This window comes from Aristolochia californica, unplaced genomic scaffold (genome assembly GCF_029961685.1).
Source record: "Aristolochia californica isolate CCGP_79_NKW_82.1479 unplaced genomic scaffold, dmAriCali1.0.hap1 SCAF_11, whole genome shotgun sequence".
NCBI lineage: Eukaryota > Viridiplantae > Streptophyta > Magnoliopsida > Piperales > Aristolochiaceae > Aristolochia > Aristolochia californica.
In genome coordinates, this window is record NW_027181782.1 from 6468937 (window position 1) to 6529884 (window position 60948).

General features: G+C 35.7%; 4 protein-coding genes and 1 pseudogene across 5 annotated transcripts; 3 read left to right on the forward strand and 2 right to left on the reverse strand.

The window, feature by feature from the left end:
- Positions 1 to 7736: 7736 nt before the first annotated feature.
- On the reverse strand, positions 7737 to 17439 carry LOC137944350 (probable methyltransferase PMT5). 2 transcript variants are annotated; one of them, XM_068790010.1, is made up of 9 exons: positions 16847 to 17439; positions 16541 to 16676; positions 15572 to 15812; positions 14428 to 14647; positions 14080 to 14271; positions 13361 to 13678; positions 10352 to 10487; positions 8890 to 9084; positions 7737 to 8095 (listed from the first exon to the last, which is right to left on the reverse strand). In XM_068790010.1, the coding sequence occupies exons 1-8, from the start codon at positions 17356 to 17358 to the stop codon at positions 8935 to 8937; spliced, it is 1905 nt and encodes a 634-aa protein (XP_068646111.1). In that variant the 5' UTR covers positions 17359 to 17439; the 3' UTR covers positions 7737 to 8095; positions 8890 to 8934. The 2 variants fall into 2 exon arrangements, with proteins under 2 accessions (XP_068646111.1, XP_068646110.1); XM_068790009.1 differs by lacking the exons at positions 7737 to 8095; positions 8890 to 9084; positions 10352 to 10487 and having other exon boundaries at positions 13565 to 13664; positions 14113 to 14271.
- Positions 17440 to 36046: 18607 nt separating this feature from the next.
- On the forward strand, positions 36047 to 44264 carry LOC137944353 (syntaxin-52-like). Its single transcript, XM_068790013.1, has 7 exons — positions 36047 to 36136; positions 42161 to 42380; positions 43052 to 43153; positions 43331 to 43434; positions 43516 to 43616; positions 43714 to 43758; positions 43918 to 44264. Exons 2-7 carry the CDS (start codon positions 42163 to 42165, stop codon positions 44047 to 44049), a joined length of 702 nt encoding a protein of 233 aa, XP_068646114.1. The 5' UTR covers positions 36047 to 36136; positions 42161 to 42162; the 3' UTR covers positions 44050 to 44264.
- Positions 44265 to 44599: 335 nt separating this feature from the next.
- On the reverse strand, positions 44600 to 48439 carry LOC137943538 (DNA replication licensing factor MCM4-like; annotated as a pseudogene).
- A 1434-nt stretch (positions 48440 to 49873) lies between these two features.
- LOC137944282 (universal stress protein PHOS32-like) lies at positions 49874 to 51338 on the forward strand. Its single transcript, XM_068789919.1, has 4 exons — positions 49874 to 50192; positions 50313 to 50422; positions 50539 to 50657; positions 51047 to 51338. The coding sequence occupies exons 1-4, from the start codon at positions 50018 to 50020 to the stop codon at positions 51135 to 51137; spliced, it is 495 nt and encodes a 164-aa protein (XP_068646020.1). The 5' UTR covers positions 49874 to 50017; the 3' UTR covers positions 51138 to 51338.
- A 5423-nt stretch (positions 51339 to 56761) lies between these two features.
- LOC137943539 (receptor-like protein EIX2) lies at positions 56762 to 60062 on the forward strand. Its single transcript, XM_068789029.1, has 6 exons — positions 56762 to 57665; positions 57789 to 57932; positions 58212 to 58372; positions 58541 to 58830; positions 58935 to 59879; positions 60041 to 60062. The coding sequence occupies exons 1-6, from the start codon at positions 56762 to 56764 to the stop codon at positions 60060 to 60062; spliced, it is 2466 nt and encodes an 821-aa protein (XP_068645130.1).
- Positions 60063 to 60948: the final 886 nt, after the last annotated feature.

Consider the following 60948-nt stretch of genomic DNA (forward strand, 5'->3'; position numbering starts at 1 on the left):
ACTTAAAATAATACAAAAGATGCTCCATGACAATAGTCAATACTTCATTGTCTACTAGGTTGCAACCATACACCTCATGATAACAGATAACTAACCATTTGGCATATAGTTCGTAGAATGAGGATCACATGCCACCATTAGAAAAACTATCGGTATACAAGAATGGACTAGCCTCATAAAAAAATTGAACTAGATAAACATAAATCACCTACACCAAGGACAACAATAACAACAACAACAACAACAAAAAACTCAAAGTTGCTACTTTGACATGAAGAAGTTCTTCAACATTGAGGTACTGAGGTTCGAAGTGGTCGGTTACTTGACTACATTGAGTGTTGATGATTTTTATGCTTCACTGACCCAACCTGGGGGATGATAAAGAAAGGAAAGAAAATGATGAGTTTTAGAACTTACTAGGAAAGATGACTCCGTCAACCCAACAAAATGACCTAGTGAATACTAGATTGGATCAGATTGATTGCCCAGTTAATGGTCAGTTTGACACTATTGAGGCATGGAAATCATAGATGGAAAAACAAAGAAAGAAGAGATGTGAGAAAGTGAGAAGACAAAAAAAAAAAAAAATTAGACTGAGAGAGATATGAGAAATATGAAGTAGAATGGCAAATAAATACCCAAGAGGGTCGTGCATGAGCGAGGCAAAAAGACTCTCCTCCTTTATATTCCACTATACGAAATTATAATGTAATCCTTAAAGAATACAATATACGAAACATAAACCATAAGCAAACTTTGCTACACCTCTAACTAAAAATTGTTCTTGTTGTAAAAGCAAAGGGAATCGTGTTTCTAAAACTAGGTGACTAGATAGAACATAAGAAACCTTATCTTTTGAGTAAATAATTTCTCCAATCACTCGTAATTGAACTCATGTTTTTTTATGTGATTATAGAATTCAACCACCATTTTATTGTCTTCTCTTGAGCTCTGTAGTTGCATTTTGAGTTCAAACACCCTTCCATTTGTCTCAACTGCAATACATTTTTTTGGCAATTCCCATTAATCACAGACAATTTGGGTAGTAGTTACTTGAAAGAGAACTGCAGTTGCACTTTGAGTTCACTTACCTTTGCATCTGTCTGAATTGCAAATCATAGACATCTAAGATTGTAGTCTCCAGAAAGAGAAGGTCAAGTGGCTAGATATTGTTAATCAACCCCACAACTAGTGAATCTTTCAACGACTACTTTTTATATTCTTGATTCTTTGTAATCTTCTCCTTTTCTTCATAATTGTCATCAAGAGTATTAATAAACTTTAGAGTGACTAGTCTGTTTGTGGTTCAGCTACTGGTTGAAGCTAGTCTAATTAGATTAGATGGGAGCAGGCCATGCTTCCGGTTTGATAAAAAAAATTGATATATCGAGACATCAATTGAAGTTTTAGTCTTGTGTGACCAGGGGAAGGCAAGGAAGAGTCGAAAAGGTGAAAAGAAACACAGATGGCCTACATAGCCTCTCGACATCGTGGGCACACGCTAATCCAAACCATGTATCCCTATGGTGGCAAATACTGGAAACGAGTGGGCTGCTGTTTACTGCCTCTTGTCTCCTTTTCCTCTCAAGTCACACCAAACTCTAACCAAGTCACTGGCTGTTTTGTCCTGTCAAAAACCTAAACATGAACATGTTGTCACAACTCAACTTTTTGTACACTTCGTACCTTGCCTTAGACGGACAAACCCACATGCCTATGTTACTTACGAGAGGCGAGCCACTTGCATTCTTAAGAAAATATCTTCCTTATATAAGGGAAGTGCTAGTTTTACCTCTCACCACACACAAGCAGACACGTCTCTGCCGTCTTCTTCTTCTTCTTCTTCTTCTTCTGTTTCTGTTATTTGTCTGTAAGCTATGCTGCTTTCGCAAAGCCGTCACCCTCTTCTAGTTCTCACACTAGTGACCTTCATAACCACAGCTGAAGGCAAGCAATATTTATCCAGTTACAAAGTTGAGACCATGCTTCAATGCTCACTGAAGCTACTGTTTCTCTCTTACTTGTTGCAGGTATAAGACTGCGGAAGAATGGTGAATTTGAGGTGGTTCGTTTAGTGCTGAATACGGGACGCAACCACGGCAAGAAGTTCCATGTGGGTAATCAAAAAGAGTGTTGCGGCAGAGACGACTACGTGAGCATCGATTACTCTCCTCCCAGGAAACGGGTGCCTATTCACAACTGACTGAGAAATGAGGAGATTGGAGAAGTGTGTTAGTTACTATAGAGAGTTGCTTTTAATGGGAGTTGTAGGTGGATTGGTGGGTTGAAGATTCTTCTTTAAGTATGAGACATTGAGAAAGTAGTGGGTTCGAATGCTTTTACGTATATCTACAAAGAAGGAAAGTGGTTCTATTGCATGTGTAAAAACACTGTTTTAGCTTAAATAACAGGGCGTGGTTATGTCAGCTAGCTGTGTTTAGAATCATATGGAAATTAAAATCTAAGTTAGAAGAATCAAACTTTCCTCTGCATTAATCGATGTAATTTCTTTTATGCTTGATGGGTTCCTGAGGAAGTGATAAATAAAAAAGACTGAGTGGTCCTTTAGACTTCGAAAAATCACAATTTTGACAACAAATTCTCCACTATTATCAGCTAAATTGAGAGAGAGAGAGAGAGAGAGAGAGAGAGAGAGAGAGTTCATCAGGCTTCACTTGAATTGATGGTGACCCATTCTAGAAAAAAGATCTTGATAATAGCATTGTCACTGACAAAGTTAATGTGTCATTACACATGTTCCCCTCATCGTCTTTACCACTCTCTAATGTTCTTTTTTCCTCAATTTCCTTCTTAAGTTTTTTCTCCATTAGTCAAATTAAAAAATAAATCTTGATTACTTTTAATCTTTTTTTACTCACTGTGTCTTTTAGAATAGGAAGACTAATGATTGGTAGAAGCCATGAGAAATGTGGGCTCAATTATCGAGATAATGAGGTTATTTTCAGAACTTGCATCCTCGTATATACAAACAATTCAATGACACAATCGACTAAGTCATCCATCCTTGTCTAAGTTACAGTCTCTTGTTTCTCCAGTACATTCTCTTAAGTATTTGCCTTGAGATGTATGCAAATTCACAAACATCACAAAAGTGTGTTTCAATCTTGTTCTAATAAGACTAGTGTTAGTCCTTTTGTTTAATTCATTCTGATCTATGGGGACCATGCAAATTTCTAATATCACACAATCTCGTTATTTTATCATATTTTTTTTATGTTTATACTTGATTTACTTAGTTGTATCTAATGAAAGATCATTCAAAATTGGTTGATATTCTTACTTCATTCTACGTGATGGTTGAAACCCAATTTCAAGTAAACATTCAAGTACTCTAGTCTTACGATATAAAAGAATATCTTTCTCTTTCATTTCAATTGTTTTTTTTTTTCAAAAGAATAGCATTATCCACCAAAATTCCTATGCTTATGCTCCTCACCAAAATGGTGTAGTGGAACGTATAAATAGACACTTGTTGGATGTTGCATGGGTATTACTATTTTCTATAAATCTTCCACAATATTATTGGCTTCATGCAATTCTCACAACATGTTTTCTTATTTACCAAAAGCTCTCTTTGGTTTTGAATAATTCATCTCCTTTTTCTATATGTTCTCTTAACCTAAAGTTTTCCCTGTTAATTTTGTTAATGATTTCATCACAAGTCAAAATAAAATTGATATCCTTAAAATGTGTGTTCCTTGTTTACTCCAAATATCAAAAGGGGTATGTGTACTATAGTCCATTTTTACACCCAATCATTTTTTAAGCAAATGTTAACTTTTTTTAATAGTGTTAATTGTTGGTCCAGGTGGCTTCTAAAGACGGGGGAATTGAATTATTTCAAATTAAATTTAGTGTGCCAATGTGAGACTTAAAAAGAAAATATGTAGTATAAAAAGGCACACACACCACAAATTAACATAATAATATTTTATTATTGAGGTTCCCCTAGTGGTATTCATTGCCTAAAAATCATTTCTTGAGAAATTCCACTAATTAGTTCTATTAGTTGGAATTTACACAAAAAAATGTTTGCCTCTTTGAAGCCACTTGTATGCTCAAATACATGATTTGTAATAATCTCCCCTAAGATTTATAAGCTACATTCTAGCTTTAGGAAGCTCTTCTATCTAGAATTAAAGTCTCTAGACCAACATATAGAGTAAAAGATAAAAATACAAAAGAAGAAAAGCATACACCCCTGAATTTGATAGAGAGATAATTTCCCCCTTTGAAATTTCTAAGCCTCCAACTTTGAAGCACGAATCAGAATGAATTTGGAGCTTGATATAGTATGATGTAGGGAGAAATTTTGAAAGATGAGAAATTTTGCTAGGTTTCTAGCTCTTTTTTCTCTCAAAAGTAGTTTTAAAATGAATTTCAAGTAGGAATAGCTTTGAATGTAGTAGGTTCACAAATAAATGCAGAATAATTTTTCCAAGGCACATTTGCTAGTGTATTTATAACTTCCCAAAGCCAAACTAACTGTTATATGGTCGTTTAAAAAAACACTAACAATTCAATGATTGATTAATGTAAAAGTATGATTGATCGATTGTGTGCAACAACTATTTTGTTAGACCTTAAGACTAATTTATCGATAAGTTGATTGATCATTGATGTCTGGCTTATTAGAGAACTTAAGTTGATTGATCATACCACCATATTTGATCTATCATGCATTGATACTCTGGCTATGCAAAACTAAGTATGATAAATTAATGCATTGCATATGATCTATCATGTTTTGTACCCCTCTTTGGTATACTTTTGCTTTATCGATCAAAAGTGTCTGTTTGATCCATCATGCACTACATTTTTTTAATGCCTAGACATGTATGATCGATCATTCCAATGGAAATAATTGATCATGCTTTATAGTTGATTCTAGCAATTTTTTGTCTGATCAATCAATGCTTTTGATTGATTAATCATGCTTAATATTTTTTGCCAGGTTGTATTATGGATAATCGATCATTGGCAGGTAATGATTGATCATGCCAAAGCCAGTTTACTAATCTAGGCTTCAAAACATGATAAAATCTATCCTAAGTGATTCTAACATGTTTAAAACTTTGACATGCATTGGCAAAACATGTTGTGAATGAAATATGCCTTAAAGCTTCAAAAAATTCATTTTTACCTCAAATTTGAAGCTTTAGGGCTGCCCTCTTACATAGTTAAGAGTTCTTGAATTTTTTTGTACAATTTGGACTCCAATTTTCCATTCTTCATTTCTTCACTTGTGGGTTCTTCTTCAAGATGATTTGACACATCGATAGAGTTTGAGGTCTTGAGATGCATATGCCAGTTCTTTTGCAAATACCTTGAGTTTTGTATCTCTTGAAGGAAAAACATCTAAACTGCTAAATTTATAATTCTTTGCTTTATTACGTTTTTTTATCATCAAATATGGATGAGATTCAACACTAGGTTAACATTAATTTACAGGGTTTCATGTCTTAAGGAGAGCTAGTTAAAGTGGAGAAGGAGAGAAGACAAGGAAAAGAAGAGAAAAGTAGAGTTAGGGTTTGAGAGTAGACAAGGAGAAGGAAAGAGTGAGCTCAGAGAGAGAGCGATATCTCACATGTGTTTGAGCCCTCTCTTTAGATTTATTTATAATGAGAAAAATAATTAAAAAGGGACTAAAATGCCCTTACATTTCTTTGTATACCTTAGTGATGAAAGTAAATAAAAACTATAACAATGCCAACCATGAGTACAAAGAGAAGATTCTTTTTATTTAACACTCCCCCTCAAGTTGGTCCATAAACATAAAATATGCCAACTTTGGAACATGTGGTTTGAATTGGACCAACTCAATACTAGGATTTCTTTTCTATCCTAGCAAAGCTATAGAAGACGCTCATTGAAGGATTACCAAGCTGAGTTTGAAAGGATTGTAAATAGTGTACAATGGCCTGAACACATCCAGGTGGGTAGCTTCATTGGAGGAAATAAACCAAAATTGGCAGCCAAGGTAAGGCTTTTCAACCCAAGAACTCTTATGAAGCAATTTACCATGCTCGGGTACAAGAAGAAAAATTGTCTGTACTCCAAGTACAGTCAAGAGGTCCCCCCCCCCTCTCTTCAGCCAGCTTCACCATCAGCCAACAAAAGTTTCTCCATTGAAACTCCTAATCGAAGGCCATTCAAGAGGCTGGTCATTGAAGAGATGGACAAAAGGTGAAGCAAGGGCCAATGCTTTAATTGTGAAGGCACTAGAATTCAATGCTTATCAAAAGTCCAAAACGTTTCTATAATGATCTAAGACTCTCCTGTCCTCCAGGATTTCTTTGTGCTCCCTATCAAGGGGGCTGATATGCAATGGTTGTACATCCTAGGAGAGAATATATTGAACTTTATCAAGATGACTATGGAACTTTATCAATTGTAGAAGTAGTTAGCTAACTTCCGTAATGTTTTTGAATAACCCAAACACTTACCAATCCAACTTGGTGCTTCCCCGACTAGCTCTCTACTTTACAAATACCTGCATGTTTTGAAAACTGAGATTGAGAGGTTGGCCCCTATTCTTCACCCATCCAACTAGTGAAGAAAAAAGATGGATCCTAGAGGTTTTGATTTGATTACCGAGCTCTCAATGACATTGCCATTAAAGATAAGTGTTGATCCAGGTGGCTTCTAAGGGGGGGGGGGGGGGGGGGGGGGGGGGGGCAACCTCAGCTCCTCTCTCGACACCTTTTGCATCCCAACCCTCAGCTCTCTTGTCTCTCTCGTCGTGTTGTCGTGCCCTCGACGCCTTCCTCTCAACAGTCTTGTCAAACCCTCTCACCGTTTCAGCTCCTCTCATTCTTTTCCCTTTTGGCTTTGATTTCCCCCTCTTTCTTCGATTTCCCCCTTCCTCAAAACTTCATTAAGAAACGCCAATTAATCGACTAAGTAGCAAAAAATGCAGAGTTACGCAAAAACTTTCCGTTTTATCCATTCAATTTTTTTATTGACAAGTGACAAGTATCTTACATGTAATAACTTTTTTCCCAAAGAATTCTACACTTGAGCCTTGCACGAAATGACAAAAACTCCTCATTCCATTTATTAGCTTGCTAATGCATCCCGCCAAACAAATTAATTACTTCATTTTATTGATTCTTCCTTCCTCCCTTTCTTTTGTTTAGGCATTTTATTTTTTATTTTTTATAATTAATTAAAATAATAATTTTATTGTACTTCGTAATTATATTATAAATAAAATACAATATTTATTTATTTTTTATGATATTTATTAATGTTAATAATATATTAAATTACTAATTTAGGAGTAATAATTAAGATAATTTGATCAAGTATCTAGACATTATAAAAGTAAACATTTTTGTTTAAGTATTCTATATTTTATAATTAGTTAAATTAATAATTTAATTTTAACTCATAATTATTGTATTAATTTATACTAGACTACAATCTATCTTAATTTTCTAATAAAATACCCTACTTAATTATTTTTAATGTTAATAAAAGTTAATATTATATTAAATTACTAATTATAAAAGTAACCATAATTGTTTAAGTATATTATAAAAAATAATTTATTCTCTTGTTTCCATTATATTTTCCATTTTGAGGACTAACAAAGAAACATACATTCCAGTGCACTTTCCATCAAACACACTAACCATTCGAGTGTAATCAATTATCTTCTACACTCACATCTGTCTATCAATTAAAAGACTAAAAAGGAATAAGACGTAACAAATGACCTTTTTTATAACATATCTTCGTATCAAAGAATAAAATGAACATGAATTTGTATTGATTCAGCATTCTCTTTATCAACATTTTATGAATCAGACATCAAATGCCTGCATTGACCTGTTGCCTTCCACCTCTCTCAAATTAAGCATGAATGCAGACCAATACTGGATGAAAGATGGTAAGTAAATCAAACAAATGAAACAATGCGTCTAGGATAACTAAAATCACCTTGTGAATAAAAATTTCCTCTGACCAACTATATTTTGGCTTCTTTGTCATACTAGTGTTTTCACTTTCCCTGTATAAGCTTGGGCACTTCAAGCGAATGATGAACATGAAAGACCTCTGATCAACTTTTCTGTTGCATACATTAAACAGAGTAAGTCAGTTGCAATACATAGAAAACATGATATAAAGACGCAGACAAATCAAGCAACAGGAATGAAGAAACACCGATTAAATTCTTATTTGCTACACACCTAAACAAATCTGTTAAGGAATAGTCCCACATGGATTAGTGAGTATAAAGATTTTCAGTTTATTAGTTCGAAAAGAGGTTTTCTAAGTTGATTAGTCATTTTGGGATGGGCCTTGGATCCAATTTTACATGGCATCAGAGCAGGTACTCATATGTGGGCGTACACCTAAACTATTCAATTGTAACGCCACAAAAGAGGGCCTACACCTAAAACTATCTACTTGTAGAGCCACAAAAGAGGGCCTACACCAAAATTGTCTACTTGTAGAGCCACTAAAAGAGAGCCTACTCCTAAATTATCCACTTGTAGAGCCACAAAAGAGGGCTTACATGTGAGGGGGAGTGTTAAGGAATAGTCCCACATGGATTAGTGAGTCCAAAGATCTTGAGTTTATTAGTTGGGAAAGAGGTTTCCTAAGTTGGCTAGTCATTTTGGGATGGGCCTTGGACCAACTTTATACAAATAAACAATTGACATCACAAGGAAACTCTGATGTGTTTCCACAATAATTTTTCAAGAGTAATAGATTACAAAAAGTTAGAGGCAAAACTCAGAAGGATTTTTTTCTCTTCAGTTTTTTTAATGTTGTCAGATATTTTTCTTCAAGAAGAAAACGTCTTGTCAATCACTGAGAAACAAAAAATCTTAATGAAAAGGTATGAAGTGAAATTACCAGTGCAGGAAGCAGGCATTGGGAAAACTAAGTGCCCCACGCTAATCACTTCTTCAAGAATGGTTTTTGGCAAACAAGAAGCCGTTGGTCACTGTCATTCTGGAGCTCAATTACCCGTGCATCCCATCGATTGAGAATTGCAAGCACACGTGCTCTCTCTATAACTTGCACTTTATCACATAAAACAACCCAACCCTAGCACACGCAACAGTCAAAATATGTGAAGTTGGGGAACCAAATAACACAGAGATAAGAATATAAGTGCACTCCACAGGATAACTTAGTAATTTCAAATACAGAAGTTTGCCCTTGAAAGCCCATATTCAAAATAGCAGCTCAGTCAATCAAATATTTGACCTCTTTAAATGTTTTAGCTCCAAAAAAAAGCAAGAAATTAACAGAATGTATGATTGGGGAAAAAAACTGAAGTTCCAAAAGAAATAGAAACCACTTAACAAGTTAGAGAATTAGAAGAACATTTAAAATCCCTGATAAACTTCACAAAGCATGATCATTTCAGTGGAAAAATCTGACTCCAGAAAAAAATTTATAGGCTGTGAAACTGGATATCATCTCATAAGAAAAGGCCTTTTTGAGACGAGCCTTAAAAATCTTGAAATATCTACATGCACCAGCCACATTAATCCAAAGCCCAAGTTGAAAGATTGTCACCTTACATAATCGTGACAAACAAACCTAACCATATCTTTCCACAACCTAGAAGCTAATTGTTCCTGCAAAAAAACATGTCCAGCTACATGACAGCAAAAAACAGCCACCTTGGGTTCCCTCAGTAGGAAGAATTCATATTGATCAGAAGACCATTTCCCATGCAGCTTTCCTAAAATCCTCCTGATTGGCACATTTATTGTAGAATATTGGTGTGAAAACATGTTCAACCAACTGCTTAGCCCTCTAAAATTCTGGACAGGGTGACCATGAAGCTGCTTGTAAGTTCTTAAATGAAAATAGCCAGTAAGAAACTGGACATTTATTGAAGCATAAACATGAGATACAGGAAATAAAGAAGCTGCTACTATTTTAACCCATTGCACATAATGAACAGGATACCTACTTGCTCTCATAAGCCACCACTTGACCAGCTATTAGCTGATAGGTAGAAGGACAAAGTTTCTTTCTTTTTAATAATAGAAGGCCAAAATACTTAAAGAGCCTTGATGCTTGTAAGTGTTGAAGATAGACTAGTTCTTGCCCAAAAGACAATCCAAGTTAGGAGGTCACTTCAAAACTATTAAGCACACGATCCTTCCAAGATCAAATGAACATGGAAATATTATTTATGAGGAACTATCCTCCAAAAACATCTCTTACTCTCAGACTAGTTTGAGCAGTTTAACACATAAACAGTTGCAGAAGGATGACATTTTTAATCGACCAACAAGAAATCTGACCCAGAGCATTTCAAACTAGAACTTTTGAAAATCAAAGAGAACTAATCTACCTCAGGGCGTAGAATACGATCCATCTCCAAGAACAAGTCACTTAAATCACAATCTTCTAAATTTAAAAGGTGTGAGAGAAGACCAGATGCATGAAGCATATCATACGTCCGAGCGTAAGTGGGGAAGGGCTCGCACCTGTGTAAAGTTACAGAGGGCACTTGATTCAGATTTGATTGATTACATCATATGATTCACTACAACTTCTAACAGAAAAAAACTTAATCATTGCATGTGCTCAGTGTGTGGTGTGTATGTGTGTGTGAGAGAGAGACAGACAGACAGACTTTTCTTTGCAAATCCTCAGTTTGTAGTTTCTCAACTTGTGAAAAAGAAGGAACACGTAGTTGAACCATGCAAGAAAACCCACAATGCAAATATGTTCAAAGTTCTAAAAAAAGTGTTTATTCAAGAGTTTAGCTCATGCAAACATTAGACCGGTGTGAAGGGAAAAACAGAAAAACCATCAATGCAACCAGCAAAAATCTCATTGATTTACCGTGGTTATTTCTTCAGTAGCCACATCAACCAAATTAGGAAGATATTTAACATGATAAATAAGATTGCAAGTACTTTGCATGTAACAGTAAAAGTTTTACTACCTTCTACATAAATGATCTAGATCAGCAAATACAAATCCCAATCTCTCCTCCAATCACTAGGTAAAATACAGATATGAAATGTCACAGAGAAATGGCGCATTAAAGTATTGGCAATACTACTTTACAGTTTGTGTAAAGTTGTGTACCACCAGAATATAAGGTTATAAGGTCAAGGCAATACTATGTTAGAGTCCAATATAGTATTTGGATACTAGTTAACTACACACATGCCATGCTGACCATTACCAATTTAATTTCAATTCTCACAACTCTCAGCTTCATTTAATTGTAAAAGCTAAGATGTACTGCCAGGTTTCCCATCAGCCTATTATACATTGCAATCAATGTCTAGGAATCCAATTTGCAGCACCTAATAATCCATTGATCAAATTTTCAATACAGACACTGCTAAAAGACTAAATGCTGATATAACATATTTGAATTCTGAGATGAAATTTTGGTTCATATAATTGGTCCCAACCCCCCACTTTTCATTTTCCCTCTCAAATGTTGAGATAAACTTTCCTCTTTTCGTTTAAACCTAGGGTTTAGAAGAAAATTTTCAAATCTTCTCTCTAAAAGCATCATCAATTGGTGATTGAGAAGAAAAAATCCTTTTCTCTTTCTCCCTTATCTCTCCTTTTTTCTCTCCTCTTTCTCCCGCCCGACCATCTGAACAAAAACCCCAACAAAACATCAGATAATCATCTTCATTCTCACTGAACTAGGCAAGATTTATTATTTATTGTTTTTTTCATTAGTGATTCACATTTCTTATTTATTTTTATATTATTTTATTATTTATTGTTTTTGTCATCAGTGATTCACATTTCTTATTTATTTTTATATTTTTCAAGTTTTTTCCGGAATAAATTGTCTCTATCATGCTGATTTTCCATATATCTCTGTGGCCAATTTTTCATCATTTCTGCATGAAGGGTCATGACGATGCTTTAAATGTAGAAAGGGTGCATTAAAAGGGTGGCTTTGGGTGTCGGAAAGCCTACTTGGCTCCTCTCACTCAGCCAATCAGCCAGCTCTAGTCAGTGTTGTGATGAACTTTATGATAATACGCAGATAGAAGAAGAAAAATGGAGATAACAATGGCATCTCCATAAGGAAGCAGATAAAAAAGGCAAAACGCAGATGAGCAGAAAGAATGAAGTTTTGTTGCCATAAAATCCAACCCAAGAAGTAGAGTACATAGAGGAGGTATGCACTTTTCCAATTTTTTTGTTGCTTTAGTTATTATCAGATAGTACTTTATCTGGTCCAGATCTTGTCCATGTACGGCCCTACACAAACATATAAAAGAGAATGAAGAACCGTGAGGGGGCATTTCAACCAAGATGGAACCATTGCCCACAGGGATTCCTAACACTAATAAGAAGTTTTTTTTCAGAAATCTAGAAGTACATCATTAGAACATGTCACATAAGGTTTTCTACTCATAATAAACCTCGGTTATGCAACTCGCAGGTCGACTCGGATAAGGGTGATTGCTAGTTCGGGGAGGGGGATTAGGCCCGCCCTTTCTAATTCTTACGCAAATCACACCAAGTCCAGCTTTTGGACTTGGGCAACCCAACCCGGATTTCATTCGGGCAGAATCAGGACCCAAATATGAGTCATGTAACCCTGCAACAAACTTGAGTATTTTATTTTTGTTCCTAATTGCAGAAATCATTTCCAATTGCTATACAAACCTCACAAGCTTCTCCAAGTACTCCACAATGAGTTTTGTGTGCTGTCTTTATAGTATTTGCTTATCACTCTGGAGGTGCAATTTTCCCATGCTTTAAATATTCCCTCAAGTGGCGTTGTTCTGCTGTATAGTAACCTTTAATGCGGTAAAAGTTCTTATAGTCCACGTTTCTATGCCTAGTGGTTTAGCCAAATTCCACAAGGAGTACAATTTTCACACAAAATAGAAATCTTGGATTAGCCAAAACAGGACTCTAGAAGGTTAAATGGCAAATAGTACTAGGAAAACAAAATCATAGTTCCAGATTGAGTTAATTCTTTATGTCTATGGCCAGGCTGGAGCTAAACTTCCAGATCATGACTGTTGGTTGCATAAATGATGTATTCCAATTAATCTTGAGACATCAGCTTCCTTTGGGAATATGAATTGACTACACATTCAGCATAACTCACCGCTAAAGGTTTTCTTCGAAATAATTTCTTTTCATGTAACATTGAAGGTAATTAATTTTCATCATTCAAAAATAATTATAATTCCTCAATGACCTCAGAAGTGTGTAAGCATTATACTATTTTTTGAATAATTGTGACATGAAAATAAATAGCATTCACAGTTTACTCAAGAATAAACAATCTGAAAGTGTCAATGTTCCCCTGCTGACAAATAGAGCAAGCACCACAAAGGACCTTAAAGCAAGAACATACCAGTCATGTAAAACACCAGCAAAACCTCGATCAAGTATCAGAGGAAGCGTATTAGGTACTCCAAAGGGAACAACATTCATCACCCATACTGATTTTTTAGCCTCGAGAAAAGCAGCATTTAGCCCTCCATAATGAGCACTCATGTCCATCACATTGCGTAACATGTTGTAAGGTGGCAATGGATCATCGTCACCAGGTCTCTTTGGATGGTCAGAGAAAATCAAGGGTGTAAGTAGAGACCAATAGTTATTCAACGCTGATACCCAAAAACTAAAGTCTTCATAGAAATCATCAGGATGTACACCTGCATTAGTATTTCTCAAAGTCAGTATACAAGCATACAGTAACGAATTTTGAAAATTTTAGGTTCTAGAGAATAAGTTATAAATAATGTCACTAGTAATTGGAATAAACATCTCATGGTATATCAATTTAAAAAAAAAAAAAAAATTATCTGTAGTAAAGCAGAATTTCACAAATATCCTTCAGGTTTATAACTGAAACCAAGATCGGTCATACTCATTTTTTATAAGAATAAGATGCTGAGAAACTTTTAGTTACTCAATATCAACAAAATAAAGAAATTACATTAACCAAATTAAGGACGGTTAGAAGATAATCAACATAACCTTACACCAAAACATAAGTATAGCAAGAAAAAAAAAGTGTATACAGAACAAAGAGCAAATAAAAAACTAGAAACTCTATCAAAGAAATACTTTCCATGGACTGCAAGTTCTTCTGAGCTTAACTGGAAGTCGAAATACCCATTATGCACATGGGACCTATTCTGTATTGGAGCCCAACGTTTGCTAGAAACTCCACTTAAACAAGAACGAAGGGGCTGATAATGATAATATGACTCTAGGTCATCTTCATTCTTACATAGAGAAGCCACACCAGTCTGTTTTCTACAACCAAACATAAAATACATTATGTTCGTGCTTGGAATTTTTTTTTTTAAAAAAATGATCATATTAGAGTTGCAAACTATAACTAGAGGAAATGGACCAAAATCAACAAAACTGAAGCAGAGAAATATTTTATGAATCTAAGAGTGTACTCACCGAAATGCATAGCAATCAACATGAGCAGTTTTCTGCCAAACAGAACTCTCATCTTGTTGAGCTTTTAAGGTCCAACAAATTTTATTGGCAATTTCTTCAAGTGGCTCGAAAATGGTACTGTGTTTTGGACCAACAGAAAATTGTTGTGTTACAGGCGATGTTAGAACGAAGTAGCCCCCAGGTTTCAGCAACCGATCCACTTCAACTAGGAATGCCCCTTCTGGAATAGAGAAATTGTAAGAGGAAGGAATAGCACTCATACCGCATTCAACTTTATAATAATGAAGCAAGTGGCAAATTCTTCTTGTCAGTGCATAAGTTAGAAAGTGAAATGTGATAAGAATGATAGTTCAGTAGTACTTAAGCAGCACACCATTTTTTTTCTTCTATAGAGTAGCTGTCATACAGTTCTGACCTGAACAAACAATCAGGGCTCACAAACAGCACTCAAATTATATCCAAACGATCAATTGATATCGACCAGCACAACCCCGCTTACTGGGATCCGTCTGATTGATCCAAACCAAAGAAGAAGAACAGGCCGAGGAGTGAAGTAGAAGCACGTATCTTTAAGATTTCTTATTGTGCATGTTTCTGATTATTTTTTTTAAAATAAATGTTTTAGAAACTTATTTTCAAAAAACATGTCTTAGAAACCTTTACCCTTCATAAGTGGTTGCACCTGGAGACATTTTGGCCTTTTGATTGGATTTTACTTAAGCATCTGTTTAGGGTAACAATTAGGAAATATTGTAAGCTGAAAGAATTTCCGGTAGCCATCTTAGGCTTAACATGACCTTTAGAGTTTCAGCCAGGAAATCATTGATTATTGCCTTCTGCTGCACCGCTAATAACAGAACTAGTTAAATCCCCAAAGCCACTTTATAGAAATATGGCAAATCCTTAAGCTGGATGTGCCATGGGCATGACCTACAATTCAAGGAAGCAACACACTAACATCTTAAATCTATAGAAGGTTAGCAATCATTGCCGAACGACCAAATCCCCACCTGTAAGATATGCCAACTTCAAAAAATTTCACCTAAATGAATCCATTAGGGCAGCTCATTGCACATGCAGGAAAGCACTTGTTTTCTTTTAAAAAAAAAAACACATAAACAAATAAGACAAAAAAAAAAAGAACCTTTAGCATCCCAGACAATTCCGCACTGAGCACAGTGTATCATATCAAATGACAGTGATGGAAAAGGAAGCTGCCGGGAAATGAAGTTGCCAATCAGTGCTGGTAGACCCCTCTCAAGGGTCAACTGGACCTGACTCCCATACATTTCATAAGCAGCTATACAAGTTGTTGTCACATTTAGTGACATTAAATGAGCTCCAAAGCTACCAAACCCACATCCGATATCCAATACAGTTCTAACCTGGCATAAACATGAGGAGAGAGCAAAACCTGTTAGTATAACTCTGTTTTGTCTTATATTTTTAAAATAACTTTGAAAAGGAGATTTTGTTAAGACTTGTAACTAAATAAATAATATATGTGAAAAGAAATATAGTTTATGTTCACTTGATCATGCCTATCTCATTGAAATGTTAAAACACAAAAGCCGTTAAGCAACATTGAAAGATGTCAAATATCTTAGCCTTGCCCCTCAAAGACATGAAGTTTACCTCCCATTTAACCTATTTCTTATATTTTCTCTCTTTATAAGGGAGAGATGCAAATCAGGACTGACAATAGAGTAACAAGGTTCTAACTAAGTTCCAATATTTCCACAATGTAGTTAGAAAGAGCAAATGTTTGATCATCTAGTCAAATCTCTAAATATTATTGTCATAATGAAGCACATAAAAAATAATAATAAAAAATCTTAGAATAATTCAAAAATTTGTTATTTATATGTGTGCAGTAGAAGATTATAAATAGCAACTGACAAGTATCACAATTTGTGACATAGTAGAAAAATCTAGACAAAGCCTAGGGAATTCACTGTGCAGTGCTCTCACTTTTTTTTTAATGCGAATAGCTCTAATAATGTCGGTCCAAAATCTTAATCAAGCTAGAGTCAGCCAGCCCATGAGCCTTAGCACAGCCAACACTAATGAGAAAAAGCAAACAAACTTATCAGGGAAGAAGTCAAAGACTTACACCAGCTTGATTAAGTTCAGAATCACTGGCCAATCCCAGCATTTCAGCAACCTGGCGGGAGTATTCTTTAACACCATAAAAAATGGTTCCATCTTCAGAGTGAAAAGCAATTTGATTCTCCTCCAGTAACATCAACCTTCAGTATTACCAAAAAGAAAAATAATAATGCCCCTGAATACTACAAATAATAAAGGTTTTGCATTGGGACTCCCCCCGGCAATCAACGCCCCTTTCTCTTAAACATTAGAACATACAACATAGCCTAGTCCTGGATTTCTAAATAAAAGCAAGAAATAAAGAAAATACCGTTTTGTCATGGTTCCATAATTAAGGAACTGGTCTTTGGTAAGTTTCACATTCCCTTTCCATATGACGTCTCTGCCAGCTGGCCAGCGAAGTGGGATCTTGTACTCCTTTGGAGGGCGAATCAAGCAGCGAACTCCTTGCCCTGACACTTCACAATGTCGATCAAATTCCTCCCCATTGTGGAACCCAGCTAAAAGATTTCCAGAAACGTTGTAGCAGGGTACATGGTTCTCTCTTCCTTTGCCACAGATATCAAGTTCTCTTGGCTGGGTTATCCCAAGCGAGAGAGATCTTATCTCCAAAACCTCACTTGCTGCTTGTTCTCTTAGTTTTCTGTAACTTTTGTAGATGTTGGGCAGGGGAGTAGAAACAACAGATTCCAAAGTTTTTGAAGGAGACGAGCTCAATATTGCAATTAATGCAAGAAAACATAGAAACAACAAGAGTATCCAACTAAATGGAGGGCTTCGGCCAACATTAATAAATGGCTGATGAGAAAACTGGCTTCTCATATCCAAAATTATGAGAAAGCAGCGTATAGTGACTAATCTGAGCACGCTGTCTAGGAAGTAATAGAGAATTACAGAACCAGAGGCGGCAGTTCCGCAACAATTAAATGTGAACTCTGATAACTCATATGCACCCAAATCAAGAAAGTCCTTAAACAACGACAGATCAAACACTTGACAGATCCGCTATCCAGCAATCATCGCACAATACCTGATCATGAAATCCAAGCAATTAACATTAAGCTATACCAATCCGTGGGTCCCTTCAGTATCACGCATTCTCCTCATATCTCAGAGACTCCCATTACCCTCTCTCCAAAACCAACCCAGAACAACAGATCAATTCATAGCAATTCAGAAGACAGAACACAAAAAACGACTAATTCAGAGACTTAAAACAACAGAGAACCGATGAAGAATCACACCAAAAAGATCAGATACAAAGATTCCAACCCATCACTCTCTCCAACAATACCCGTTCTAGATCAGAACCCCGAGGGAACAGGAATATGCATCAACGACCAAAAATGGACAAAACCGCAGTCTACCGACCGTTAATTGTAAGAGATCTAGTTTCTTTTCCGTCTCTTCTGCGGAGTTTGTTCCTTGCCGTACAATGTGAAGATCTCCAATTGGCGAAGCAGAGAGAGAGAGAGAGAGGAGTGCCAATAATCTACCGCGCGGAAGACGAAGAAGTGTACCAGTTGGATGTTGGATCTTCGTCCCGTTATTTGGGACTGATCTGTGTTTTTGCACTTAGCAGAGGAAAAATTGATTGTCAGGGTGCGCACGTCTAGACACGGCACAAATCACTTTCGCCTCAAACGGGAATTAATCTTGGGTGGGCCCTAAGTTCTTTCGAGAGGGAGCCTTCCCATGCTTGAGATGGGAGAGACCTATGTTGACTAAAATATCCCTCAATACAAAAATTTATCCCAAAGTCCAAAAGGCTTTCACATCAAATTTCATTTTCATCAAATTATCTAATTTATTTGACTAATTCCAATAAATCAAAGTAACAAAGTTGACCTTGCTAAAATATAAAAAATTATTAAAATTTAATTTCCTCTTTCTAAATAAAAATATTTATACTTAAGTTATAGAAAAACTATATTTTAATATATATTCATCAATAAAATAATAAAATTCAACCATAAACTATTTTAAATATTTTTTGATAATGGGTATAGTTATTTGTTGGTGGGATCATATAATAAAAAATTTAGATATATTTAATACAACTATTTTAGGTAATTTTTTTAAGAATGATTTTGACATTTAGTATTTTGTTGAAATAAAATCTTTTTAATAATTTCCTATCAAAGGGTATTTTGGATGTTTCCCAAAATTTACCAATGCTAGTGTAAGTTTTGTATAATTATGATTACCAAAATATATATCTTCTTAAAAATAATTTTTCAGATAATGGATCTCATTTAGGGGAACCATAATCCAATTTCAACATATCTAAGCTTGATTAGCTAGTATCGAGAGGCTATTAGGATTGCAAATCCATTATATTTGGGTATAAAAATAATAATCATAATTTTTCTTCCAATTTTACTTGGAATTACCTTTATTTTTTATATTTTTCTCTAATTCTTAGAAATTCAAATTTATTACAAACTACTATTTTATTTTCAAGACCCCAAGCTCCATAGAACGACAAAGTCTTCTTGCAGAAGCACCCTAAAAAAAATTAGAGAATTAAATACTAGAGTAGGAAGTATGAAAAAATGTCAAAACTCAGTCTATGTAGGAGAGTAGTCCAATTATTCAAAAACTTGAGGTACAACTTCATGCTTAAAACAGTAATGTATATTTCTTCCATGCTTACTGCATTAGTGATTAATTCATACACCAAACTGAGAGCTAGCCATATTAAACCAATTAATTAGTAGCCAATGACATAAGTGTCCTATTTCAGAATATAGTCCACGTTTAGAGATATAATTATGGAATGAAATTGATTCTAAAAGGCAAGATAAAAAACTGAAGGCTAAACCAGTTGTAGCTTGAAAAGATTTGACCAAGTGATAGGCTGAGCGAGGCTTCTCACTTCATAAGGGGACAAGAACACCGAGTGCTACTCCAATATGTTATTAATATGCTACAAGGATTTCTCATAACCAGAGAAGAAACACATGTTTTGAATCTGATCCTAGATCAGAATCTCCTTACATAGATACTTCTGTAATTTTCAATATTAAATCAAGTAAATAATTTTATGGAAAGTTGCCATAATTCAAAATAGAAACACTTCCTCTTTTCTTGATATTGTTGATCAATAACAACAACTCAAAAAGTGAAGCAAAAAATTTGGATCTTCGCTTGCTAGATAATACTAGCATGATCTTTGACTCTTCCAATGCAAATATCTCCTTAAATATAGACCAAATTGACATGAAATTTTCTATTTATAAACCTAGACTTAAATACCTTTCATCCAATTTAAAATTCTCTTCATTAAATATACTTATTTTGAGATAAATAATCTAATTGATTTCGAACTCAATAATCTGGTCAAACTGAGTACTCTTTCTTCTTTGGCCAGCATGCCCATTGACTCTTCCAAGATCAATATCTCCATCTAAAAAACTCAGATTGAGAATTGGTTGAATAATTAAAAAAATAGGCTTAAATATCTTTCTTTCGATATGTAATTCTCCATATAAAGTTTTGTTCTTGATGGCATAAAATGACTCAAAATTTGAAGTTTTTTTGTTGTTGCATGAAACTTTTTTGTTACTTGAATCTTGGTACGTGAAATCATTCATGCATGAGCTTATTAAGATCACTATAAATTCATAATAAATCCGAGACCAGGAAGAAAAATAATCTCCTTCAAAAACTTAACCTAAGTGGAGTTCCAACTCCTCAAATATTAAAGAGTTGGCTAGTGAAAAGAGTAGTATAGTAACCAAGGTAATTAACTTTTTGAAATCCAATGAATCTAGACTCACAATAGGCTCAAGAGAATAGCTCTTCGTTAAAACAAACTGGCATCCACAAACAGTAGTTTCCCATACATTGGATTTCAACAAACCGATTTTTAGCCAAAAAACTAGCAAAGTGGCTGAAAATTCCAGCTTTTGACAAGCTTCTTCCAATCCGAGAAATATAAATCTCAATACTTTTATAGGCTAAAGAGAATCATCTCCAAATCATCTTCCAGAGATAAAAAAAACAAAGAGCATGAAGCCATAAACAAGTGATAATATCTAGAACAAAAAACTTATCTCAACAAGCTTTAGCCTTGCTTCACAAAGAACCTTTCAAGAGTAGCTTTGATCATAAAATCTTTAGAGCACCTACTTGACGTGGAGATCCTAAATCCAATAGTTCTTATACCATGTTGAATTTAGGATCCCATGATTAGAACCTCGAGCAAAGTAAGAGAGGGAGAGCAGGAAAAGAAGAGAAGAGAAAAAGGGAAGAAAAGGTAAAAAGAGAGAGCTCGGGTAGAGAAGAGAGAAAGGGTGAGAGAGAGTCATTAGGCTAAGAGAGAGCTTTGATGAATTAAGAGAAGGGGAGAGAGTTTGTTGCTCTACCCCAAGCCAAGGGTATCTATTTATAGTTTTTTAGAGGATGTTACAATGTCTATAATGTCCTTAGGGGTACAAGCTTTACATACGAAAAGACATAAGCAGACATGTTCTTCTTGACTAATTACATCCTTGTGCCATCATTATGAGATGGCAACTTATTTACCACCATGCCACCTCTCTTGGACATGTGGGCCTTCTCCTTGGTCATGTGGGCTTGACCCCATGTTCTAACAGTATCCATTGGAGTGTTAGTTGAGCGACATCCCATCATTTTTGTCTATTTAAACAAGTTAAAAACTTACTTTCTTTGTGATAGGATAATTCCATGCATGAACTGAAGAACTTCAATGAAATACTTGAGGAGTCCCAAGTCTTTTATTTTGAATTCACTGCATATCTTCTATTTAATTTTATTTATGCCCTCGGTATCACTTCCCGTTAGAATAATGCCATCTACATATACAACTAGTAGCACCACACCCTTCTTCGTGTGCTTGACAAACATTGAATGGTCCACATAACACCTAGTGAATCTGAATCGAAGCATGGCTTGACTGAAATTGTCAAACCAAGCTCGCTTAGACTGTTTTAACCCATATAGGGATTTCTGTAAACGACATACCAACTCCCCCTCAACCACATAGCCTGGTGGTTGCTGCATATAAATCTCCTCCTTAATATCTCCATTAAGAAAGACAATTTTCACATCGAGTTGAAACACCGACCAAAGAGAGTTAGCAGCAAGAGATTATTCATAATTGACATCATAGCATTGAATGTAGCCTTTTGCTACGAGGTGAGCTTTAAGGTGGGCCAAAGAGCCATCTAGGTTGTGATTAACAGTGAAGACTTATTTACAGCCCACTTGTTGTTTCCCGGATGGGAGGGGAACAAGTATCCTAGTCAGATTTTTATGTATTGATGTCATTTCTTCATCCATCGCAACTTTCCATCATGGATGTTGAAGAGCCTCCTGACAAGACTAAGGAATAGAGGTTGATGATATGAATGCAAGGAAGTAAAAAGATGGTTATAATTGATGAGTCAATAAAAATTGGAGATGGGGTGAGAGGTAGACTGTCTTGTACAAGACCTCGACTCCTTCCAAAGATCAATTGGTCAAGTATCAACGGAGGACCAAGAAAATGAGGGGAAGAAGGAGAACTTACCTCTGAAGGAGCTAGAGACTCTATAAGTGAGGTGTCGGCCAATGCTTCAGGGGGCTAAAAAGATAAGTCATCCCATCCATGAATCACAGAATAGTGGATCGGCACAATAGGCATAGAAAACTCATTCGCAAGAGAGAATTCAGGTGGGGCACTGGTGGACAAATAAAAAGGTTGATCTTCAAAAAAGGTCACATCTTAGGATATGAACATTCTCTTGAGTGAAGGATTATATCACACATATAATACATTTAAGGGCTCTAGGGTCTAATTTGGTCATATGTGGAGATTTGGCATGGATAAAGCAAGTACACCCAAATACTTTCATAGGAAGGAAAAACATGTTTTCAGTTGGAAAGAGACAGGACAAGGGTGACTGATCATTTAGAATAGAAGATGGCAACCTATTGATGAGAAAGCATGTCGTAAAGATAGAATGAGGCCAATAGAAGTAGGGCACATGCATTTGTTGAAGGAGGGCCCGAACAACCTCAAGAATGTGTTTATTTTTTTCTCTCTGCCATTTTGTTGTGGTATGTAGACACATGAAGTTTAATGTATGATTCCATTATCCAGGTAAAAGGATTGGAGTTGTCTCAAAATATATTCTTTGGCATTATCGCACCTGAGAACCTTTAAGGTGGTATTAAACTGAGTAGAGATCGTAACACAAAAGGATTTGAAAGTAGGTAATACTTCCAATCTATCTTTAAGTAAAAATAACCATGTAACCAGAGAGAAGTCATCAACAAATGTAATAAAATATTTTGAACCACATATCAATATGATTTAAATAAAAATGAGCAACACTTTTAGTTTTTCCTCGAGGGAAATAAGTACTTCACTGGTGTTTACTTAGTTGATAACTATTGAAGAGAAAATATAAAAGTCTTACATGACTCTCACAATAAGAAGTCTTATAGAACCAAAATTATTATGGAAGGAGGTCTCACAGAAGAGTTTCAGTTTAAAAGTGTTGTAGTTATATTTGTCTTCTATTTATGTTCAGATATTTAATTATACTAGGACTTATTTTAAGTGTTAAACTTTGGGTGTAATTGGGGGAAGGATAGTTTATTTGTAATGGGACTCTACTACATTCCTCTATTATAAATAGAAGCTCATGTACCCATATTACAACAATTCAGTGAAGTTTTTCTCTTTTCCAAAAACTTAACATGGTATAAGAGCAGGTACTGTGATAATGTGATCATTTTTTTAACTATCATCTCTAGTAGTTTAGGTTCATATTCTATCTTTTTCTCTTTTTTGTCCTATAACCTATTTTTATCTATGTTCACACCTCCATAATTAGATTTTAATATTAAAAATTATATATTGACAAAAGTATCTTCGAGTCTACTTTCCAACTCAAAAATAATTTTGGCAATCGGAGTTTTCTACAAAGGGAAATCAGTATTTGAAGCATTAAAAGTTTGACTGCAATAGAGGTTCGAGCAGTGGTGGAAAACTTCAACTTTTGAGCCATTTTATGCAATCAATAATGAGATTTTATATGGAGAATTATATATCAAATGAAATATATGTAAGTCTATTTTATTACTTATTCAACTAATTATCAATCTGAGTTTTCAAAAGGGAGATATCAATCACAGGATAACCAATGCTTATGTTGGCCAAAGAAGAAAGAGTACTCAGTTCGGCAAGATTAAAGAATCCAAATTTACGAGATTATGTATCTCAATATAAGTATATTAAATGAAGATAAATTATACTTTTATGAAATTAATTTAAGAATAGTTTTATAAGGATAAAATTTCATGTCAATCTGATCTATATTTAAGGAATTATTCGCATTGGAGGTGAAAATGGTCAAGCTAAAAAACAAAGAGAAACAAGAGGTCATAAACGATTCAATAATGGATCTTTTTGTATCAAATTAAGTATCAAATTGAAGCTCTTCGAGTCTAGATTCTTTAGTAATATATTGTTTGTGATTCTAAGCTATATGTTGGGAGATATTGATATTAGAAGTACCAAAGGTCAGTTCTGCCAAAAATCTATTTTTTTTCTCAACTTTCTCTCCTTTTATCTCTCTAGCCATTAACATGAATTAAGTTTCCTTTTCTCCTAAAATCTGAGTTTTTTAGCCAAATTTGTCTTTTAATCAGAAAATTTTGGTACGACTTCAAAACTATCTTCTTTTTTGAAACCTCTTTGATCCCATAAATCTCTTATCTTTGGAGAGTCTAATTTAAGAAAGTGGTGTTAATTTAGGAAAGTCTATCATTGGAAAGGTTTTGTTTTGATTCTACAGAATTTGGAAAGTATTCTAGATAGAAATTCGTTAAGTATTTGATTAGAAACTTTCCTCATATGGACTGATCAATTTGGAAACAGAAAGTTGTAAGTTAAGTTATGCAATTATCAGTTTCCACAGTCAATTTTTTTTTATTTTTGTGTTTTTATTACTTGGTTGTATACCTTTTGCACCGTCAACTCTTAAAAAATTTGCTCACCCTCATGAAATTATCTTGAGGTCATATTTGGTCAAATTTGTTAAATTATTTTTCTATCGTTACAATCTTGTTCTTCTTATCGTGGTGGTTATTTTTCCTTGTTACATTCCCCACATACCCTTTTTTTATCAATGAACTTTCTCCTACCGTCCTTGTCTTACTCTCGCATACCCCTTTGAGCAACCTCTTGTGCATTGCTTTGGTTGGGTTTTTATAGACATATGGATGTTTAAGTCCATTGAGACTTTTTTATGAGTACCCTTAAGTGGGTGTTTATCATCGACCTTTGAGTAATAGGTGTTACCCTTTTTAGTGATTATTATCACTACTTTTCTTTGAAATCTGATGAGGTTGGTTTCGACCTTTTTCATACATACATTACCTATCTTATTTTTTGAGAGTTTGTGTCTGATTGAGTTTTTATCCTCGGGACACCTTAATGGAGGAGATAATAAATACAATTATGTTTTTGTTTCAAACTGGGATTAAACCGATACCTTCCAGCTTGAAGGGGAGAAGTAGAAGAAGAAGTACAAGAAAGATGTATTTTATTCCACATGTTATGATAATTTTTGTGTGACCAAAATTTCAAGAAAGGTGGAGCACAAAAGATGAAGAATTTTTTCGGTAAAAGAAAATTGAAGATCAAGAATCTTTTTCATTGCAAGCCGAAGTTATAAAGTCCAACTTGAGGGGGAGTGTTGAAAAGCAGATATGGAAGAATCTTACTGGACTCTCACAATAAGAAGTCTTACAGAGCCAGAATTATTATGGAAGGAGGTTTCACATAAGAGTTTTAACTTAAACGTGTTTTAGTTATGTTTGTCTTCTATTTATGTTTAGTTGTTTAATTATACAATGACTTAATTTAAGTGTTAGACTTTGTGTGTAATTGGGACAAGGTTAGTTTAAAAGTAATTAAACTCTACGATTTATAATAGAGGATCATGTACTCAGATTATAACAAGTCAGTGAAGTTTTTCTCTTTTCCAGAAATTCAAGAACAACTTTCACAGTTCAAATGAGAAATAGACTATAATGAGGGAATTACATGTTTATGAGTCTGCAAAGATGGGTGGCATAGTCTATTGTGTCATTGAAGGGCCTTCTGTTGTGAACTCGTTGTGGCTGAGACTACTGACTGGTTGAGGTAGTATAGCCCCCCTTGTTCATGTCCTCCTCCAATTACCTATTTCCTCTATAGGTCATGAAAGACATAAGAGGTAGGAGAAAAAGTAATGAAACAATTAAATCTTTTAGTTAACTGACTGACTAATAGAAGATTTAAAGGAAACCGAGGAACAAAAAATATATCTTGTAAGTGTAATGTGGGTGTAGCCTATGTGAACCCCATCGCTTTTAACTTGGTTTGGGATCCATCTACTATGGAAATGAATTTATCAATCAAACAAGGGGAGATAGAACTCAGAAGACTACCATTACGTATCAAAGTGCTTAGAGACCCCATAGTCAATAATCCAGGATGAAGAGGGTGAAGTAGGTAAGATCATACTTGAGATAGTTGTAACTTCAGTAATGGAAGAGGTTTTGCTCGAGGGAGATATCACTATACTCTTCATCCATTGAAGTAAATCATAGTCTACTTCGGATATAGTTTTTTGGCCTCTGGACGTGTCAGGTTTGTTCTCTACCATATCTTCACTATTGGTAGAAATTTGGTTGGTTGTCACCCAATATGGTTTCCCAAGGATTTTCAGGCAAGTATCGATTATGTGACATATTTTCCCACAATGATAACTGTTAGGAATTAGACGCTATAATTTAATACTAACGAGAGCAATAATAATTGCAGAGGAAAAATAATCAAGCATGAAAATACAAGATTTATACAGGTTTGCCTCAAGGTGAGACTATGTCTTGTCTTTTGCCATTGCAATAGTTCATTATGATGATGAAGTAGTTTACAAGAGAAATCACACACACTCAAGTATTTTTCTCTAACCTCTCTCTACAACAACTGATGATCATATATAATAACCCAATTAACGGTGCCCCCAAATATAATGAGAAAACTAGGGCAACTAAAATACAAGTGTGAAATCCCCAAACTACCCTTAATGAAACAACAATCAATATATCGTACTGACTCTGCGCAAGGCATTAATTAGACTGCACAACTTAACAAGAACAAGTTTAATTTTCATATCAAGAAGAGCCTTGCCCATTATTGAATTTTTGGAAAAGAGAAAAATTTCACGGACTTGTTTTACTTTGAGTACATGAGCCTCTATTATAATAGAGGAAAGTAGTAGAGTCCAATTATAATTAAAAGTACCCTTATCCCAATTACACCCAAAATTAAACACTAAAAGATAAGTCCAAGAACAACTGAACAACTAAATATAAATAGAAAACTAATATAACTAAAACACCTTTAAAATGAGACTCTTTTGTATGACCTCTTTTTGTGGGACTCTTATAAGCCTCTACCATAAAAAATTTGGCTTTGTAAGACTTCTTATTGTAAGAGTTGTGTAAGACTCTTCCATACCTGCTCTTTAACACTCCCCCTGAATCTAGATTTTATAACTTCAGCTTGCAATGAAAAGAATTTTTGGTCTTCAATCTTCTTTTGCTGAAAAATTCTTCATCTTTTGTGCTTCCCCATTTCTTGAATATTTTGGTCACACAAAAATTACCCCAGCATGTAAAATAAAATACTTTTTTCTTGTACTTCTTCTTCTACTTCTCCTCCTCAAGCTAGAAGGAATCGGTGTAATCCCATCTTGAAACAAAAACATAATTGTATAAAAAAAAAAAAAACAAAAACATAAGGTGTCTCGTGGATAAGAACTCAATCGGACATAGACTCTCAAAAAATAAGATGGGTGATGTATGTATAAAAAAGGTCAAAACCAACCTCATAGGATTTCAAAGAAAAGTATGGATAATAATCACTAAAAGGATAACTCATGTCACTCAAAGGACAACGATAAAAACTCACTTAAGGATACTCATAAAAAAGTCTCAATGGATTTAAAACACCCGTATGTAAAAAAAAAAAAAAGAAATCAACCGAAGCAACGTACACGAGGTAGGCCCCAAAGGGGTATGCGAGAGTAAAAAAGGATGGTAGGAGAAAGGTAACCGATAAAGATGGGTATGTGGGGAATGTAACAAAGGAAAAATAACTACCTCGATAATAAGAAGGAGATTGTAACGATAAGAAAAACAACTTAACAAATTTGACCAAGTATGACCTCAAGATAATTTCATGAGATGAGCAATTTTTTTTGGAGTTGAAGATGCAATATACAACCAAGTAAAAAACACAAAACTTGAAAACAACATTGACTATAAAAACTCTGATAATTGCAAAACTTAATTACAAGTTTTTGCATCCAAATTGATCAGTCCATATGAGGAAATTTTCTAATAAAATACTCGACGAATTCCTATTTGGAATACTTTCCAGATCAAACAGAATCAAAATAGAAACTTTCCAATGATAGATTTTCCTGAATCGGCAGCATTTTCCTAAATTAGACTTCCAAAGATAAGAGATTTATGGGATCAAGAAGATAGTGTTGAAGTCAAACCAAAACACTCTGATAAGATGAAAATTTTACTAAAAAACTCGAATTGTAGGAGAAAAGGAAACTCTATTCACGTTAAATGCCAAGAGATATAATAGGAGTGAAAATAGAAAAATGAGATATTTTCTATAGAGCTGACTTTTGGTACTTCTAATATCAATATCTCCCAAAATATAGCTCAGAATCACAAACGGTTCATTGTAAATGAAACTAGACTCAAAAATAATTAATTTGATACCTAATTTGACACCAAAATATTCGTTCTTGAATCTTTTATGAGCTCTTGATTATCTTAATTTTTTAGCTTGACTTTGCAAACTCCAATGCAAATATCTCCTTAAATAAAGATCAGATTGACATGAAATTTTATCCTTATTAAATTGGACTTTAATAAATTTCATCAAATTTTAAATTATCTTTATAAAATATACTTATTTTGAGATAAATCATATGATCAACACCTTAACCGAGAGACTTAGAATCCTTAAACATTGGCTCTGATACAATGTGAAATTTTGGATTCCATGGTGGAAGACCTTGATCAAGGTGGTGGAGAAAGAGAGGAGGAGGAAGTGAAAAAAATGGAGAAGAGAAGAGAATGGGAGGTATTGTTAGTCGAGAAAGAGGGAGAGAGCTCTTGGGAAAAGAGAGAATAGGGTAGGGACGTATTATGAGAAGAGGAGAGATTTGATGCTCTACCCCATGCCTTGAAACTCTTATTTATAGTTGTGGGAGGAGGTTTACAATGACTACAAGGCACTTAGGACTACAAGCTTTATGAAAAAAAAAGACAATAAGTAAACATACATCATCTTACATAATTACACCATTTGCCATCCTTATGAAAATCACTTTATTTACCCCATTTTCCACCTCTAGACGTATGGGAAGAATTCTCTCTTTTTTCCTTTTGTGCCATCCTTCATGTGTACCTTCTAACAAATTCTTAATAACTAAGGGGAGTCACTCAAAAGTGTTATACTCAAAACCGAAATTGTTCCGGTTCTCTTTAACATATGCTTGTATAAGTAATAGATATTCATTATTCAATTTCCAGTGGTTTCCATGCCCAAGGAAAATGCACCAAAGGATAGCTTATTGAAACATCAATCCACTTTCGATATTCGTTTTTTTCTCCCCTTCTTTCTTGTTCTATTCTATCTTAATTAATATTTTTTTCTCATAATTTTTCTTCATCTAATTCTATCCTCAATTGTGATTGTTATATTCTCAATTTATGTAATATATGTTGCTACATTTCTGCTTCCTCTCCCCACTTTAATATTTTTTAATCTTTTTTTATATTCCATATTCCCAGTATTTTAGTTTGATGATATTGCCAATAACAAGTTTGACTATATATAAGAAAGTAAGTAATCTACCTTTTTTATGTATTATTCTTGTATTATCCTTGTATTATCCTTGTATTACTCTTGATGATATTAACTAATTGTATATAAGAGTAGAATTGTTCATTGTAGCTTATTATTTTTCTCACTTTCTTATTCTTGTAATGTATTTTATCTCTAATTCTTGAAAAGAAGAAAATACTAAAGGGACTTGGAAATCTTCCATTTGTGACAAGTGAGTCAGCCCCTCTCACACTAAATATCAATGTAGTGTTTATTATATTTATCTTCTCTTGATTGAATGTAATATTATAAAAAATGAGAGAAAAAATAGAAGAGTATTATGGTCCTGGGTTAAGTACTTAGCTTTCCATTACCTACCAGATCGGTCTTTTGGTATGTATTGGTTAGGTGCTTAACAAAGAGACATATTTATTTTTTGGAAAACGAATGGAAAATAGAAGAGAAAATAAAAATTAGTAATATTTTAGGTGATTAAGACTAAAAAATTATTAAAGCAATCAAGAGATTTCCATTTATAAATTTGACATTTGTTAAGACACCAATTTCGTCTCTTTTTATTATGAAAAAAAATCTAAAAAATCTTAAAATAATAAATAATTATTATTCTTATATATATCATTTGGTTTCATGTTCGTCTTCCACCTTCTCACTCTGATCTGTGGATTTCCTGTTCAATGCCGTCAGTCCTTCCGCACATTCTTCTTCCCTCCTCCACTGCGAATGAAAAAGGAGAGGCGGCGGTACCAACTCAACCAGACTGTTCTCCAGTCCTTCACCTGCTTCATCTTTTCCTTACTCCCTCAAACCCCACCCTCCCTGGCTTCGCCATCTTCAGGTCGTGAAACAGAGGAGGAAGAGGAGGCGCCAGCCCCCTCCCCCATACTCTCTGCTCCAACGGAAACAGCCTGCGCCGCCGGGCCGTCAGTGAGGCTCTCCGGCGGGTTAAGGGTTTGTTCAAGCAAATAAAAAATCATACAAAAGGTGTACTGTGAAAGTGAAAAAAAAACTTCTTTTTTTAATTAAAAACATGTCTAATGAGAGAGTAATCACGAATAAGAAAAAAAATTCCGTTCTTTATTATTCTAACAGGAAACTATAAAGAGAATAAATTAAGAAGACAGAAATATAAATAAATTACAGATAAAAAATTTCAATAAAAAAATTTCATCATTTTGTTTGATGGTGCAAAGTTATCGGTGAGATAACTTTATGGAGGTAGCGATTCCTCAGTTGGATAGCGAGGAAGCCACTGGCTCTCAATGTAAGCAAACGCTGGTGGAGGTGGCGCCTTGTCTGGGACGATGGCACCTTGGCGGTGGTTCTGATTGGCATGTGGCGGCGGTGGAACGCGGTTAGAGGACCTCCTACTGTTATCCCATCCATGGGCGCAGAGTACAGCTATCATCAGCGAAAGCAAAATGAGAAGAGAACAACGAGGAAGATGAAGAAAAGCCATTTTCTGCCTTATCCAGTGCCTCCGCTCGTATCTTGTAGACGGGATAGCAATGGAAAGTTTGACGTGTCTTGAGAAGCATCTAGTAGGGAAATGAGATCCCGTGTGAGCTAAATCTTTATAGATGTGGTAGGGGGTCCTCTCCTTGTGGGCCCAGAGCCCATCTTCCTTCTCTCTTAGATGTCGGCCTTCTTTGGTTTTATGGGTTTGAGCTCATCTTCCATATATTTGGACTTACGGGCCTTACTTGGTCGTACGGGTTTGGGCCTTCTTTGTCAACTAATAAACTTAACATATTTTTACTTAGTAAACTATACGGGACTATTCCTTAACACTCCCCCTCAAGTGTAGGCTATCTTTTGTGGCTCTACAAATAGATTAGTTGGGTAGAAGCCCACATATGAATACCTGCGCTGATACCATGTGAAGTTGAGTATAAGGCCCATCCCAAAATGATTAACTAACTTAGAAAACCTACTTTCCAACTTATAAACTCAAGATCTTTATACTCATTAATCCATGTGAAACTATTTCTTAATACTCCCTTCTCCCAAACTCTCTCCCTCTCCATCTCTCGCTCTCCTCTCTCACCACCTTGGTCGAGGACCTTGTCATGGGATTCTAAACTAACACTTTTTTTTTTTAAAATGAGTTTAGTAAAATTTATTTTATATTATCGTATAGATGTATGAAGGCCGTGCTAAGTGACAACAGGGACCATATGAAACATGGACTCTTCATGATGATATGACTATGCTTACTATCTTGTTAGAGGAGGTCCATAAAGGATCTATGTTAGGAAATGACCAATGGTGGAGTGATACATGACCTAGTGTGCTACAAGAATTCAAAGACAAAATTGGGAAGAGAAAAGATGAAAGATAATGTTATCAATCGTCAAAAAAATTGAAAAAATAATATAGAAGGATGGCATAATTACTATCATCAAGTGGGTAGATTTGGGACCATGAAAATAAGTGAATAGAAGTGCCTGCACATGTTTGGGAAGAGTTTATTTAGATGACATTTTCGTTAACTTTTATTTTTATACTTTTTTTTTGTAGAAAAACAAGATGTTGAGCTCTTTAGGCATCAAAGTTGTCACAACCATGAACTCATCTATACTATGGTTGGAGAAAATTTTGCAACTGAAAAATTTGCTATTATGGCAAGTGGTGAAAGTGAAACAAATGAAGCTATAGAAGTTAGTCAAAAACAGCAAGATGAAGTGCAAATACGATATGAAGGTGTAATGGATTCAGGGACCGAAGAAACACCTAGATCAAGTGATGGAGGTGGCTCAATTAGTAGCCATAGCCAAGGCCATCAAACTCCTTTGTTGAATAACTGTAAACATCGAGCTCGAGTAATTTGGAAGAGGGATGAAGTTATGATGGCTTGTATTGAACAACTTTTTTGCTGCAATTCAAAAATTGGCAAAAGTTGGGAATGGTTCAAAATCAAATAAATGGATTGATTCTGTTCAAGAAATCCCTAATTTGGACACCAAATTTTGCCACCATTCTCCTTTGTTTGATACAAATGAAAATAAAGTGCTATTTGTTTGATATGACATGGGGAAAAAAGAGTTTTTGAAAGTTCCTCTAGGAGGATGTAATAGGAGGATAATAGTTAGGAAGAAACCATGTTAATTTGTTCATGTCGTAATCATTATATTATAGTTTTTTTGTTGTTGACTTTTAGGTTTTGATTTGTCTTGTTAACAATGGGAACGACTATTTTAATGTTAAATATGAATTCTTAGTTATATATGTCAATTTTTCATGTTGGTATCAATGAGTTCTTCATTTTTATGTGTTCATTATATAGTTTGGTATTGATATTTTATCATCATATAGGTGTCAAGATTACCGTGATTATTACCAATGAGAGAGTTGTTGTTGCTTTAGGAGTAATAGCAACTTCCCTAGTTATCATATCAATTTATTTTAAAAATGTATACGTGCCTCAAAAAAATTGGATTGGGTGGAAGGGCTCATATACGCTTAATGTTGGAACATATGAACATTTGTTTAGACATGTGTATAGGATGAGACTTCTTGTGGACAACAAGAACATTAAAGTTGAAGAACGAGTTGCTATATTCATGGTTACCATAGGTCATGGCCAAATATATCCAATGTCAGTGGAATGTTTCATATGCTCAATTTGGACTATTAGTACATATTTCAATAGAATACTAAAGTTGATACTTAAATTGAAAAATGATTACATATGTCCTTCTTCAACTAGAAATGTTGATCCAAAAATAGCGCGTAATGATAAGTATTATCCCTATTTCAAGGTAAACAACTAATGTAACTATTATCTGTGTATTTATTCATTTAAAAATAATTATATTAACTTTCAATGTGTAAATTTAAGAATTGCATTTGAGCAATTGATGGGATTTACATAAAGGCCCATATTATTGGCAATGACACTGCTGGGTTTTGGAATCAAAAACAATTCTTATAAAAAAATGTGATGGTAGCTTATAATTTTAATATGGAATTCACCTTTCATGCATGCATTAGATGCACCAAACGAATTTGTCGTTCGAAGAGGTAATACACTTATTTTATTTATTTATTTTTGTACATGTTACCTTTATTTATATTAATCATTATTATTGTTTCATATTGCAGGAAAGTACTACCTGGTAGATATTAGGTATGCTAACTTGCTTAGTTTTTTGGCACCTTATCGTTCAACTAGATATCATTTAAATAAATATGGTGAAACTCATCTCCCTCAAACTGCAACAGAGTTATTCAACCATCAGCATTCATCATTAAGCACAATTGGGATGACTTTTGGTATGTGGAAGCAACAATTTGTAATTAAGGATCAAACGCTTCCATACCTATATAAGACAACTAAAAATTGTCATCACATGTTGTATCATTCACAATTTTATACGGATATTAGATCGCAACAATGAAAGGATTAAAGGAGAGGAACCAATAGAAGTTATTGGGATTGATATAGCATTTGGACAAGATCAAGAAGAAGATAAAGATGATTTGGAGGAATTAAGTAACCAATCTGCAGTCTCAATATCAAGTAGAAGAAGGAGAAATGAACAAATTGGATTAGCTAACCATTTTTGTAATAATATAGTAGCTTAAATGTGAGACAATTATGTAGAGTACAATAGTTGATTTAGCAGGACCAATTTGTTTTTAGATAAGGAAGTTTTTAAATTTTATGTTTGATATTTTATTTTAGATAAAAAAGTTTTTAAATTTTATATTTGATATTTTATTTTACCAAAATTTTATCGGATAAGTACGGTAATGTATGAGATTGATTATTAATTTTCATTTATTTCCCTGGAAAAGGCACTAACAAATCCATTTAATTTTCCTTGGAAATTTTTAAAAAAATCCACATAATTTCCTAGTAAGGCACTAATAGGAGTTTATATGAAAGTTTCTTAACAATTTATATCATAGGAAAAATATTTCTAGTTTTTTTTGGGATATAACCATGTTCTCTAGACTTCAATTATGAAGAATAATCACAAAGGCAAATTTTATACTTATTGGACTTGAGACATTAATCACCTATTGATATCATTGATCATAAGATATCTAATCTAATACCATGTTAAATCTCAGGATTCCATTAGCAATACCTTAGGGAGTTTTGTGTGACAACGAGGTGAAGTGAGGAGGAAGAGAGGATGAGTTGTGAGATGGCAAGATTGAGGAGAGAATAAGAGTGAGAGAGAAGACAGATCAAAGTGGGATAAGAGGGTTGGACGATTTAGGGTTTCAAAGTGATCCTTAATGCTCCCCCTTAACCTTTGTATAATGACTTGAATTTGGAATATTATATAAATACCCTTTAACCTAAAGGCTGAAATTAAAAACTAAGAACATAAGATAAATTACAAGTATGTCATTCGTCTTCTTGTCTTCTAACATGGGTCTAAGCTGGTGTAGCCTAGTTTGTTCTAAAAATCCCTCGTGGGTGTAAGCTTGTATACCCTAATTTCTTATTAAGACCTTTTATGGTTAAGTTGGAGAGTCTGGTTAACTTTGGTAAATTTATGTAAAGATGTGGTCTATAAATTGGTTGTTACAGTCAATTAACTGGAGGTAGTCCCTATTTGTGTAACATTAGAATTGGCCTTTGAGGCAATTTTACGTGGATGTTGTATGACCCCCCAAGTATGGTGAATCAAATCTGAGGTGCAAGATACATTGAGAGTAGATTAGCAACCAATGGAGATGATTATGAACCACTATAAATCTTGTGTTTTCGTATTGTGTATGATTTTTTACTTTGAAATGAATCTTGCACATTGAAATCATCGAAAGGTAAGAACACCTTTGGTTACTTCCCTCCAAATTTGAAATTCCAAAGTGACTTTTCCCCCAAAACTTAGTGAACATAATGTTTGATGTAGTACTCTGCCAAATAGAGAAGTATATTCTTTTGTATTCATAAAACCTCCCTACATGTGTCTTTTGGATTCTCCAAACATAACTCAAGTTGCAAATGGGAGGTGTGTTGGGAGTAGGAATATCCTATCCCTTTTTCACAACTTTAAGAAGAGTATATTCGCTTCTATGATTAAGTTAAATAGTAACCAGTAGTTATGATGGTTGATCCAATACGAAAAACCATTTAGTGCGAAACATGTAAAACGTTATCTCAGCGCCATAGGATCATGATCAACGGCTATCTCAGTCGTCTGATCAACAGCTATCTCAACAGTCTGATGCGAAACATGTGAAACGCTATCTCAACGCCATAGAATCATGATCAACAGCTATCTCAGTCGTCCAATCAACGGCTATCTCAACCGTCCGATCAACGCTATCTCAACGCCATAGAATCATGATCAACGGTTATCTCAGTCGTCCAATCAACGGTTATCACAACCATCCGATCATGATCGGAAAGCTGAGTTAGCTGTTTTGCATGTTTCGTACCAAATAGTTTTTCGTATTGGATCAGCCGTGCAATAGTCATATCCTATAAAAATGCAAAAATTTACTCCCTTCATACAATAATATATGCCGATAAGAAGCATCAACAAAAACTAATGAGGATTATAGGAGATATCCTAATCAATGTCAAACCAATGTCAATAATTTACATATTGTCCCTCGAGGAAAAGGAGCCTCATTCTCGCCGTCGCCGAGGAGTCTCCCTCGCTGGGTGATCAGGCGTTCCATCTCCGGCTCCAGGTACGTCTCTCTCTCTCTCTCTCTCTCTCTCTCTCTCTCTTAGTCCACCATGGAAATCCATTCGCCAAAGCGATGCCTTCGAAAATCCATCGCTCCCTAGACTGTCGTATTTCCCTCCTTGCGACATCCTACGACTCTCCAGAGTAAATTTACCCTCTGTTATCAGCATTCTGCCTTCTTCTATCCTCTCAATTCCCCTCAGTCAATTCACTTTTCTCAGTGCGCCTTCTCTTACTTTTTCTTCCCACTATCTCTCCACCTATCGGCGGCTTCTCCTCACACAATCTTCCTTTCCTTCTTTGGGGGTAATATCCCTCCTCTTTTACAGCCTCTCCTCCGAAATCACCATCTCTACCATTTTTTCACTCTCAATATTTTTCTCCAAATAAGATACAAAAGAAGTAATAGGATTGGAGTTGTCGACAGATAAGATCAATGAGGTGTGATTCCCTTCTGGATTTTTTATAATTTGCGGTTTATTGATAACTTGTTTACTAAAATCTTATTTAGATGATCATTTAATATTTGTTTCTTACTATTTTCATGCCATTCTGTTTCATTGCATGGGGGAATTGTTGTTTTTTTTTTTCCCCGAGAGAGAGGTTGGGGGTGGGGGCAGCCTTTAAACAAAGGCCCAATCCACAAATGTAATCTGTGGGGGAACATTGTCCATTTATCCTTTTCTTCAATGAATTATGACGCTTCTTATTTACCATTCAAAAAGAAAAAGAAAAAGATGGTTCGTCTTCCTTTTAGATTTCAAGGTTTTACTATTTGATCTTTTGTCTTTTGACTATCTATTCCTGCTTTGTGCATCTTTTCCTTCATTTCTAAGAGCCATTATAAGCCAATTATTTTTAACCATTATGACACTAACGATTTGTTTTTCTTAGGTAATAATTTGATGTTTCTATTATCTTAAAAGTAGTTTGAATGACATATTGAAAAGTTATGAGATTGAAATTAAAGAAGATGGAAAAGTAAAGGAAAGAAGAGAAGAAGAGAGGAAGCAGCGGAATAAGCTGCTCACATTAGGGCTCAGAAATCAAGCCCTCTCCCTTTTATTAAATCACTTCCAGTGAGATTTAGTAAAAAACCAGAATTGCCCCTGGTTATAAAATCCTCCATAACTTCTCAAATACAAGTCAGAAATAAATAATAATTGAAACTTTACGAAGAACAACCTTCTCCAACCCTTGTGAGAAATTTATAACTACAGGAATGACCCAAATACCCCCATAAGTGTATTTCAACACTTTCCCTTAAGCTGAGAAGTAAATTTCAAACAGACCTAGTTTGTCATAAAACACCAAATATTCACATCTTCCAAGTGGCTTGATAAATACATTAGCAAGTTATTCAAATGACTTTACATATGGAGTGATAACTTGTTCTTGCATGATAGCATCTCTAATAAACTGGCATTGTATCTCAATGTGTTTAGTCCTCTCCTAGAAAGCTGGATTACTAGTTATAAAGATGGTTGTCTGATTGTTACGCTACATAATCATAGGCTCTATAATGTGAAACCTGAGTTCAAAAAGTATCGATTTCACTCACATAAGTTCACTCACTGTGTAAGTCATTGCTCTATATTATGTTTTTGCTCTAGATATTGCTACTACTATCTGTTTCTTACTCTTCCAATTTACTAGATTACCTAAAAAAAATAGCAATTCCCAATGGTGGACCTCATACCTATTAGACATCTTGCATAATCTACACCAAAGTATCCCAACATATCAATCTTCCCATGAGGAGTGTACAATAAACCTTTTCCCTAGAGCCCCTTTCAAATATTCAGGATCCTATGAGTAGCTTCTAAGTGTCTTTTCCTCAGATTTTCTACGAATTGGCTAACCATTCCCATTTCAAAAGATATATGTAGACTTCTAATAGCAGCGTAAATTAACTTCTCCACTAGGTGTCTATACTGTGTCTTATCCTTAATTAGGACTATGAGGATCATGAAGGCTAGTATTAACTTCCATGGGTGTATCCATTGGATGTGCACCCAAGAGACCATACTCTTGCAACATATTTAAAATATACTTTCTTTGGGATAAATCTATATCCGGCTTACTTCGAGCTACCTCAATACCAAGAAAGTATTTCAATTGTCCTAAATCTTTTGTCTGAAATTGTGTTGTCAAATATTTTTTAACTTGCTCTGTTCTTTCAAAGTCACTTCCCGACAACAGAATGTCATCTATGCATACAATTAGAATAACAATTCCAAACTGCCTTTTCGATACAAACATGGAATGACCACAATGGCTCTTATAAAATCCAAATTTCATAATCACATTGCTGATTTCTCAAACTACATTGTAGGACTTCGCTTTAAGTCCATAAATAATACCTTCCTCCAGTTTGTTGATGATACTATTTACTTTGGGACCGGCACGCTAGATCAAATTCACATAATCAAATCTCTCATTGGTCTCTTTGAGGTTACTTTGGGTCAAAAGTTTAACTGGAGGAAAACGACTCTATTGGGACTTCATATTTATCCAAACTTTTCTCCAGCGCATGGTAGACACTTTGGCATGCTCAATCATAACTCTCCCTTCCACTTACCTCGGCCCAAGGGGCTTTAGGCCCTTGTCGTTGAGAGACTTGAGCAACAGCTGTCTACTTGGAAGGGTAGGTTCCTCTCCAAGGTGGGTAGACTAACCCTTCTCAACTTCTGCCTTGCTGGAATCCCGAATTATTTTCTCTCATTTTTTACTTGCCCCGACTCAATCTGTTAGCACATTGACTTGATTAAAAGGAGATTCTTATGGTGTGGCACCAGCATTGAGTTCCATTACCACTTGGTCATTGGGAGGATGCTTGTAAACCAAAAATTATAGGAGTATTAGGGATTAGGTGCACCAACGAAATGGGGTCAGCTCTTCTTCTCAAGTGGTTTTGGAAGCTCAACTCCGTTTCAGTTGCTCTTTGGACACCGATGGTGATTGCCAAACTCCATCAGATTGGTGTTAGGTGGATTATTGATGGCAGCTGACGTCACCTCTCCCCCATTTGGAGATCTATGTTCCATTTATTTTGGGTCTATCGCTCCGCTATCCACTATTTTGTGGATGACGGATCCGGCCTGAATTTTTTGACTGATTGGTGGACGGGTGACGGCCCCCTCATCTCTTCTTTCCCACCGCTTTTGCAGCTTACTACTTGTCGTGATCTTTCTCTTGTTGATGCTTGGGCCAACAGCTCTTGGGATCTTCACCTAAGGCATGACCTCATTGATGATGAAGCTATCTCTGTCTGTGGTTTGATTGATGGCCCTCAACCAAGATTCGGAATCATGTGACAGATCGGATGATTTGGCTCCCTAAGGACAACAGGTGGTTCTCTATTTCTTTGGCATACAATTTTTTTATGGGATGGACTAGGACTTCCGATACTCACCTAGTTGTTATCACTTGGCGTCTCATGGCCCCCCACAAGGTGAAATTCTTCCTTTGGAGCGCTTGCCTCAACAAAATGCTTACCAGAGATAATCTCCTTCATTGTGGCAACTCCTCTCCGGATCTTCTTTTCCCCTTTTGTGGTTTGGAAGATGAAATTGTTAGTCATCTCCTCTTTTATTGCTCTTTTGCCTGGCAAGTTTGAACTTCTCTCCTCAGCCGTGTGGGCATCCAATTTTGCCTTCCCCATGATCTCGGTGCTATGTGCCGTTTTTCCTTTGGCGCTTGCCTCCCCAAATTGTGTAAGCTTCTCCTATCTGCCTGTGTAGCCCACATCCTTTGGTGCCTTTGGAAGGAAAGAAATTCTCGAAGATTTAATTGTGTCTCCAACACAGTTGTTGAAGTCTCTTGCCTTGTCACCAGCCTCATCTCAGTTTGGATGCACACCGGGAAGGAATTTGACTATTTGACGAGTGTCCCCCTCCGGACCAATTGGCGTGCAATCGCTCAGATGTCCGCTCCTCCGCCCCCCCCACCCCCCCTTGGTGACTTGTTGGACTCCTCCTCCGGTTGGTCAGTTCAAGCTCAACTCTGATGGAAGCACACTTGGTAACCTTGGGATTGCGGGATTTAGTGGTCCGATATTCAATGTTGAGGGCACCCCTCTCGTCTGCTAGTCTAGACCTCTTGGTATTGCGGACTTTACCACAAGTGAGCTCTCTGGTCTCCTTCACGGCCTCCGCATCTTCCACAAGCGTTTTAGTGGCCCACTCATTGTGGAAGGCAACTCCAAGGTGGTTATTGGGTGGTGTTCGTCCTCCACTTTCCCACCCTGGCGTCATTGGCACTTGTTTCTTGACATTTTAGATCTTGTATCTTCTATTCCGTGTACCTGGTCTCATGTTCTTAGATCAACCAACTTGGTTACTGATTCTTGTGCAAAATTGGGTCCCTCCCTGCAATCTCTAGTTGTAAAGGGATGTCTTCCTTGATGTGATTTCTTTTTTCTTGCAATAAAATCATCACTATTTCAAAAAAAAAAATTCCCTTAATCTAGAAATCAATATTACGAGGGATATTTAACACAAGAGCATTTACTGGAATGCAACGACAAGTTCCATGATAATTTTGTGGATGCAAAACATGCAGCACATGTGTGGTTCAATTTTTTATTTGGTTGATCAAAATAATCTTTTTCAAAACAAAGTAAAGAACAATGGGGCTTGACACTTTATGAGGAAACATTGTAAAGGCCCATCCTAAAATGACTAGCCTCTTTCCCAACTAATAAACTCGAGATCTTTGTACTCACTAATCTATGTAGGACTATTCCTTAACACTCCCCCTCATGTGTAGGCCCTCTTTTGTGGCTCTACAAGTGGATAATTTAGGTATAGGCCCACATATGGGTACCCGCTTTGATACCATGTAAAGTTGGGTCTAAAGCCCATCCCAAAATGACTAGCCAACTTAGGAAACTTCAATATGGAAAATGGCATAATTCTTTTTTTATGGTTTGATAGCAATTATGGCTACTGCAATAGTTTTAATCTTGATATTTCAAGTTCAGAAAACGAGATATGGCCTGCAAATGTTAAGTCTTGAAGTATATTCTCTTTCACCAATTATCCCTATGATTCATGGAATTATAAGAGTATAATGCACAATTGACTCTATCTCCTTGAGAAATCTATCTTAGATCTTACCAATTTCACGACGAAACAGCTGATTAATTGTGATAAATTCCCTGATCTGATGTGGTTTGTGAGTTCTTTTAAATGTGTAACTAGTACAGAAATAGACTTTTATCATTTCAAGAAAAAAAAGGTAGAATTTTATGGATCGGTCTTTATGATAATATCTATAATCATAGTTGGGCTCATATATGTTTTTGGAATATTTATCTATTCAGAATCAGTTTAAAAAAAAAAATTAACTAGATGTGCATTATTTTTAGTAGATTTATTTAAATTTTTTAATATCCCTCTAAGAACTAATGTCTTCGAAATGCTTAGTAGTTTGGTTCTAGGATAGATCTGATATCCAGAGTAAAGTCAAGGAACTTCATTGTGAGGGGAATAAAGGTTTACCATCTCTACGTGCTTAAAACCTCGTGACTAGAAGTCTTACTTATGTAATTCGTCAAATAAACTTTGCTCTTGGGGGCTTATATGGGATTCTTTGAATTTTCTTTCTCCAGTTAGTACCATTATCAAATAAAGTAAGACAGAATTTTTATGCAGCTCTAGATGCTTCACCGATTTTCATGTACGAAAATACTTTGGGGTGCAAAAATTTTTATTTTATTTGGAATTCAAACTCCTCCAAGTCTTTTATCATGTCAATCAGTGCTAGTCTCTATTTGGAATTCTAACTCCGTCGAGTCTTTTGTCATTTCAATGAATGCTAGTCTGTATTTGGAATTTAAACTCCTTGTCATTGCGATCTGTATTAGTCGTATTTATCTCATGTCATGAATTGTGTATGACTCAATCATGTCTTATAGATTTGTGTGTTTAAGATGTCTCTTTTGACAGCTTTTGTTGAATTACTATGTCTAAAGATGGCAGGATTGTTTAATGACAATCATTTATTCTTTTTTCTTTGGCAGTGATGGGCTCTGCTTCAGATTCCTGGTTGAGAGAATTTAGTGAAGCTGCTAAACTTGCAGATGACATTACTGCAAGTATTCCTGAGAGGAGCTCGTTGCCTGTGTCTGGGCCTGATGCTCAGAGGCATTTATCAGCAATAAGGAGGAAGATAACCATTCTTCGAACCAGACTGGATAGCTTGGAGTCTCTTCTGTCTAAGCTTCCTAGCAAGCAGCCGATGTATGTGCTTAGCTTTCAATTTTTGTGCTTGTTTGAGGAAAAGAAAAAAAGAATTAATTATTTGATGGTTGACAGTATTCTTCTCACAAAGTAAGGGGAAATTAACTCTAGCTTTTGTGAATGGCTTGAATTTTTCTCAGTTAAAAAAAAAAATCCATGGTTCATTTTCCGAAGTGGCTATCAGCTTTAGCTTTTGCACATAAAAAAGAAATGTAGGATTATCAGTTGTGCCATATATTTGCAGTAACATCTTCTCTTTTTTTTGTCTAGTGAGAAAAGGTTTTATTTTAATTGAAATTTTGACTTGCAGTTCAATGCCTATTCATTCATAGTCTCTGTTGGGATAGTGCAAAGTCCTTGCCATGGTTGTCTTTAGTGATCAACTCCCACAAATAGTATTCTTGACCTTCATCACTCCAAAGATTGAAGTTGTTGACAGTTCTTCCATTGTACCTAAAAAACAACTTTGGTTTAGATATAAGATGCATTAGAATAAAACCACCTCTGCAGCTGCAATGATGAGACATGGCTAATGGTGGTGTTGCTGCCTGTAAATTTTGTGACACAAGTGTGCTTGCTTGCAGTGCCTGATGCATGATGTGCTAGTTGCTCTGAAGCTACAGGTCAACTGTTAAGACAGTAATCTGACATGTTTGTTATGGTGTACACAGAACTGAGAAAGAGCTACATAAGCGTCAAGACATGCTGGTTAATTTAAGATCCAAAGCTAACCAGATGGCTTCTGCTTTAAGTATGGCAAATGCGGTGAGCAGGTGAGGTTCTTTCTCATCTATCTATTTAGCTATATTACATTGGTTCCAGTATGTCCTTCTAGCATAAGGAAGCAGCGTGACATGTTTATTTACTTCAGATGCATTCTATCTTGTTATTGAGCTGGAAGGTGAAGACAAAAGTAGGTGATTGATGGATATTGTTATTGATGTGACCAGGGAAGATTTACTGGGAAAGGATAGAAAGTCAGCTGATGAGATTAATAGAGCAGTAGGGTTGGACAACCATGGGCTTGTTGGTCTACAAAGGCAGATTATGAGGGGCAAGTTATAAAATATCCTTTTAACTCTTTTGCGTTACATATACATGTATTTCAATTTTACCTTTTTCTTGTCTAAAACAGAGCAAGATGAGGGTCTTGAAAAGCTTGAAGAAACTGTAATCAGCACCAAGCACATAGCATTGGCTGTTAATGAAGAACTGGACCTACAAACTAGGCTTCTAGTATGTTTTCTCTAATTCTTTCCCTTGAATGTCTCCATTTCCTTCATACCCATACTCAATTCTTCTAGATTTCTTATGTCTTGCATGTTTTGTGCAGGATAACCTGGACCAGCATGTCGATACAACTGACTCACGTTTACAGGTTCTATTTCTGTTCTATTTCAGTAGTACGCGTCGCTGTAGTACGCGTCGCTGTAGTAACCACCCGAAAAGCCTTAAAATTGCTGGTTTTTCCCCTTCTTCTTTTGCCACAATCTTTTAAGATGATTTTATTTATCCTCCCAAATTTATGAAAATGCAGAGGGTGCAGAAGAAACTGGCTTTCCTCAATAAGCGTACAAAGGGAGGGTGCTCTTGCATGTGTTTGCTGTTAGCAGTGGTCGGTATTGTGATTCTGATAGTTGTCATATGGGCTCTGATCAAGTTCTTGTGAGATTTGTTCTTCCCATTTCATCAGGTGTGCCTTTCGATGCTGTGTGATTTTTATTTTTTCCTCGGTGTTTTTTAAGTATTGTGGACTCTCCGAAGCTATAAACATAATAGTTCTTTGTGGAGTTTTACAGACGAAAACAGATCTGATTCATCTACTATGTAAGTACAGACTAGCATTCTTCCGGAGTACATTTCCCAATCCTGTCAAGCATATAATTTCTGTTTCCTGTTCTAGCTAATCTATACTTCATTACTAGTCTGTGCTTAGAATTGGTGTAAGATAAGTCGTCATATCCCATCTATCACCTGCAGAACAAGTCAAAATTCCCATTCCAAACAAGGTTTTAATCACACTAAATCCTCTTCACACTGTCACCATGAAGAGAAACAAATCCTTCACTAGGAAGTGAAAGTGCAGCATTCCGTAGCTGGGAAACATGATAGAACAAAGGACCTCACCAGTTAGAATACACCATCAATATGAGAGTAATCTCTTTTAATTTCATAAGAAAAAAACAGTTTCTACTCACATCATTGAGGTGGACCTCCATAGAGCTTTGCCTCCTCATAGTTTCCAATAACTGAAACAGTAGACAAAAAAAAGGCTAAGAAAGGGGCCAACTTGCAATACAAGACACTGTCAGAGGAGGATTAACCCAGCCTTACCTTGAAGAGGATCCCCCTATTTGCATTTTCTCCATTATTAGGCTGCGGGTTGCTGCCAAGATATTCTCCCTTCTCATCCTTTCACTGGCAGATACCTCGGTTGTGATCAAATCCATGTCAATAGTCCCTATGACAAATCATAAACTCCATTAAAAGAGTCCACAGTGGGAATGATAAGGTGAGAATCTTTTTATGAAACTAATTTACCAGTTGAATGGTCAGTAGCAGACTGTTGCAGTGCCACTTCCAAGAGCCTAAATGCCTCATTTACATCGCCTACCTCAACCTGCATATAGATCTGGCATCATCTTCCTGCCATTTTCAATGCTATCATCACAAATATCAGTTAACAAGTAGATGCTTCATACTCATTCTGAGAAACGGATTCGTACAAGTGCTTCACTGAGACGAATTAAGCTCTCAACTTGCCTTCGGGTAGCAGTTATCACCTAAGAGTGAATAAATTCAGATGTCATGAGAGATTCATTAAGTAGCACGAATGTTACTGGATGGTCTTCACCCCGCTTTCCTTTTTACTACTACCAGGAAAGTTTCCTCTTTTCCTCATCCCAACGTATCCTAATTCCTCAGCAGCCTCGTCAGACAATTGAGGATGAATATGCTTTCTAGCATAACTAATATAGGATATTAAAGTCGAAAGGTCTAAGACATCCTCAAATGAAGTCTTCAAACCAAACAATAAGGTTTTTTCAATAAAGGCAAAGACAAGAACACAGACTAAATTTGAAAGAAAGGAAGCCTAAAGACCTGAGGTTTTTGGAAATGCAAAGCCACTATATGCTTAGCCAGACGCCTATCTGTTTGTTCATCTGCCTTGTGAAGAACCAAGTAAATCAAATCAAACCTGAGATGGAGAGACTATCAGCAATGCTTATAAACACAGAAAGAGAGAGAGAGAGAGAGGTCTGTCACTTGCCTAGATAACAGTGTGGGAGGAAGATGGATGTTATCTATCACAGACAAGCGAGGATTGTAGCGTGATCCACTTGGATTTGCACAAGCCAATACAGAAGTCCTTGCATTAAGGGAAGCAATTATCCCAGCCTTAGCAATTGAAACAGTTTGTTGTTCCATCACCTGCAGAGAAGCAAAAGCTCTCAAGATGATTCAAATAAATGAGTTAATGCACAAGTTAACTCATCACTATAGCATTAGAAGATAACCACCTCATGTAGCATACTTCTTGCACTATCTGACATTTTGTCGAATTCATCAATGCAACAGATGCCCTTGTCACTAAGTACAAGGGCTCCACTCTCAAGAACCTGAAAATTTTATAGCCAAAATATAAGGGAAGGGACGAATTCAGCATAGAGTTTGATGCAAACAGAAACCTATAACAGAACAAATGTAAAAGTCAAGTAGATCATACAGCTTCACCCGTTTCAGGGTCCTTTGTGACATATGCAGATCCCACAGCAGAGTTCCCTCTTCCAATTGTGTAGATCCCGCAAGGTGAAAGCTTGTGAATGTACTGGAGTAGCTGAGATTTGCTGGTTCCAGGATCCCCCACGAGCAGAATATTTATGTCGCCACGAAAGCTTGTGCCTGATTGGAGCTTCAGAGCACTTCCCCAAAATAACTAAGATTTGAAGTTACATGAGTATGCATATTAAAACATGCCCTTTCTAAATTAACCAAATGAGCAACAGTGCAGGGGCATTGAGCTCATTACTATCTGGCAGAGGAGGCCTTCATTAACTCCCAAATATTTGGAGCCAAAAATCTCGCTAGTCTGTCATATATATCCGATTGTTTACATAGTTCTTTCAATTTCTCTCCCGACAGACCATACTGGTAAAGTCAGACACTTACATCTGATAACCTCTGCGTACAAAAAACAAAAGCAACCTCTTGAACCAACTAAGTATACCTTTTCAGCATATGCTGATGAAACATCGACAGGTTCAGCACCTCTTGAACCAATAACACCTTCTTCCATGGGGTCCTCTGCCTGCAACCTAGACTTGTCCGTTTTCTTCAAGTGAAGACAATCTCTATATGTCTGAAAATTCACGTTTGATTAAGCTATTGCACTTGACTTCCATGTGTCTGATAGCATTATCAACCAACTAAAATTCTAATGCAAGATACCTTGAATATAGATTTCACAGTTCTTTGTGTAGGCCCAACTCTAACACTCATAGCCCGGTATATCCCAGTGACTTCAACTCTATCACCAGGTTTACCAGTATCAACAAGTTTGTCATGCATCAATAAACTGACTGTGTGCGGAGTCCCTCCATCTGGAATCTCATCTGGTGTCTCCTGCAGTCTCACAATCTGCTTATCTGCAAATCTGTAGTTCACAAAAGGAGCGAGCTTAATTTTACCAAAGAATGAATGCTGAAAACCGATGACTAATCAAAGCAATTCCAGTACCTGCATCTGTTGTGAACCAGAGTCATTGAATTTACTGACTAGCATTCTTGACTGTGTGCGGAGTCCCTCCATTTGGAATCTCATCTGGTGTCTCCTGCAGTCTCACAATCTGCTTATCTGCAAATCTGTAGTTCACAAAGGAGCGAGCTTAATTTTACCAAAGAATGAATGCTGAAAACCGATGACTAATCAAAGCAATTCCAGTACCTGCATCTGTTGTGAACCAGAGTCATTGAATTTACTGACAAGCATTCTTGCCTTGTACATCTAGTCGGTTCCACAATCCGGCCTGGAAGAACCCAGCTTGATCATAGTCACAATTAAATATATCAAGAATAAATTAGAAGTTAGGTAAGAGCTTACCTCTGTCCACCACAATGGGATCGTAGTAGTAGCCACACATAAGGCAACAAAAAACAGCCTCCCTTATTTCAGGTATGATCGAGCTGCACCGGATAATCATCCCTTTGATGGATACCATCTTCTCAATATCTGAAAATGCAAAGTTCCAAAACAAAAATGTTCTGAAGAATAGAAAGAATCAAACTCAGCAACAGGTAAAATAAGCAAAGAGGTAAACCTGATAGGTTCAGATTCCTCATTGAGACAGAGAATCTCAGATTGAAAATTCTTGCCTGGATATGCTTCTCGAAGAGAGGATTTATATTGCTCACCATGTCCATGAGAACTATATCAAAGGTGGCGAGAACTTCTAACGGGTGACCATTTTGTTGTAGAGGTCAAGGTCATAATCATAGATATCTTGCGCATCCACATCGATGGACTCGCCTTCTAGCTCAATGCTCCGATCAATGGCTTGCATGTACTTTCCCTCCAGGTCGGAATGGTGAGTTCGAAGTGCTGGAGGAATCGCTTAATGGCAGCATTGACATCATGGACGCTGATATTGGTACCCCATACGAAGGTCGGAGGCGGCACATCCGGGTCGGCGTTTTCAGGGTCTGAAGATGGTGGCTCTGAGAAGGAAGTGGGATTAGCTGACGGGAGGCGGGACCTGCGGCGGCCGGACGAGGGGGTGGAGAAAAGGGGGTCGAGGGATGGAGAAGGGGAAGGGAGGGGAGGGGAAGTCCGAGAGCCAGCGGTGGTGAAGGATCGTCGACGGCGGCTAGTGGAGGACGGAGTCGGGGAGGAATTACTGGCGACGATGGGACTGGAGAAGGAGTCGTCCGGAGAAGATGGACCTGCAAATAAAGCAACTTGATTAATCAATCAAAGCGCCGAAAAGAGATTGAAGCACCAACTCAATTCTGAGAAATAGAGAGAGAGTTACCATTCGTGTTGTTAATGGGAGAAGAATCCATGGCGGAGGATACAGAGAAAGCTGCGAGTTTGGACAGGAAGGGATCGAAGGCAGGAAAATCCACAAAAACTAACTAGAGCAGGAATTTGGCGGGAGAAAAATTAAGCGACCGTAGTCCCAGAAGGTGGGAGCAATCCGTTAGATGGGCGACCGGTTAAAAGTGGGAAATTTTACAGATTTTTATTCAATGATGGCAAATTTACATTCCGTATATCAAATATTTTTTATTTACGATTTTCATTATTTGAAATAAAAATGCCCCTATTTTTACACCACAACTATCTCATAAAAAAATAGGATTATAACAATACAATATAATATTTCACTATAGAAAAAATGTCTCTATATATCTTTTTCTTATAAACCACTAAAAAACTATTTTTATCGGTAAGTATAATTATGTTATTCCATAGTAAAATACCATATTATGAACCATTATAACATATGTCATGAGATAGTTGCGAGTTGAAACTAAGAACATTTTTGTCACAAATAATATAAATAAATCATATATATAACATTTTTTATACATAAATCATGAATTTGTTATCATAAAATATAAAAATATGTATCAACAATTGATAGATCAAAAATATCAAATTCATAATTCATAGTCTTTGAGATAAAATGCCCTTGTTCTGACTACTCTGTAATAGAATACTATGTTATGTTGCTCTACAGTAAAATATTATATTATTTACTATCATGTTTCTATTTTATTAGCTACTTGTCGGTTAGAAATAGGGGCATATGTGATATATGAATTATGGATTTAACATTGATTAATATATAATCTATAAATTTCCCTATAATGGGAAAAATGTGGATGATATGTCAGAGCTAGGTGGTTCCAGTCCACTTGAGTTAGGTTCCGTCCACCCCTGGTTCACCTGAGTTAGGTATTTGGTTTTTCGCACTTAACAGACTGGTCTTTTGGGTTGTATTGGCTAGGTGTTTAACATGGTATAAGAGCGGTAAAGAACGGGAACGGTGGGTGTCAGAACTAGGTGATTCTGGTCCACTTGGGTTAGGTTTCGTCTACCCCTAGCTCACCTGGGTTAGGTATTTGGTTTTTCGCACTTAACATATTGGTCTTTTGGTTTGTATTAGCTAAGCGTTTAACGTGATATATTAGTTGAAAACAAGGGTATTTTCATCTAAAAAATATGAATTAGAAATGTGATATACTTAATCTATGAATTGTGGGTTTGACATTAATTAATGTATAATCAATAAAATTTCCTAAAATTTATAAATTTTATGGATTATATAGTAATTGATGTTAAATCCGTAATTCATAGATAAAAGATGACCTATTAAGTTATTAATCATTAAAAACATTTTCGTTCACGCGCTCGTGTTTCCACGTTTGGACACGAAGCGATATGCCCTAGACATCGATAGAGTTGTCCTTTTCTCTCTCTGAAATTTTAATTCCCAGGAAAAGAGACGGAGACAGACGCAGACCCTTTTTCGTTTCCATCCTTTATATAGGGATTGGCCTTGCCGAAGAGCATTTATCAATTTCGCCTGGTCTCACTGCTTGAGCTCACGAAATTGTCCAAGAGATACGAGAGATATGGGAGGAGACCGAAACATCGGTGTTGCCCTCGACTTCTCTAAGAGCAGCAAGTATGCACTGAAATGGGCGATCGATAACTTGTTCGACAAAGGTGACACCCTCGTCGTCATCCATGTCAGATCTGATGATGCCGACGAGACTAAACATCAGCTTTGGGCCAAAACTGGAGCTCGTATGTTTAATTGTTAATACGCTTGCTTCCGTGTTTTATTTCTTCGTTTTTTTTCCTTTTTAGAAAGATTCCGGTGTTTTTTTACGGACTGTGGCGTCTGATATCTATTGATCTGCGTAGCTCTTATACCTTTGGTGGAGTTTCGGGAGAAGGAAGTGATGCAGCAGTACGGTCTGGAACTTGATATGGAAGTTCTGGACATGTTAGACACAGTTGCGAGGCAAAAACAGGTACATCTTGTCTTCGGTGGTCGTGCTCTATTTTTTATTTTTTTATTTTTTCAAATAGATTAGCATATCGTGCTTATTCTTCATTTTTTTTTCTTGTCTGTTAAAAAAAAAAAAAGGTGAACATTGTGGCTAAGCTTTACTGGGGAGATGCAAGGGACAAGCTCCTGCAGGCTATTGATGACCTGAAGCTTGATTCGTTGGTCATGGGAAGCAGAGGTCTGGGGCAGATCCAAAGGTATCTATTCCAAACTAAACTGAATAGAAGGGGTGTCTAGACTACTACAAGATCTCATGAGTTCCACGCTCTCCAAAATCCAATGGTCAGGGAATCCCCCTGTGTTTTTGAATCAAGATAATATACTCTCGAGTCTGTTTCTTTTTTCTGTTTTTATTTCCTTATCTTTTGTAGTATTTACACATGCATCAGCCATTAGGAAAAGCTGATGGATAAGTAGAAAATTGGCCACAAATGCACTCGTTAAAATGCATTGAGCGGAAATTTACTCTAGCCGAACGGGCTGACTTCTTCAACCAAAAGTGAATCCATCTATTATTCTTTTTGGAACTCTTGTCTACTCATTTTACTGATCGACATATTGATTTCTAGCAATTTGTTCTTGGCAGGATTATACTAGGGAGTGTTTCAAACTATGTTATTTCCACTGCAACCTGTCCAGTGACAATTGTCAAGGATCCAAGCTTTAAGCACCACTGAGGATATGCCTTGTTGGGACTGGTTTCCTCATGGCTTTACTTCAGCATGGGAGTGCTAGATGAGTTCTAATGGATTTCTAGTCTTGTTTTTATAGTAAATTATGTGGCTTATTTCCAATAAGGATATCTTTCTATGAAATGTTGGACCACTTCGGGATAATTGTCTAATGGTTGATAAATGATAAAGAAATGGTGTTTGAGAGTACAGTTTAGAATACCTTCGTTTGAAATGCACCTGTCAGCATGGATTTACTTTTTGATCTTTAGCATACTCAGAATTGCCCATGATCTTTGTCTGAGCTTTTCCAAGGTTGAGATTTATTGGTTTCTCACTCTAAAAACGAAAATGTAAAGAATGATACAGTCAAACTATAAGTAAACAAGCTTGGGAGCTTGCAATTTAACCCTAAGCCACTGCAATATGGAGAAAGGCATATGAATAATAGGATTGACACATGACCAATAAAAATGTAACCATCACATTTGTACTCTGTTATCTATACAAATGTAATTGCAATAGATAAGTCACTGCTACACGACTGCAATGGAGTGGACTATTGTGTTTATTTGCGACTTTGATGCTGTCATGACTCTGAGTATATTTTTATGGAACACCATAATATTTTGATGAGGTGTTGCTTTCTCAACTTTCTACCTGTGGTCCTTCTCTATAGTACATTAACATGGTGTAGCTTTCTATTCCATTTCCGCTTGTATGGTCCATCTTGGGTGGAATCCTACTGAAGCCACGAAAATTTTTCATATCTCCCTGTCTTTTGCTCCAAGGTGAGACTACCAGTCTCTAGTCTGTAGGCCTCCTTCAGGTGGTTTAAGCACGGCATCATTACTGGGGATTGCTTGGACTTGGTACCTGCTAGCCAAACGTTTTTTAATTACGCAATCTCCATCTTTCAGAGGGGATCAAATTATTCTGATTACCAGTCAGATAATGTTTCAAACATGCAGGCTTGCTTATTCTCAACTACTTTTTAGCTGCCTATGTGTGTTTCTTGTACTGTCTATGTTTGTGACTTCGTTTTTGTTATAGTTTAAGCTTCCTCTGCAAATGTTTTATCTGTTTGTGCATTGGTTTAAGCTTGTTAAAAATTAGTACAACCCTCTTGTTCTAGAACATGTTTTGAGTTACCTTTAACTACTGCTTGGTGGTTTCTCTTGTTTCAGTTTTCTTCTGGGTGTTTTTGTATGGAATCGTTGGTAACTTCGGTTCTCAATTGTCTGATCTCCTCTTATTCTTATTTTTTGTTCACATATTTATCTGGTTTTTATCTATCGATCGTGACTTTTGATATATCAAGTTTAGCATGATTTGGTCCGGATGGCAATGCCCCTAATTCAATGCTGTGCATGGCTATTCCTGGTTATTCCTCCTGGTTGTTCATCTACCTTTTCCTTTCTCAGTTTGAGTAGAGCTGCAGGGAAATTCTCTTGATGTATGAGAACCAGTTTAGTGTTGCATCTCCTCCATTCAAGTTAACTAGATGGTTTGAATCTCCATTTTGTTTTGAATTTTATCTAGTTTTGCTTGGGATATCGGTCAGCAAACTTCCAATCATGAGATTCAGTGCAAAAATGAGCATTAGTGCTAGTCTCAGCCTTCGAGCCTAGTGGGTTCTTAGTGGGGTTATATATACTTTCAATTTTCTCCTTCCTTTCCTTGCATTACAACGTAGTTGAACTACTCAGCTACCTGAACTTCAAAGTTTTAAACTGCTGTTGATGGGCTCATTGCCATTCCGAGCACAAACTGCTCGTTTCCAGGCCTGGCCACTTACAGAAAATGGTAGAAATCGTTTTCAGTTACAAATGGATTTTCAGAAAGTATTGTTATTCCACCTTCCTTAAAAATTCTTTCCTTGTAAATGGAGTCATTTTTTTCAAGTGATTTTTGGCTAAAAGAAGGGAGGAAAACCTTAAGGGTTTGTTTGGAACCCCTAGAAAAGAAAAGAAAATCGTTAGTGAAAATAAGATAATGATAAAAAAAAAATTATTAACAATTTTTTAGAATAATAATAGTAAAATTTTTATTTTCTTGTATTTCCTTTTTCTTTTCAATAGGGTTCCAAACAGACCTGAAAAGCTGTAGGGGAGAGAATTGTGTTTTTCTCATCTCCTTTGATTCCCCAACATTCTGCCAATGGTAAAGGTCTTTCATTTTGGGACCTTCAAATTTTAGTTAGGTACTTAATCAATTTGATATGTATTAATTGATTCAAATTAACCTATTACGAAACTTAGAACAAGGCATTGTTTGATCGAGTCATTATATAAGATCTAATCAACTAGTTGCAGGAATGCACATAATGATATAAAAATGTCATATCGAAATATTCTAGCTGAGTTTTGATACCAATTGTTGGTCCAAGTGGCTTATGAAGAAGGGAGTGAATTGGAGTGTTTCAAATTAAATTTTATGTAAGACGTATAAATAAAGTATCATATAAATTTACAATTTTAATGAAAAATAAACATTCACATAACATAACACAAGGAGAATTTTTGTTATCGATGTTTTCATAATGGTATTCACAGCCCAAGAACTCTCGTTCAAGAAATTTTACTATTTCAAAGCTCTAATAGCAGGAATTTACACAAAGAGATTTCGACTTTCTTTAAGTCACATGTAGTTCAATACATATTTTTACAATAACAGTCCCCCTAAGAGATTGGTGTTAGTATCTAGGTTGAATAGGTTCTAGATAAACCTTTCACAAGATAAAAAGAAAAGAAAAGAAAACTAACACCTTTTATTTGGAGAGTTCTTCAAAGTGAGAGATTCAAACTTTCACTTCTTTAGCAACATAATATGGAGTGAGGGAGTTTGTCTATATTGCAAAAGGATATGAATGGAAAGAGAAGATAATTTTGCAAGGTTGAAGTTCTCTCTTTCACTTTAAAGTACTTTTGAGAAATTTTGTAAGATTGAGAGTAAATGCTCAAAGTTTTTGCCAATAAATACTCATTAACTTCTCTATGTATACTTTAGTAAGTTTTTTATAACTTCTCCAAGCCAAACTAGCTGTTATTACCCATTACCAAAAATCAATAAATTGATTGTCTTTGGAAATTTAGTCTTTATTTGAACGAGGGTAATGGGAGGCTATACTTCTTTGCTCATTCTCTCTGGTCTCTTCACTCCATCCATCCCCCTATACAAGCGAGTCATGCAACTTTACATGTCAGCCATCACAAATGTCACCATGTCGTGATGATTTATCCTTCGCATCAAGGTCGGCCTGCATGATGGCAATCAGCTCGAATGACAATAAAGAAGATGATCGTGCCTCACATCACAGGAAATTTGACTCTCCAAGACTTTAAGAAAGGAAACAAGGAAACTAGAAAATATACTAAAAGGCCTTATAAAATAAGAAAGCATTTCAATGTTCAAAAATGTAAACATTATATGCATTGTTGTACAGGGTTGACTATTTTTCATATTCACCAAATTAATCAAAGTCACTATTTGCATGTTCTTCATGATAGGTGACCCCATGCAACACTAGATACACAATCTCATGTAAAGTTAAATACATCCACACATGTGGCACCAGGACCCACTGTTGATCGGTCACTGGATTCCATATAAGCATACTTTAAGGAGATCATACCAACCTTTGAACAAACTAATAAGAACCTCGTCATGGTCTTTTCTTTTCAGCTTCCAATGAAAGAATTAAAGCTCATTTAAACAATGGTGAGATAGAGAGAGAGAGAGAAAGAGAAAGGGATAGATACCAAGTGGGAGAAAGGGGAGAGGGAGATGAGTTTTAGGAGATGGGGAGGAGAGCAAGGTAGGAGAGACTCGAGGAATAGGCATGATTGTTTTTTTCTTCCAAGACCCCTATTTATATTTTTTTCATTACATGTTTAGGAAAACTTCTCAATCAATTAGACTCCATGGGTGATTATAAAATCAAAGGAGAGAATCTAGGAAACTTTTAAATCAATTACAATCTTATCTTCTAGAGATTTTTTAACAAATGAATGTAGAAATTCTAGTGATCCATCAAAAGGAAGGTAGGACTCCAATTTCTACCATTGATTTTTAATCTTATATCCGCTTTTACCTTTGAGTATCATTTTCCTCTTTTGCCCTTGAGCTCCTACGTCCCCCATGCTTGTGCATGGGTCCACATGTGTGCTACCTTTTTTTCTCTTGTTTCTTCTTCCTTTTTGTCCTCGTCTATTCTTCTTTGTTGGAGTAATTTTGGGTCTCTATCACAAACTCAACCCCTACTTGTGTGAGAGGGATCTACCAAAGAGATTGGTGCACTTAAAGCATTAGGAGGAAACATTCCTACGAAGAGATTACTGATCAAATTGTAAGATACCAAGACCAAATAAGTTGCCGATTCAAATTTCTTATATAATTCTTTTAATAAAATTTCTAATATAATTCTTTTTTATGGGATTTCTTGAGTTTGTGCTGCCATAAGAAGTGATAAAAAGTTATTTATTGTATAATAATACGCAAGTGATCAAGAACTATCGTATCGATTCTTGGTTTATTTTTCGTATTTGCTCATTTTAACATTTTTGAAAGTCAAGAGAAATAATGCGGGCAGAAAAAAATTTCATATTAAAAAATAAGAGTAAACAATGGTGCATGTTTAGCATGGTTAAGTTGCCTAAATCATAATGGATAATGGGGAAAAGCAATGAGGAGTCCTTCATATCTTTTTGGAAAGAAAAAAAACAATACTTCCTAGAGAGTATGAACTTGAAAAGAGGATTCTTATTCTTACTTATTGTATTTGATTGTAAAGCTTTTATGCATGTAATTACATAAAATAGGTCAAAACTTGATGTTAAATCTATCCAATGCATCTTTTTTGGATATTGAGATAGAGATGTCGAATTTGGATATAGAGTGTGAGATTATGAGAAAAAGAAATTGCATAGAAGTAGAAAAGATGTTGAAGTAATGAATCAATCTCATGAAAAGGAGGATGATGTTATCATCTCAAGAGCAACCATATGAATCACCTCAAGAGCCTCTACAAAATAATATTTCTAATGAACAACTCTTAATTGGAATATTAGTACGAATACCTTCGTTTAAGAGTTATATGATGAATCTAAAATACCAGACTATACCTTTCCCCATTTTTGCCGAGTAGAATAAAAAAAGGGGATTTAAATGGCATCAGGTGGCTATCATTTGCATAATTACAGATTGATTAAGGTTGTCCTTCCAAGTTCTAACCCATGGAACACGACAGGCATCAATCTTGCTCTCCTTTCTCAAAGGAAAGGATTGAAAGGGGCCAGTGACAAGTCTTAAAAGTCTATTGACGTGCAAAATGGTTCTTCTTTGTGTTTTTTACAGCCGAAAAGTTTTCCACATGGTATCTTTTGACAGTGAATAGACCCAAAAATGTACATTAGCTATACAAACTAAAATTTTAATTGAGCAAAAAGGGTGAAATCGTTCTCCATTTTTATTTCCTAATAATTCTTTTGGGGCCAAAGACGAGAAAGGCTTCTAACCCATTGGACGGGCCATAGAAATTTCTAACCCGTTGGACGGGCGATAAATCATCCTAGATAAGTCTATAAATAACCCAAGGAATTCTTTCTTCTCCATATCTTGCAATGAGTATTATGGGTAGTTCAATTCCCGCTCTTCTTTTCTTATATGTTGTTTTCCATCTATTTCTCAATACTCTCGTGAGTGGCTGCCATGAACAAGAGAGACAAGCTCTCCTCAAGTTCAAACAGGGTCTTGATGATCCTACTGTAAGTAAGCTCTGTTCGTGGGTAGGGGAGGATTGTTGCAAATGGACTGGTATAAGCTACAAGAATACTACTAGTCATGTTATTATGCTGGATCTTCGGAATGTAGACTTGGACAACTATGGGATGCCATTATTAAACTCCAGACTGGGTAGTAAGATTGATTCATCTTTGATTCATTTGAAGCATCTGAAGTATTTGGATTTGAGCTTGAACGATTTCAGTATGATTCATATCCCCAAATATTTTGGTTCTTTTGAACATCTCAGATATGTAAATCACTCTTATGCAAATTTCATTGGAAATATTCTACACCAGCTTTGCAACCTCTCTAATTTGCATACTCTTGATCTCAGATATGTTTTTGTGTCTTTCGATAGTGTTGATGACCTTTCTTGGCTTTCCTCTCTATTTTTTCTACAATACCTTGATCTCTCAGAGCTAGACCTTACAAGGGCATTGAATTGGCAACAGGAAATCAACAAGGTTTCTTCTTTGAAAGAGTTACATTTGAGCTATTGCATGTTAGGAAATATCCATTCATCATTTCCATTTTCTAACCTCACATCTATAAATGTCCTTGATTTATCTGATGACCAATTTAATTCTACATTACCCCATTGGTTGATAAATTTCAACAGCCTTGCATATCTTGATCTAAGTGTAAATGAGTTTAGTGGCTCAATCCCCTCTATTATAGGAAATCTTACTTCTCTTGAGTTTCTTAACTTGAGCCACAATTTCATTGATGGTAGGATTCCAAGAAGTTTCAGTAATTTATGCAATCTGAGGTATTTATAGTTATCAGGAAATTTTATTAGCAGTTGGGAAAGATTGACAGGATGTCTTGCCAAAAGTTTGAAAGAATTGTATTTGAATTCCAATCACTTAACAGGAGATTTGCCGAATTGGTTGACTAATTTCAGCAGTCTCACACATCTTGATCTAGGTGGAAATGAGTTTAGTGGCTCAATACCATCTACTATGGGAAGTCTCACTTCTCTTGAGTTTCTTGACTTGAGCAATAATTCCATTGATGGTAGGATTCCAAGAAGTTTTAGTAATTTATGCAATTTGAGGATTTTACAGTTAAAAGAAAATTTTATTAGTAGTTGGGAGAGATTGACAGGATGACTTGCTAATAGCTTGGAAACCTTGGATGTGAGTGGAAATCAATTGAAGGAAAGTTTACAAGTTTGGTTGGGAAAGACCAGTCATTTGAAGACCTTAAAGTTCCTTAATATATCTGACAACTTATTTTCGGGATTCATTTCTTCCTCGATTGGGAGTTTATCATCACTGGAGGAATTATACTTAGCTGACAACAAACTCGGAGGCTATATTCCCGAAAGTATTGGAAAACTGTCAAACTTGCTCTATTTTGATATTGGCAATAATTCCTTCACATTTGTCATCATTGAATCTCTTTTAACTGAAGTTGAAAGATTGAAGTTCATTAGAATGGCACACAACAACTTGGTTTGGAAAGTTAATTCTCAATGACTCCCTCCTAACATCGAATACATTGATATATTGTCTTGTGGAGTGGAGCAAAAAAATTCGTCATGGCAGCAACACCATAGGTACATTTATTGGCTGGATATGTCTAATTCAAGTATTTCAGATGTTCTCCCGGATGGGTTTTAGAATATTATAGTCAACATGGAACATTTGGATCTTTCTCACAACCAACTTCAGGGCAAATTGCCAAATTCATTCCTACAAATTTTGGATTTTTCAAACAATTCTATTTCTGGACCAATTCTTGAAAAGAATATGCCATTTTTGAGTTACTTGGATATTTCAAATAACTCTCTGAATGGTAGCATTCCATCCTTACTTTGCAAATTAGAAACCTTAGAATATCTTGATCTATCAAGTAATTATCTACATGGCAATATTCTTGACTGCTGGGAAAATAAATCAATGTCTCTATGGTACATAAATTTCTCAAACAATAGTTTTTCTGGTGAAATTCCGAGATCACTGAGTGACATACCTTTCCTTACATCATTGCACTTGAGGAATAACATTTTGCCAGGAGAATCCCTTCAACCATGAAAAAGATGAAGTTATTGCTCGTTCTTGATCTCGCACATAACAAACTATCTGGAGTCATACAGACATGGTTCGGGGAGAATTTATCAAGTTTGAGGATTCTATCATTACGGTCAAATATGATTTACGAAAATATCCCTCCACAAATATCGAACATTAGTTCTCTTCTTTACTTCGATCTTTCACACAACAATCTATCAGGGGCTATTCCCCGATCTTTGGGGAACTTTACTGCAATGACTAATATACATGATGCTAGTGATCAATTTTTTTACGCTAGTACAAGTGCTTTAGAACTGAAATTCTTGGATAATATTGTAATGAGTCTTAATGGAGTGGAACTTGAAAATAATGGGGCACTTGGATTTTTTAATCTCATAGATCTCTCAGCAAATAGTCTATTTGGAGACATTCCCGAAGAATTGACACGTCTCCTTGGACTAATCAGCTTGAACTTGTCAAGTAATTCTTTGAAAGGAAATATTCCCAATGAGATTGGAGCCTTGAAACAATTGGAATCCTTGGATTTGTCCAGAAACAGACTTTTTGGTGAAGTGCCTTCAAGCTTAACGACACTATATTTCTTGAGCAAGCTAAACTTGTCATACAACAATTTGTCAGGGAGGATACCATCTGGTTTTCAGTTACAGACACTCAACGACTCATCAATATATATTGGTAATGACAACCTATGTGGACAACCATTATCACCGTGTCCAACAAATGAGGCATCCCCCCATACGGAGATTGAGAAAGAGAAAGATGATGAATCTGAAATGACCGGGTTTTTTGTTAGCATAGGGCTAGGTATTATTGTAGGCTTTTGGGGGTTTTGTGCTGTTTTGATATTCAAAACGTCATGGACGATTGCCTATTATCGATTTTGTGATGACATCATGGAAAAGGTTATTGTGGCAAAGACTATATGGTTTGTTAGACTCAAGACAAAGATCCAAAAGATTAGGGAAAACTAGGCATCTATTAAAAACAAGACGATAGATTGGTAAACATTCTTTGGCTTATACATTTTATCAGCCTTTTGTTTTACAAATACAAAATGCTTACTCTACTTTTTCTTGACAATTTTAGGAACTATTGGCGCAAAGTATGAGTTGTCTACCTCTTGCTTATTTGTGCAAGAAAATTGTACTTACCGAAGGTGATTAATTGATACTATAATAGCATAGAAATAATGTTGGTATAAGTTATCATCAGTGGTTTTTGCCCAGATTGATTTGATTCTACAAAATTATTTACTACTCAAATGGTACCTTGCTCTTGTTGCCAAAAAACTTTTAGTAGTCTTATTTTTATTTTACAACAATTAAGAAAGATTAAAGGAAAACTAGAAAAACCATAAAATTTCTTTCTCAGAACTATTAAAGTTATTCATGAAAAGAGTTTTAACTTTTTAAAAATTTTAACTTTCAAAAGTTTTAAATTTCAAAAGAAATTTAAAATAGCATAAATAGTTTATGGGTTCCTTTTAGCACTTGTATCAAATATAAAAATAAAATATAAACAACAACAAAACCTATTACTTTGTCATATGAGCTTTCTAGTTTTGTTGGTCAATTTCCTCTAAATAATGTGCTTGTCACCAAAATGAGATTCCAATACCTTTGTTTGTTGAAAGAAAAATAGTTACTAGTATGAAAAATCCTCAGAAATATGATTATACTTATTTTTACTAAAAGATTGTTATGTGTACATTAAGCTTAGATCACTTTGTCCTTTCCCATTAGGAAAGTAGTCACCAAAAATTCATAAAATCAGTCTCTTACATAAATCAAATAATATATTATAGAAAATGCAAAAGCCAAGCCAAAAACATATAAACCAAACATAAACAGAAGTCAAACCATTTTTGCTCATTTCTTCAAATATTTTACAAAGGCAAATTTGGTCTTTATTTGAAAGAGGATAATAGGAGGCTATACTTCTTTGCTCATTCTCTCCGGTCTCTTCACTCCACCCATTCCCCACCGATATTGGAA

Bases quoted from the DNA above. Each gene is read 5' to 3' on its own strand.
- LOC137944282 (XM_068789919.1), top strand. From the start codon at position 50,018: ATGGGAGGAGACCGAAACATCGGTGTTGCCCTCGACTTCTCTAAGAGC. The intron at 50,193-50,312 runs GTATGTTTAATT...TGATCTGCGTAG, and splicing joins TTGGGCCAAAACTGGAGCTC to CTCTTATACCTTTGGTGGAG. The intron at 50,423-50,538 runs GTACATCTTGTC...AAAAAAAAAAAG, and splicing joins CAGTTGCGAGGCAAAAACAG to GTGAACATTGTGGCTAAGCT.
- LOC137944353 (XM_068790013.1), top strand. From the start codon at position 42,163: ATGGGCTCTGCTTCAGATTCCTGGTTGAGAGAATTTAGTGAAGCTGCT. The intron at 43,154-43,330 runs GTGAGGTTCTTT...TGATGTGACCAG, and splicing joins ATGGCAAATGCGGTGAGCAG to GGAAGATTTACTGGGAAAGG. The intron at 43,435-43,515 runs GCAAGTTATAAA...TGTCTAAAACAG, and splicing joins ACAAAGGCAGATTATGAGGG to AGCAAGATGAGGGTCTTGAA.
- LOC137943539 (XM_068789029.1), top strand. From the start codon at position 56,762: ATGGGTAGTTCAATTCCCGCTCTTCTTTTCTTATATGTTGTTTTCCAT. The intron at 58,373-58,540 runs GTTTGGAAAGTT...GATGGGTTTTAG, and splicing joins GAATGGCACACAACAACTTG to AATATTATAGTCAACATGGA. The intron at 59,880-60,040 runs GTTTGTTAGACT...TGACAATTTTAG, and splicing joins ATTGTGGCAAAGACTATATG to GAACTATTGGCGCAAAGTAT.
- LOC137944350 (XM_068790010.1), bottom strand. From the start codon at position 17,358: ATGAGAAGCCAGTTTTCTCATCAGCCATTTATTAATGTTGGCCGAAGC. The intron at 15,813-16,540 runs GTAAGTCTTTGA...TGTTTATGCCAG, and splicing joins CTGAACTTAATCAAGCTGGT to GTTAGAACTGTATTGGATAT. The intron at 9,085-10,351 runs GTAGATTAGTTC...TGCGTGTGCTAG, and splicing joins ATCGTATTCTACGCCCTGAG to GGTTGGGTTGTTTTATGTGA.